At 39.6% G+C, this 72,089-nt stretch overlaps 1 protein-coding gene across 1 annotated transcript; it reads right to left on the bottom strand.

The window, feature by feature from the left end:
• Positions 1-22,278: 22,278 nt before the first annotated feature.
• Positions 22,279-32,751, bottom strand: RGS21 (regulator of G protein signaling 21). The gene is made up of 4 exons (XM_008149830.2): positions 32,741-32,751; positions 31,714-31,790; positions 28,558-28,724; positions 22,279-22,482 (listed from the first exon to the last, which is right to left on the bottom strand). Exons 1-4 carry the CDS (start codon positions 32,749-32,751, stop codon positions 22,279-22,281), a joined length of 459 nt encoding a protein of 152 aa, XP_008148052.1.
• Between the last annotated feature and the right edge of the window lie 39,338 nt (positions 32,752-72,089).

Below are 72,089 nucleotides of genomic sequence, written 5' to 3'. Positions count from 1 at the left end.
GGAGATTCATGTAAAACACTTCTCTCAATGCCAAGTGGTAGAAAGCGTGCAATGCTTGATGACTGTGACCAGCAGATGTTACTGAAAGTCAAGGACTGTCACTGGGTGGCTTTAAGGAGTTAGGTTGGGCCTAGGTGGCAGGAGGTCTTAAAAGCCAGGATAAGCAGACTTTCTCTCTTTCCAAGTTTCGACGTGTGTGATGACAAGGCACAGGTCTGATGGGCGCGAGTGGGGCCCAGTGTGGGGCGATGAACAAGAGCCCAAGAATAAGGCTCCTGAATGCCAGCAGGAAGTTATGAGAACATTTTATAAAAGGGGTATTGTTCAGGAACATTAGAGTAGAGAATAGAAACGGATTTGATTTCTATGGCAGCAGGGGGCTCTGAAAGGAAGAAAAAAGGGGAAGTGACTTTGAGATGAGAATAGTGACAGTGGAGCCAATACCTACTTTGGAAGAAAAGATGCGTTTATTACAGACCTTTTAAGTCTCAGGAGAGGGCAGAATGGTAAAAATGAGGAGGGCAGAGAGTGGAAAATGTGATGGGATGTGAGGAGAGGGCTCGGACGCGATGACAGAATGTGAGAGTCGCTCGCGGCCCGGTCGATGGTGTGAGTAACCGCGCTCCCAGAGGAGGGCTGTGAAGTCAGAGGAGCAGAAAACCGTCCAGATTCCGCAGGTGACTCAAAATCTGCCTTTGCAACCCCCTTCCCCACTCTCCCTGGCCCTTTCCTGAGACTTATTCTCCTGTCTCCAGCCTTCCTTTCTCACAGATCCATTGTGTCAGGCACATGGGACCTAGCCCAGGACTAACAGTATTTCTGAGCCCAACATAATACGTAACACATTGTGGGCGGATCACAAGCATTCTCGTGTTTTCATATTACACAGTGTTTTACATAAATGTTGAAGGCACGCCTTAAAATTAAATACCCATTGCATTTTGAAGTTATTTATTACATGTTCTTACAAGCTAATATCTTTTTAAAGCATGATACTTTGTAAAACATTTTTTGTACTTATTCAATAGAAACTTATCTGGCCACTGGGTAAAGCTAGTAATAAAACTACTGGTGTGCAATTTAATAAATAGTTTTTTAGATGTTCCTATCTTTTAAAAATATATTTTTATTGATTTCAGAGAGGAAGGAAGAGGGAGAGAGAGAAACATCAATGATCGGGAGAGAATCATGGATCAGCTGCCTCCTGCATGCCCCCTACTGGGGATCCAGTCTGAAACCCGGGCATGTGCCCTGACTAGGGATCCAACAGTGACCTCCTGGTTCATGGGTCGACACTCAACCACTGAACCACACCAGCCGGGCTTAATAAATAGTTTTGAACACATGGATGAGTATAGTATTTTTAACATTTTCTGCAACAAAATAAATGACCAGTTTGCCGGTAGGCTGTCCTATGGAAATAAACCACAAGGTGGCACTAGAGTATTTAAAGTAACGGCATGTAGCTCTACCTATGACAAAACAATGGTGAGCTAATGTTCTTTTAAAAAATATTTTTAGATTTTTACATAAGTGACAATAAAGACATGATACAATGTTAAATTTTAAATGTTTTCTGGGTACTATTTGTGCTCTCAAAAGTGAGAGTAGACTGAGTACGCATTTTAAAAAAACAAAACTATCAGAAATGAAGGGTCAGAGAAGCAACGGGTATTAGAATGTTCCATAGGGTGGTGAAAATGGCTACCTCTCTCTAAAGCATGTAAAATACATACCTGTATCTCTCTCTCTATATATGTGCATGCATATTTATTACATATACTTATGTATTACGTATACATATCTATTTTACATATTTTTATGTAATGTCTATATTTTATCCCATCCATCCATCCATCCATCCATCTGTCCATCCATCTGTCCGTCCATCATCCATCCATCCATCCGTCCATCCATCATTCGTCCATCCATCCATCCATCCATCCATCATCCATTCATCATCCATCTGTCTTTCTATCCGTCCATCCATCATCTATCCATCATCCATCTATTCATCCATCCATCCATCCATCCATCATCCATCCATCCATCCATCTATCCATCTGTCCATCCATCCATCCGTCCATCCATCGTCCATCTGTCTGTCCATCCATCCATCTGTCCAGCAGAACATTTTCTCTCGGGAAGCAGGCTGAGCCATGCTGTCCTCCATGCTCTTTCTGAAATGCTCCCTGTCTCCCCTTTTTCCCAGACGCCACTCAGAAACCTCTTCCTTGGTGAAGCCATTCCTGATACCTCTCTGGGGGAAGACCCATCACTCCCCTTGTGCTTTGACCCATTGTGTACGTACACAGGCGTGCTTTGTTTCACTGTACTTCCGGGTGTTGCGTTTTTTACCACCCACCACCAGCAAAGAGATGACGACTCGCTCTGACACACTCGCTCTATCTCTGTGGTCTGGAATAGAACCCGCCATACCTCCGAGGTATGCCCAACAATTTCATATCAGTGTCTATGCCTTTAAGGCCCACTGCTTTGCTTTCCTATGCGCCGCATTTGATGTCCTTGCACAAGGCCAGAGTGGTGAGGGATTACGGATTTATTTGATCATCCGCACACCAGGTGGCTGAGCCTGGATGGCTCCAGCACCCAGTGACGGAGTCAGCGGCTTTTAAAGGACCTTTGGCGGGCTTTATTCTGGGCGGAGACTTCTTTATGCATACCCGGAGGGGAGCTAATGGAATGTGGTCACCGCAAGTGAAATGTGGTTTTCACAAAGGGAATGTGCAGAGTGAAATGACCTGAAAAGCCAGTTCCCGAGGGAGGGGTATCAATTCCAATTGCTCAATCAAACATAACAGTGAGCCCGTTGAGATGGGAACTGGATCTGATTTGGTCTGGACAAGGCGTTCCAAACAAATGCACAGAACAGACAAGATCCTGTGAATTGTGGTCCAAAATGTCAACATGTTCTGGCTAACATTGCTGTCAATCACACTTAATCAGCAACAGGGATCAAATGAATGTATGCATCCTCCTTTTACTAGTGTTATGCACGAGAAAAGCATCAGGAATGCTGACCAGTCTTTCTATTTCTTGGGGTGTGGGGTGGAAGAAACGAATCTTAGGAGAGATGAAGATTGGGGAGGGAACTATTAGCTTAGCCATTGTGCACATTAATTTGTGCTGTAAATCTGTCCCCCCCCACCCCCCTTTCTCGGCAGCTGTAAACCAGACCAATTAAAACTGGCCTCGGTGCTGATCCTCCCATATGCTGGTTGGCACTCTCTTCAGCGAGGAGTTTAGAGTCTAATTATTTTTAAACCCCCTGTTTACAAACCTTCTGCTTCTTTTCAAATCATGCAGCCGAACTCAAATCCCGAGCCAGTAAGACTTACCTTTTAAGAAGCAGCAGCTCAGCTAAATAAAGATACAGTGTCCCGGAGATGCACAGAGTAATGGATACTAACCTCTGGGGGTAGGAGAGTTCTCTGGAGAAAAGTGTTTAAAACAGTTAGGTTTGCATTTCAAAAAATCGGAACACTAACATTCAGTGGTAATAGCATAACAAAGTGTTTTAATTTCCATGTTAAAGGTGGAAAAGGGAGTTGACCGGATCTCATTTCTGCTTCTAACTACCCTGACCACACACACACCCACACACACACACACTCACACACACACACACCCTCTATCTCTACTACTTAGATCTTCAGTGACTTGAGATTAATGATGAGATTAAAGATAGACGATGATAATGTTTTCTGAGCCGACACAAAAGTCGCCCCTGATGTTTACAGGGAAGCCGAGAGGCAGCATGGATTTTGAGTTCTAGGGCTCTAAGCCTGTTTTTTAAAAAAGATTTTTTCTCTCACATTTTCTCATATTTTAAAAAAGTTAACTATGAAGTCAGACCTTCTGTACCTGCAGTTAATTCATCCTATCAAAGCTCCAAAACAGGGTCGATGAATAAATAAGGCGAAGTATTTCTCAGCGTGTTGTTTTTTTTATAGATTCTGTGGTTCATTAGGTACATGGGTTGAACATAATTAGTCTCCATTTGAATTACATTTTTTTGCATCACTTGGATGACTGGAATCTTAATATCAGTCGTGCATGTAGAGACTTTATTAAAATTTTAATATAATTCTATCTTGAAGTCCCAGGAACCTGATGTTTGACTCTTCCTGATGAAATTTGCCGAGAGCTTCCATCTCTCCACTTGAGAAAGAATTGAAAGTTGCTGGTGGCACCCGGCAGGAAGACTCTCACACAATCACAGTGTGTTCCGCTCTTTGTCAAGGTTAAAAGCTCAGTACTCTCTTACACGGTAGAAGCAAGCTATTGGAATTGTCTTTAAGTGGAAAGAAATAGAAAAGGGAATTTATGAAATTCTTCAAATCCCACTTCTCACACATATTCTCGGTCAGATTCTGAATGGTCCCCGTTGCATATAAAGCATCTGAGTCTTCCTCCCCACCCACCGCCTTCTTCGTCCTGTGCACGGCGAGAAAAGACGTATTCTTTGCAGGCATGCATTGCACAGCTTGAGAGATTTGAATGTTATCGATTTAAGTTCTGTGTAAGCGTTATTGCTTATTAGCGTGCCATGTTAGTGGACTAGTGGTCTTGGTGCTGTTTGCAAGGTGCCTATCCTAAAGAGCTACATTTGAAAGTCTGTGCAGGCATCAGTGTGAATTTTTTGACAGGTTTATCACAATCATTGCCTCAGTCATACTAGCATTAGAACCCAATCAGAGAGGAAAATTGGTAGTGAGTGACTGAACCCATCCTCTTGTTTGTCCATTGCTTTGGTGAGGACAACGTCCATATTGTTCCTCTCCACAATGTCTTACTGTCTAATTGGGGAAGTAACTTATTTGCGCTTCTATTTCCATCCATAGTGACTGTTAACTCTCTGGTTTATATCTCTCCCGATGTGAGAGTGTGTGTAAGGTATGTTCACCCTATTCCACTATTCTGTCAATTATTATAGCTTTCCTCATAGAGATCTCATGCATATTTTGTTTGATTTGTATTGAAGTATTTAAACATTTTTGATGCTAATGTGTATTATATTGTTTTGATTTTTCAAATTCGACTTTTTCATTGCTTTTATACTATAGGAAAGCAACTGAACTTTGGTATATTAACCTTGCATCCTACAACCTTGCTATAATTGTTTCAACATACATATTTTAAAAGTCACATCAATATATATAATTAAATTATTGGTATTGTTGAAACATTTAGTATATCTTCTATATAAGTTGGTGTTTATTTAACTATTTTGCATGTGTTAAATCATACCAAATTTGATTTCATTTATCTTGATTAATCAAGATTTGAAGGTTTTTCCTTTTCCCCCTATCTTCCTACATATATATATGCACACACACATATATTTATGTACATAAATAATTACTTCTTCAAATTTAATACAATTTTAAATAAACTTCTCTCATGATATCTTCCCCTTTTAGGTAAAGAATAGAGAGAAAGAACCACATGTTCTGCTATGCCTTAAGAGAAGTAAAAATGCCTCATAATTTAAATAAACATTTCAAATTAATGGAGAAGAATGTTTTTAGTTTGTTCACTTCATTTAAGTCTTTGTAAATTTACCTTTTCTCCTATGTAGTTTTGTTAGTCTAGGGCTTAATTTGAAAAAAAAAAAGAAAAAAAAAAGAGGCCCTTAAGGTCTGTGTTGAAAAATGTCTGCTTTTTCTAAAGAGGAACAAAATTATCTTCCAAGTGTAAGACTCACGCCTCCTCTCAGAGGAGGGAATAGGGTTCTCTACTGACGGCAACATTCCAGATTGACTCCTGCCCGGGTTAAAGCCTAAGTGATCATCGTGATTTCCCTGGGAACATTTAACGACTCTTGCTGCTCAAGTCAGACAGTCCACTTAGAATGTGCCATTCTTCTCCAACTGTAGTTTGGCTTGCATTGTTGGGATGCACGAAGGCCCTGCCATTCCTCACAGCACGGCGCACCAGCCATCCCATGTGCCTCAACATGCACATTCAGGGACAGTTTGTGGTTCATGTCCCTGTTTTGGTTTTGGTTTTGATTTCACCTTCCCTTTTCGAAAGCATTCAGCTTGGTATCCTATATAATAAAGATGTAATATGCAAATGGTCATTACGCCGTGAAGTGTAATGACCGGATCATGGATCAGCAGGATAAGGGGGCAGGGCAGCAAGCTATGAGGGGGGGTGGAGTGGGGGGAAGGGAGGCAGAAGGAGCTACAGGAGGGCAGGGCAGCGGGCGGAGAGCTACTGGAGGGCTGCATCGAGCTACTGGCGCACAGATTTGTGCGCAGGGCTACTAGTATATCTATATCTATATATCTATATCTATATCTATATCTATATCTATATCTATATCTATATCTATATCTATATCTATATATCTATCATTTGTCTATATACATATATAAGTATATTTCTTGATTTCGGAGAGAGGAAGGGAGAAAGAGAGATGGAAACATCAATGATGAGAGAGAGCCATTGATTGGCTGCCGGATTCCAAATGCATAGGCTTTCTTCGAAGTGTAATAGGCACCTTTCCTATCTCCCTCCAATCATTCAGAACAGGTTGCAAGTCTTGGCTTCCTGTGGGTTTTGGAGGCGTGAGAGGAAGTACCTCAAAAGACAAAGTGAGGATCGGCAGAGCCATAACTTCCTTCCTCTCTTCACTGCCCATCTATTGGCCTATTATTCAGTGTTCGGAACTTCTGTGTAAAACACCTAAAGCTAACAATTCGGTTTGATGGGACTTCATAAATGTGTTTTATAATTTAGATTTAGGTCTTCATGGTTTTTATCGATTTAGTCACATATGAGCCGGGCTATTTGATCATGTTCTGTCTCCCGGATCCCACGTTTCAAGCCTCTCCCGGGGCCGAAATGAAAGATTATGCGTGCACCCCTTTTCTACAGCTCTTTCATTTATACCCCAACCCTGGCCTGCTTTCATGTCTGCCATAAAAATCTCCATCCGGTTCTGCTTTATGTGCAACCTCATTTTTTTTTCAGCTTGACCTACCGTGGGACTGGATTTTGTAATGAAACCTTAGCAGGATTTTATTCAACGGGGCACCTTCATATGAGGAGGAAGCGACAGAATATGTTACCAAAGGTTGTGCTAATGGGATAAAAAGTGGGTTTTTAACTTGTTTCATACGTTTTGATCATAGGAGCCGCTTTAAAACTTTGCAAGTCTTGAAAGCGTCAGCTCTCGGTATTTTAAATGTGCTGAGGTCAGGAAGCTCAGTGAGAAATAGAAAGCGTCGTGTGAAGGGAACTCTGAGGTTCTGTTATCCCGAGGAAAGCAGGTGGAAGTTCAGGGACATCTGGGGAAGAAACCAAGGAAATGAGGTTGTCTGGTTTTCCCGTTCCCACCGACTGGCTGTGAGGCAAGATGAATGAGCCATGCCTTCCCTGTGTCCCAAGACGCCCACAGACGCCCCATCACAGTCAGTGTTACCACCTGGAAGTCACACAATTTGGACCAAAGTCAAAGGGACAGTGTTTTATTTAGTTCATCCAAAATACCTAAGTGTGCGATGTCTCTAAGACTGTGACTCTTTTGTTGCTGTTGTTGTTAATCCTTACCCCAGGGTATTTTTTGCATTGATTCTTAGAGAAAGTGGAAGGGAGGGGGAGAGACACAGAGAGAGAGAAACATTGATGTGAGAGAGACACATGGATTGGTTGCCTCCCGCACGTGCTGTGACCAGGGCCGGGGGCTGGGCCTGCAACCAACGGATGTGCCCTTGGCCAGAACCAAACCCGGCCTCTTCACTTGTGGGCCGACGCTCTAGCCACTGAGCCAAAAACCGGCTAGGGCTCCATGACTATTTTAGTTTTTGGAAGACGGTCACACAGAGCGCAGTCTACCATTCCGAATGACTTTGGTGTATTATTATCCATCATAATATGGTATTTATAAGACTGTGGCTCATTTATGTATGTATGTATGTATGTATGTATGTATGTATGTATGTATTTATTTATTTATTTATTTATTTTTGACTGTGGCTCTTGTATATATCATCTTATTTACCCAGAGCCTTTTATATTCTATGCATGACTATAACTCAGGAAAGTTTCTACTCGTCAACACACTTGGGTACATAATACAAATGTAGCACCCTTAAGATGCAGCCCAGAAAACATACTTTACAGCTACTGACAAAAAGAAAAGAAAAGAAAAAGAAAAAACACTGTTGAAAATTAAAAATAAAAGTGATTCCTGGATCAAATTCACATGAGTCCCCAAAGAACATAGTTTCAGTCTGTAAATACCTTCGGGTGGCAGAGTTTTTCATGTGTAAGGTTCGTACCCTGACTAATTTTTGTCAACTCGATGTAGAAATTCAAAACAGAATGGGGCAATCTGTTTTGAATTAACCATTTAGATCATATATGCACAATGCCTACTAGTTTCTAAGTTTTCTAATAGACAATATTATTTTATAAATGCGTTTTTGACTCATTTTAATTATATTTCTAAATTAAAATTCAGTTTAGCGAGTTTATGAGGTTAGAGCAGTGATCCAGGGTCCATGTCCAAGTGGACTCCAAAATAGCAAGAATGATGCTGATGGTGATATTGATGAAATAATGAAAAACAGCATTTATTGTGTGCCTACTGGATTCCATAAACTGTTCCATATACTTCACATGTATTAAATATTATACCCTTAGGACAAGGCTATCAGATACATATTCTTATTCAATTGAAAAGTTTGGGCAGGACAGCAACTTTTGATGACAAAAAGATGCTAGAATTTAAAACAATTTAGAGCTTAGGTAGGCATAGCTACTGTTTTGCTCACAGAAAGCACCAAGAAATGTCTTAATGAAAACCGAAGTGAATTTTTAATATAAAATCAATTATATAAACGACAGGGCAGCACAATTGGAGCCAGGGAAATCTAATGAATAACCTTCCGCTGATATTTGCTGTGTGTGTTTATTAACAAACCAAATACCCCCCAGTGTAAATGAATAAATATATAGACAAACAGACACACAGATTGATACGTAAGTAAATACGTTAAATGCATAAATGAGATGTTGCTATGCTTCCCAGTCTACCCCCACATGTGAACACAACAGTGATGGTCTTAGAACGAAACCGTCCTCTTTTTGATTTATTAAATGTTCTGAGGCTAGGCTGGTTACTTTTAGTCCTCCGTAAGCATTTCGTCCACGCTGACTTAGTAACTGTTATTCCAAAGGCATTTGATACTCTGCAGCTGAGCAATACAGGGCTGCAAACCCCATGACCGATCACCTCGCTGTGACAGCCTGGGAGGTGGCCGGGCAGGAGCCCCTGGCTGCTGCCCACGCCTCGGTTGGGTTGGCTTTCTGCTGCCCGCCCTTCCTTAGCTAAGGCAGCTGGAGGGCCCTGTGCTTTCCCGAGGAGCCTGTTGCTCAGCAACCAGGCCTTCCCTCTTAGGAAATAGGTCAGGAAAGAGGAAGAGAGATGCGGGAGTGATCAAATGTTTGCCTGCCAGCTCTGATAAAGCAAGAATCCCGGGAAAATAAATAGTTCTGGATAGGTATCTTCAACCCACAGGGAAACGAATTAATCTCATTAGGCAAGGGGCTGTTACCTGGAAATGCTGTTTCCCCCCTCACCTGGGGGAAGAGGGTTCGTGGCTTTATTTCATTTTATGTTTTTATTGATATTAGAGAGAGCGGAAGGGAGAGGGTGAGAGAGAGAGAAACATCAATGAGAGAGAAACATCATTGGTTGGCTGTCTCATGCACGCCCCCTACTGGGGATTGAGCCTGGGACCAGGGCATGTGCCCTGACAGGGAATTGAACCTGTGACCTCTTGGTTCCTGGGTTTATGCTGAACCACTGAGCCACGCCTGCCAGGTGAGGGTTCATGGTGTTAAATAGCATGGAAGGCCAACTGCTTTGCATTTGATAAAGTTAGAAATTTTGGTGTGCTGTGGGCATTATCTCAAGGTCAAAGAAGAACATTCCTCTGGAAGCCAAGAATGAATTTTATTTCATGTAGTTGACTTACTACTTAGTTATTCACAGACACTTAAGTGTGATAATAAATGTTAGCTTTTTTTTTATTGACAAAAATTCATTGAATTGTCTTTCTTCTTCTATGACTTAGGAATACTGATTGATAGTGTTTGTCAGGAAAAATCCCCAATGAAAAACTGCACTGCAGAATCTTGAATAGCTGTAATTGAAAAATTGGAAACAGAAAATGTTCTTAAAAAATTTTTTTTTGTGTGTATTAAATGATGTGAACTGGTGATAACTATATACCATCTGGTGCATCTGCAATCTAAAAGAATGGAAAATTAGATCTGTAAACATATGGTAAACACAGACGTTTTGGTTAGGAATAGTAAGTGGAAAAAAGAGTCTGTCATTCAAAGTCCACTCTGACCACTTCTCTTAAATCAAGTTCCCTTTTTTTAAAGAAGATCTTATCTCAGCTGGCATACATGCTAAACTATCACCCATTTGCTTTCTCTGTTGTGTGACTGATATGCCATTTAAAGGGACAGTATGCCACTTCAGTTACTGTTCAGTTAAGACCTTTTCGGTGCTGTCAGAAGAAGAGCTGCTCAGTTTTAAAATGCGGGTCAGTTAAGAGAAGGTAGCGGACCGGGCCAGTGTGGCTCAGTGGTTGAGCATCGACCTATGAACCTCCTGGGCTAAATAGGCCATATTTTATGGGACACATAGCATGCCTCAAAACTCACAACATTTAAGAAGAACTCCCCATAGGGTATTGATATTTTAGTGTGGCCTTGTTGGGTTTAGCTGGGGCAAACGTGGCTAATCTATGCTTACTAGTATATTACTTAGGCACAATGTGCTTTTAAAAAATAACTACACAGGTGCACATAACTTGTGCAGCTGTCCCTAACCTGTGGAACCCCTTGCTTCAGGAGGTCTCCTCCCAGCTGTAAGAGACTAGCCGTGTATCGAACAATTTGCATTTAAACCTGATAATCAGGAAGAAGAGGTTCTTGACAATAGGAAGCTCCGATAGAGAATACATTGTGTATGCAAGTGTGCTGATTTGGATGCTGAAGATGAAATCTAACAGTGGGGCCACCGTAGAAATTAAGGCCTGTGCCTCCCCGAGTGTCCGGCGATGCCGAATGACAACTGATCCCCCGTGGAAAGAAATGGGACATCCGCACGGTTCCCAAAGGGACATAGATGCTCTGTGATGTCTCGCTGAATTCCAAACGAGTGCTGACTGATGGCACACCACGAGGCGCGGAAGTACTGCAGACACACGCCGTCGGACGCCTGTGGTTAAATAAAGCGCCGCGGAACGTTCCTTAGGAAACGAGTTGTTCCCATTCGGAGGGAAAGGGGAGTTCATTTCTTTCTTGCGACGTCTCCTCGCAAGCGGGAGTGCCGTTTAATGCAGTCGCTTTGGTTTCCAAAGAAACTCTTGGCAGTTTTCGGAAGTTACTTTGCAGTGTTTTCAGACTTGGCTGTGCTGAGCTTGCCATCTGGCCCAGAAGGTGTCCTGGGCCTTCAGGGGGCCACCTTTTCCGGGTTGGCTATGGGAAGCAGTAGTGATGCATTCTGAATAAGTGGACGGATGGGCAGAATAGTTCATGCTGCCAACAGGCTTTCCGGTAAACCAGGGAGTCGAGATGTTCTCATTAGTTAAATGCATGTGTGCGTGTGACTTGCCATTGAGTCGGCTCCTGATGGCCTGTATGAATGAACATGTGACGTCCACGGTGTCCTGCCCTCACAGCCCTGCTCAGCCCCGTAGTAACTGGCAGACAAGGGCGTGGATGGTCTTGGCCTTGGTCTCTAATGACATGTCTATGCGCTTGGTGATCTCTCCTTCTTTTGCTGCCCTTCCAAGTCTCAGCCTTCTCTCGATTTCTTGGCTGAGTCTCCATTTGAATTGATGATTGGACCAGGTGAGCAAAATCATTCACAAGATCAGTCTTCACTGTTTGTATTAAATTTGGGTGGGAAGGGGAGCAGAGGTTGCCACCATAAAATATAACTTTGGGGCCCGGCCAGTGTGGCTCAGTGGTTGAGCATCAACCTATTGAACCAGGAGATCAGGATTGGATTCCCAGTCAGGGCACATGCCTGGGTTGCGGGCTCAGTCCCCAGTAGGGAATGTGCAGTAGGTGGCCGATCAATGATTCTCATCATTGATGTTTCTATCTCTCTCTCTCCCTCTCCCTCTCTCTGAAATCATTACAAATATTTTTAAAAAATAGTATTTGGGGATATTATTTTAAGATGGTTATTTTTAAGAAACTCAAGAAGAAACTGTGACCTTCCCCCTAACTGCATAAAAGAATTTAGAGAGTGGACTTGGTCTCATCATGGATAACGATAATTCAATGTGAACTAGGTGTCATTGACTGGGAGGAACTTAACAAGGCCCATTTTATCAGAGTCCTCCCTGTGTCTCAGGGTTAAAGATGGCCCAACATACGTTTGTTTACCAAACACGGGCTTCCCCATCTCCATATGGATTGTATGACAATTTTAGAGAATCAGAAACCTTAGGACTGACTGACCATCATAGAGAAAACTGTCTAAGGTCTCTTCTTTCTGTATTTCTCTCCTATACATATACTCTTCCTATCCCTATTCATAAACATTTTTTTCTTGAAAGATGGTAACTATTGAATTATACTTTAGCAAATTTTGTGCCTGTCCTTGGCATTTGTAGAGTGAAAGAAAAATGGAAGGAAGTAAAAAAAAAAAAAAAAATCAGTAACACTACCAGAGGGGGAAAATTTAGCCTCCAGCTCCAGCCATTCCCTGTACATGGTCTCTGCTTGTTTTTATGACAAATGAAAGTAGTATGAAAATTACTCACAGTCGGGCAGCAACCTGGATGCAAACCCATGTGCAGAAGGCCTTGAATAGAATCTAACTCCTCATCCGTTCATTTTAAATGCAAATTGTGGAATCCGAGTAGGACCAGCATGTCAGAGTGGAAGGGTGTGTTCCAGGCATTGAAGAAAGCCGCAGTGCTGGCTGGGAGGCTCAGCCACTTATTTATAGAAAAAGTCTGAGAAGGGAAGGACCCAGGCACAGGCTTGCAATTCTACTCCTGTCGCTGTTAGATGGATGGAGACTATATCCTGAAAAATCTTAGTTATCAGGGTTCTGACCAAAAGCATTCGAGAAAGGATAACAACAGGAAACACACCTTAACAAAGGTAAAGCTATAAATTATATCCCTCTTCAGGTTATTGGAGATTCCTGTAACTTAGGGATTGGGGGATATTTTCCAAATTAGAGGCAAGGAGTCATTTTCTTGTGTGTGAAATTAAACATATAAAAATATATGTGTTCTGATTTGTACTAAATTGCGCCTTGAGTTTCCCAAGGATAATTTTGTACTCAGTCTTCCTCACAGGACATCTCTTGATTATCAGAAACTAAATAAGTAGCAAAGACCAGGGAAGATGATGAAATTCAGAGAAAAATATGAATGAACAATCAACCCTAACTAACACGGCAACACATGAAAGGTCCACATGCCCCTTCTCTGGGCATGGACGTGTTAGGATCAAGTGTCACTGAGATGAGTTTGAGAAGGGGTGTGTGTGTGTGTGTGTGTGTGTGTGTGTGTGGTGTATGTATGTGTGTATGTAGGTGTGTGTGTGTGTATGTGGTGTGCGTGATGGTTTGTGTGTGGAGGTGTGTGTGGTGTGTGTGTGTGTGTAGGTGTGTGTGGTGTGTGTATGTGGTGTGTGTGGTGTGTGTGTGTGTGTGAGTGTGTGTGTGTGTGTGTGGTGGTGTGTGTGTGTGTGTGTGTGTATGTGGTGGTGTGTCTGTGTGTGTGATGTGTGTGTGTGTGTGTGTGTGTGTGTGGTGGTATGTCTGTGTATGTGTGGAGGTGTGTGTGTGTGTATGTGTGTGTGTGTGTTGGTGTGTGTGTGGTGGTATGTCTCTGTGTGTGTGTGTTGGTGTGTGTGTGTGGTGGTATGTCTCTGTGTGTGTGGAGGTGTGTGTGTGGGTGTGTGTGGAGGTGTGGTGTGTGTGTGTGTGTGTGTGTGTGTGTGTGTGTGTGTGTGTGTGTGGTGGTGTGTGGTGTGTGTGGTGGTGTGTGTGTATGTGGTGGTATGTCTGTGTGGTGTGTGTGTATGTGGTGGTATGTCTGTGTGGTGTGTGTGTGGAGGTGTGGTTTGAGTGTGTGAGTGTGTGTGTGTGTGTGTGTGTGTGTGTGTATGTATGAACCCTGCGCTGGGTGGAGAGAAGTCCCTGCCGCTGCAGCTGTGAGTTCTGTTGGGGCCAGACCCCAAGGCCCTGGCGCTCAGCAATTAAGATTAATTGGCAAGCCACCCTTCCGTGGGGATTGTGGGAGAGCCCAATTAGCAGCTAGCGTTTAGTTTTCCACCAGGGTTCCCTTTTCCCTTTCCTCTCTGTTTAGACTTTGAACTGGATGAAAGTGTAGAGAACTTTTTCCTTTTTAATGGTATGAGTTCCGATGCGAATGATCAGGTAGAAAGCGCTCTCATTCTGGAATACGTATGTCTGCTCTCCCGTTAGCTTTGCAAACCGCCTTTTGGAATCTGCGTTACTTCAGGCCCAGCCCCAAGGCCGTTTTGCCCGGCACGAATATTCCAAAGGTTTGGGGAGAAGGACAATATTCCAAAAGTTTGGGGAGCAGGACAATATTCCAAAGGTTTGGGGAGCAGGACAATATTCCAAAGGTTTGGGGAGCAGGACAATATTCCAAAGGTTTGGGGAGCAGGACAATATTCCAAAGGTTTGGGGAGCAGGACAATATTCCAAAGGGTTGGGGAGCAGGACAATATTCCAAAGGTTTGGGGAGCAGGACAATATTCCAAAGGTTTGGGGAGCAGGACAATATTCCAAAGGTTTGGGGAGCAGGACAATATTCCAGAGGTTTGGGGAGCAGGACGAGCAGAGCAGCGCCTCTGGGATGGCAGTGCCGGCTCCATTTTGAAGTGACTCATTCATTTCTTTTTCACGGTGTGCAGGTTAATACCGCTCCCATGTGGCACCTACGCAGGACACCGGCCGTGTTGGCTTTTTGGGTGCTGGTTGGGAGAGGAGTCCTAGAATTCCCAGGGGTCCACATGTCCCCACTTTCAGATTCAGCACAGAAATGAGGAGACGAGTGAACACCATCAGAGACAGAACGAGGACAGGACTGGAAGCATCCACTCCCCATGGAGGCGGAGGGACCTGGGCTTTCCTGAACTCATGCTACTCTCTCAGTTCCCAGTAACTTTCATATCCTTCACCTCGTTGGGGAGGATTTGAGGATTGGTTTAAGGCTCACTTATTCCTCAGATTTCTTTTGAGGCACGGTCTGTTCCAAACAGACAGACAGACACACTCGCACACACATCCCCTCTTTCTCTCTTAAACTCTCTGCTCCATCTCATCTGATTCCCATACAGGGCCTTCTATTATTGCCTCCTTGTAATAATTCCCTCCTAGTGGGATCAGTGAAGAGAACACACAGATGAACCCATTGAGAGAAGTCCCTATGTATCCACTTTTCTATCAACCCCAGTTATGAAGCAATTCAATAGCTAATTATTTGCTGGAGTAATTAATGGTTGAAAGGATTGCATTGATGACTAGATACATAAATGAATGGATGGATAGATGGATATGTTAGAGCAGTGGTCGGCAAACTGCGGCTCGCAAGCCGCTGCGGTTTGCCGCTCTGTTGACTAATGAGTTTGCCGACCACTGTGTTAGAGCAATAACTGCTTTTTTTCATTATATTGTCAACTTGGATTATTCTTACGTTCCAACTATAGATTGTACAATTCAGACTAAAAACTCTGCAGGAAGGAATTAATAGCAAAATAATAGGCAAAATAAAGTGCATGCAGTCATTACTTATTGCAAGCAGTCTGGTGCGCAGCCTTAGACATTTATAACACACAATAAGTCAAGTTACTTAAGACGCTTCCCTGTTTGGTGGAGATTTCTGTTAGGGTTGGAGTACAGATAGTATAAATTTCAAAAATGAGACAAGAAAACATAGAACTCAGTGATTTTTAGCCCATTGTTTAGATAATGGTTTTCCTCAGAACTTCATCCCATAGCTTACTGAGTGCGTTATAAATTGTGTCTGTGCAGTTGATGAATTAATGAATTGATAAAGAGCTGTCCTGTGCCACTCAGAGAACATGTTTAATTTTTTAAAAATTGTGTATAACCTCAGAATTTAGTGTTCCGGTCAGTACTCACAAACGGATTTAAACAGGAATGGAGTGAATGCTTTGATGCCTCCTACTTAGGGCTTCCAGGATGGTAGCAACACAGAACATGAAGCTGACTTTCTTCTGTTTTTGTAAAATATATTTTTATTGATTTCAGAGAGGAAGGGAGAGGGAGAGAGAGAGAGAAACATCAATGATGAGAGAGAATCATTGACCTCTGCCTCCTGCACACCCCACACTGGGGATCTAGCCCTGCAACCTGTCATGCATCCTGACCAGGAATCCAATCATGACCTCCTGGTTCATAGGTTGACTCTCAACCACTGAGCCACGCCGGCCGGGCTGAAGCTCACTTTCAAGTGGGCAACATTGTTTGGCTGCCATATTGTGTAACTCCAAGGCGCGGCCACAAGCCGTGTACACAGCCAAAGCTGTCTCTGGTACATGGGGGATTTGAAATGATGGCTCCTTTTCAGGAGACAGCCCACAGCAGATCTGAGAGCAGGGAGGTTTCCGTTGAGTCATCTCATTCCTGACACTTCTTTTAAACGCCATCTGTTTAACTCCAAGTATTGCCATCTTTAGAAAAATATAGGGCATCTCTCTCTCTCTCTTTTTTTCCCCCCAATATGTTTTTATTGATTTCAGAGAGAGGAAGGGAGAGGGAGAGAGAGACAGAAACATCAATGATGAGAGAGAATCATTGATCTGCCGCCTCCTGCACACCCCCTACTGGGGATGGAACCTGCAACCCAGGCATGTGTCCTGTCCAGGAATCAAACCATGACCTCCTTGGTTCATAGGTTGATGCTCAACCACTGTGCACACCAGCCAGGCTAAGGCATTTCTCTTATCTAGTCATAGGCGGTTTGTTGAAGAGCTTCCAAAGAGGAAAAATCCCATCTAAGATAAAGTAATGCAGGTTGACATATTTTTATGGGGAGAATCTTTTCTGATGAAAAGTGACTGTTGCCTTTCCCTGTTGAGGATGACCTCCTCACCTCTGGGAATGGCTTCCCTCGGATTCAAGTGCAGCTCTGTATTCACAGCTCACGGAGCCAAGATGTCCAAGCATCTCCCCCAGCTCCCTGTAATAAGACCAGCTATTTTCTAGGCCTTGGGTGGCTGTGGGGAGCTAATTCTCCATGGGCCTCTTGCATTTCTGCCCATTTTGCAAACAGAGATACTGAGACTTTTGTTCTGGCCTAATTTTTCAAGATTGTTTGTAGAGCGAACAGCCTTGGAAAATAGAAGCAAGGATAGGTGTGTTGATTGCCCATTATCAGAGAATTAGGTTTCCTAAGTGCAGGCGTTCTCTCTCATAACACAAGCCAATGAGTATTCAGGAGGCACTTGGCCCTTTTGTACGTTACTCTTTGGGAGGTAGGACTCGAGGATTCTGCTCCTCTGGCTACTCCTGTTGCCATGAGTAATGACGTCTTTTGTTTCAGATACAGAATCTATGGATTACAGCCAACCTGTTCACTTCAAAATAGGATAACATCACATGTCATCCCCACTGTGTGAGCATAGTAAGGTAAGATGCATTATTTCAAGCATTGTGATATAGAATCAGCCTGGCCGGCGTGGCTTAGTGGTTGAGTGTTGACCTATGAACCAGGAGGTCACGGTTCGATTCCTGGTCAGGGCACATGCCTAAGCTGTGGCTCAATCCCCAGTGGGGAGATGTGCAGGAGGCAACCAATCAATGATTCTCTCTCATCATTGATGTTTCTGTCTCTCCCTCTCCCTTCTGCTCTGAAATACATTAAAATATATTTAAAAAAGAATTAATGAAAGCATTGGTTTTAACATATACTTGTAACATATATTAACTAACCCTTTCCTGGTGGCTCAGTCGTTGTACGGTAAGTTTAGAATAGTACTAAGGAGAAATGTTTCATTAGGATATAGCATGCACATTTATTCAGCGTTAATGGCAAGGATAAAATTACATTTGCATAATGTATTGCATGCTCTTGACAGCCAGTGCACTGTATACTTTGTCCAAAAGTTGCCACTTTTCTAAGCCTAACATTTTAATCTTGAGAGGAAAGTAATTTTAAGTTAAAAGAATTATATCGTTAACATTTTAAGGTATTTTCTACCATAAAGATCCTCAATTATTTTCTCATATTTCATGTCCCCAAGAAATACTTTTTCCCAAGGCATGTTTCTGAGATACTCATACTTAGCAAAAATATATGTTTGTTCACATTCAAATACGATTATAGTTAAAAAACTGGTGTGGTTTAATTACTATATTTTAAATTCACGGAACATCATAATTGTTAATACGTTTGGTAAGATTCTCTTAAAATCTTTATGAAGCCTAATTTAAAAAACAATTTTAATGAACTATAATACAGTTTCATAACTTAGGCATTTCATAAAATAAGCATTTTCATTAAGTACTCACACAGGGATTTAAATACCTTTTAATTTCCTACTGTAGATTTAATACAAGTAATTCACATAACAGTGTTCTTATTGTATTTAGGTTTTAGAATTAGGTGAAAAGTGAAAATTCAGTGACATAATAGTGTTCTTTTTCATTACACAAATTTAGTAGATTTTAAAAATAGTGCCTGATAATTATAAGGTTAATAGTGATAATAAATATGTTTGAAATCAGGGACATGCATATTTCATAGTGTGTTTATTTTTAACATGATCTTTCATGGATTAGGTTGGGTGGTTTATTAGGGACTAGCAATATCCGTGCAGAAATAAATGCTTGCTTTCAAGAACTAACATGCTTGCCTGGCGGGGGCGGTTCAGTGGGTTGGGTGTCATCTCATGGACCAAGAGGTTCGGGTTCAATTCCAAGTCAGGGCACATGCTTAGGTTGCGGGCTCGATCCCCAGTGTGTGGCGTGCAGGAGGCAGCTGATCAGTGATTCCCTCTCATATTGATGTTTCTATCTCTCTCTCTTCCTCTCTATTTAAAAATCAATAAAAACATTAAAAAAAAAAGAATTAGCACACTTTATTGTATACACTGTTCTTTCTTCTCTCTTAATTCTTCTTTGGTTTCTGTGTTTTCCCTACTTCTATTTCTGTAGTTATCTTATTTTCTCCTCCTCCTCTCCCCCCTCTACCTCTCCCTCCTCCTTTTTTCTCTTCCTTTCCTCCTTCCCTTACCCCTTCCCCTTCTCTTCCCCCCTCCCCTCCCCTCCCATTCCCCTCCTCTCCCCCCTCCCCTCCTCTTCTCCCTCCTCTTCCCATTCTTTCTCCCCTTCCCCTTCTCATCCCACCTCCATTCCCCCTTCCATTATCCCTCTCCTTTCCCCTCCCTTTCCCCCTCCTCCTCCCCTTCCCCTTCCCCTTCTCCTTCTCCTTTTCATGCTTAGAGAGGTGGGCTATGGGAGCATTAGACAGGGATTGGCAGGTGGAGGGAGAGCTGGGAGAATCTGCAGTGTTTGCCCCTCTCTCTGTCTTGGGTGGTCTCTAACAGGGACTGTCTTCTCCATGCCTTCAAACACAGCCCTCCTGTGGGTTCCGGCTTCAGCCAGTCAGCCTTCATCATGGTGTTCGGGTCCCACCAGATACTTGGGGCTTTTGATGTTGTTAACACTCCCTCTTCTCGGTGTGCCTCTAGCCCTAAAAGCAACAGCGGCTTCCTGCTGATGTTCGTCTGTTTCATCTCCATTCTTTGCTTTGCTTTTCCGCTCACCCATCACTTTTATAACATGCACGAAATTCGTGCAAGGGGCTTGGCCCTCACAGCCTTGGCAGCTTGCCTCGGCCCTCGCAGCCCTGGCTTCGTCCAGAAGGTTGTCCGGAAGGAAGTCTGGAAGGTTGTTCAGCTGTCTGGTCTAATGAGCATATTACACTTTTATTATTATAGATTCTCTGTGCTAAATTTTCTCTTTTTGACATACCCAGAATGGTTTTTCTTTTCCCTATTTGACCCTAAAATGTCTCTTGAAGTGATAATATTTTTTTCCTTGTGCACACTAGTCAGACTTTCTTCATTTTCTTTTACTTCTTTCTTTTAGGGTTTTCTCTCTTCTCTTTTATTTACTCCATAGCTGGCATTGACTTTTCACAGATACAATAGACTATGATTCCATCCACACAACACAGCAATATGTAAAACACAGTCAACTGAATTTCTTATTAAGCATCTTGTGTATCACAGTATAAAAGAAGTGAGTAACATCTTTTAAAAAACAGTTAATTAAAGCTGTAACTTTGTGTACATATGTGTTTGTATACTTACTATCTGGCTATCTGTCTAGTTCCATTATTAATAATTTTGGCAATAAGTATTTTATATTTGTATTTGAATCATATTTTTAACTTTTAAAACTTGAAGCTTGGATGATAAGTTGATGCCTCTCTTTTTTCTTATTTGATCATCTGCTCTTTAATGGTTTCTATACAACATGGTGTTGGATAATTAAGAGTGGATTTTCCTCTATTGCTAATCTTAAACGTCAGTCTAGACATTCTCCTAACAGAACTCCACTTACAGGCTGCTCTGAGTTATTATACTTCATCTTTTTAAAAAATATATTTTTATTGATTTCAGAGAGGAAGGGAGAGGGGGAGAGAGATAGAAACATCAGTGATGAGAGAGAATCATTGATAGGCTGCCTCCTACATGCCCCCTACTGGGGATTGAGGCCACAACCCAGGCATGTGCCCTCGACTGGGAATCCAACCATGACCTCCTGGTTCATAGGTCAATGCTCAACCACTGAGTCACACTGGCTGGGCCAAAGTCTTTTTCATATCTTGGAATAATTTTTAAATTTTCTATTTAAGTAGAGACTAAATTAAGGTTAGAACCTTCAGAATAAATGTTGGAAAGTATATAGTGCTTCCCTGAAACTTCACAATGAGTTTGTATTTTTCTTCCTTTTAAAAAAATTTGCAAGTGTACAGGGAATATTCATTTGCATGTATTTAAATGTTTATTTTTGATGACGAAGGGGAGACAGAATTTTGTCTATCAAATGAATTGCTGTAGAAACATAAAAATGTCATGTTGTTTTTTCCTTCATTTTTTAATGTTCAAATAATCTGCAAAATAGAGACATCAACGAAGATAAATAAATCTGTGCAAAAAACATGGAAAGACAGAAGATCTGTTGAATCCCTATAGCTTCTCATATTGACAGGAAATTATTCACACTTATCACAGGACATTTATATACAGAAAGAAACCGTTTGGGAACTTCTCCAAGTAAATGCAATTTATGATTTCTTTGATTTTTATCAACAAGTTCCAGCACTGAATGAGTGAATGGACACTTAACTCCATACTTACTTGAGTGTGCAATGTTGCAATAATTTGTGTTTTATGGAACAATCGCTGCTATGAAGACCATCACATAAGGACTTATCCATGCTTCTTATTTCTTCTCTTTTCCTTATATTCTTACTAATCTAAGAAAATCAATATTCCCCACACTCGAGGCCCTTCCGTACATGCGTATGTGATTTCATTGAATTAAGTCAAATGGTACATTTTGACAAAGTTTGATCAATGGTATTGGTGGTGATGGTGTGTGTGTGTGTGTGTGTGTGTGTGTGTGTGTGTGTGTGTTACTGAATTTTTTTTAAATTGCTCTGAGAGTCATAGCAGTTTAGATAACCACCACATTATTACTTAGCAGATCCTGATAAAAAAGAAATAGTTGAATACACTCAAGGTGTTTGGTTCAGATTTGTGTTTTATGGAAATGAGTTTTTTTAATAATGCAAAGAGTATTTAAAATCATATTTATGATGCTAAACAGCCTCCCACTCAGCAACATGAAGATATATAGTGTCTTGAATTTATAATGTTGTAAGACTATCCACTCATGGTTTAAGAGTGTTTTATATCTCTACAAACTCCCTTTGAACTCTCCCAGTAGAAAAATTTTAAGTATCCGATAAAAGGAATAAATTCTAAACAAATGACTGAGAATTTCAGGCTTCATAGTTAAAGCATTATTCTCCATCGGAATAAACGTATTTCCTAAACCCTAAAAAACTTACATGGTTGTACATGGAAACCATTTTTGCCTTGAAGTGTAGTGATTGCGTTGATCTATTCAATCAGTTGTTTCCCCCCTTAATTGTAACCTGGTTATTAGTGTGTCCTTTATCTTCCCTACAAGAAAGGGAGCCATTTTTTATTATTTCCAACCTGTTTGCTATTGACCAGTTTCTTATAAATCTCTGACTTTAGAAATCTTGGAAAAGAATCCTTGGCCATGAGACTGTAGATTAACTTTTGAGCCTCATCAAAACACTTGAGAGTTGGTTCTGTAATATTCTTTGAGATGAGGTCCCTGGTACTGAAGTCGATGTTAATCTGTGGAAATAAGGTTGCATAGCATGAGATTAGCTTAATCAAAGAATACACGATTTATACAGATGGCAGATACACATGCTATTTGAGGGTTTTTTTTCCTAAACACAAAGAGAATCTGATGCAAAACAGCAGAAAGGTCATGAGCTCATTTTCAGATGCAAACACACGTTGGGTGTATTGTTTCTAGGTTGGGAGGCTTGGCGTTGACAGAGAGCACAGCTAAAGCCTTACTTTGAGATTATTAAAAAAAAATAGCAAAGTGAAAAGGCAACCAAAATATTTTATGATTTTAAATTGCTTTTCCCCACCCATCCTTTATTTCCCCCAACCCAGTGTTTTGATCTTAATACCTAAAATGTACCTTCCAGAGGTGGACAATAACTAGGATTTACTAGGGTGGCTTCCACTAACCCATTCCTATCACTTTTCATTCTATATTCCCCCCCCCCCTGCAATGAACCAAATCACACCCCCCCTTCTACACCGACCCCATGCCATCCACAGGTTCCCCCCCTTTTATGGCCTCTCCAAGGACTTTGTGTTACTTAGATGATATTTGCATTTTCCACATCCCTCACTATGCCTTGCACAGGGTAAGGACTCGATAAATACATGTTGCATAAATAAAGTGAGAAAATGTTACTATGTTTGCCGAAAATCATGTTTACATTTTGAAGAGAACCAGTTCATTTTAGTGTAGTACTGATAATAAATATTATATACGGAAACAATTAATCTTGCACTTCTGACTTATCCGTTTCATTTTCTGATCTGCTTGTTTTTCTACCAAGGATCTGCCCACATCAGCTGTGGAGAGCGGAGTGATGCTCAGAGATGCTCCTCCCAGGAGACTATCACTGGTCTTAGGAAGATGGGTCTTAGCAGCTCAGCTTAATGTCAGGGGCAAAACATCACACCCACATGTTTGTTTAAATGTCATTATTTATCTCCAAGTTGTTCAAGCTTGAAATGTGGAAATTATATTTTTGACACCTCTTTTATTTCTCTGCTCTCCTATCATATAAATATACAACATTTATACATTACATGTATATACAGGGTGTCCCCCAAAACATGTATACACACTTTTAACAGCTGATAGCACAATTGATGTTTCTTTCTTTTCAGATATAACCCATTGGAATTAATAATGTCAGCCAGTAGGCATACATTTTTTGGGGACACTCTGTATATATTTCCTCATTCATCTTTTACTTTGTAATTTCCCAGTGGTCATTTTTCATTCTCACTCCTATCTCTCTAGTTTAGTTGTTGTTTTTAAAATCTTGAATATATTCCCAAACCAAGGAATTTGCCTCTTCCTTGGTACTTCTTCTCATAATGTCTTTCCCTTCTGAATACTCTAAGATAGCATTACTACATCAGTTTCACCAGAATGTCATTTCCATCGGATAAGTAGTCAGCTGAAAACCTATTGTTCTTTATGACATAAAATTTAAACTTCGCACCCTGGCTCTTGGGCTTCCTCACACCTGGACTCCAATGTGCTATCTCCGAATTGTCTCCTACTTGCCCTGGTGGGAGCTCTGAAGCTGGTCTAATTTCCCAGAGCAAATCTGACACCTAAAGCTCTCATTTATGCTGTTTCATCATCTTGCTTAAACAGATTTGGGTACAAAGGCATTTGTGAATGTTAAGTATTCAATCCGATTATCAGAGGAAAAGGATTTGTTAATTCTCCACCATCTCCAAGTTCTGCTCCAAGTCTTCTGGACTTTTTTTTTTTCTTTTTTCTGTTGGCTCTGTCTTCTCCTATGGCTGCCATGTGGTATAATAGCTTGGTGTGGATAAAAGGAAGAAAAATTAGGAAATCATGCCAGAAGTTCATGTGGGCAGTGATGGTGATCTAGGCTGTGCTATGTCACAGGAAATGAAGGGAAATGCATAGATTTCAAAGGTATCTAAAAAGTAAATGGATGGAACTTGTGATTACATAGTTATGATCTGGGACAAGGAACAAAAAATCTTTAAGAGTGGCCTGATTTTAGAAATATTCTGAAGAATGAGATGACCGACGTTCTGATGGATTGGATATGGGGTATGAACAGAAGAGAAGAATCAGGGATGACTACCAAGTATTTTGCGAGAGCTATGAGAAAAATGGTGTTGCCTTTGACGGAGATGGAGAGACTCAGGTGGAAGAAAGTTTGAGCAGGAAACCAGGACTCAGATGTGAATGTGTTAACGTTGAAATGCCCTTGACAGCCATGGCCTGGAAGAGATCCTGAGAGAGCCACTGCCAGCAGAGAATGAAACACCTCCCTCATCATACTGGGTGTTGGTTAGGAATGGAAACAGCATAAGGAATTGTTAAACAGCTTAGGGCGGAGAGGAGGAAATGAAATACCAGAAGCCAGTTGGAGACAGTACTCAACTACGAGAGGGATCAATTTTGCAAAATGCTCCTGAGAAGTCCGTTTAAGTGAAATTTGAGGATAGGCTACCAAAAGTGCTCTATTCTCCTTCACTTCTCTGAAATCTCAGTGTCAGGAAAAAAGTTTAGTACTGATAATATTTTTAGTACTGATAAAATACACCCTGTATATTTTAAATATTAGTCCTAATATATATATTTTCACTCATAAATTCCTTTAATAGAATCACTCCTGGGAAGCATGTCTGTGGACTTCACCCCTAACTTTTCACTCATCTCAAATATGGTTTTTGGTTGGATTCTACCAGAAGATATGTGGATACATTTCTATCTCAGACAGTCAGACACCAGTGGTGCTGAGCTTGGAATAAAGCTACCGTGGGAGGGACTTACCCAGGGGTGACCTCCAGAGAGGCATACTTTCCACCTGTACCATCTTGAGGAACTTCTGAGTCATTGAAAGTTACATAGAAGCTTAGATTTTGCTAAGCATCTCAAACTAGTATGAATTTCGTGCACCGGGCCTTTGGACCTTTTATCGATTGATGAAATAAACAGAGTTTCTTCAACATTATTTACTGATACGAGTAAGTCGCTTGCATTTTGTTTGCATGGGTACTCTTCAGTTTCAAGGACTCTGAGGGGTATGATATTTTCATTCCTTATTTTTCAAAAGGTCACAGATTATCTTAGAAATCTGAAACCACTGCACTGCCAACTTCAGAAAACAAGACGAGGGGTTGTGATTCTTACAGGATGGCAGCCTTGATGCCATCACAACCATTTAGAGGCTTCTAAATCCTGTCAGTTTTGAAAAGGCCTCAATACAGCTGACATCAGAATGCTGCCCCTGGTAGCTGTTGAAAAACTATAATAACCCTATCTAATAAAGAGGGAATATGCTAATTGACCCTCATATCATCGCAGATGGCAGTGCCTATAGCCAATAAAGAGGGAATATGCTAATTGAATGCCCCGCCCTCAAAGATGGAGGCATCCACAGCCAATAAGGAGGGAATATGCTAATTGACTACCATGCCCTCAAAGATGGTGGTGCCCACAGCCACAAGATGGCAGCGCCCAGTCCTCTCAGCCCTGTGGCAGCAGCAGAGGTGTGATGGGGCGTCACCTTCCCCTGATCACCGGGTCGCTTCCCACCCCTGAGGGCTCCAGGACTGTGAGAGAGGGCAGGCCAGGCTGAGGAAACCCTCTCCAGTGCATGAATTTTCATGCACCAGGCCTCTAGTAAAAGTATAATATGCTAGTTAGACCGGATAGCCAAACGACTTTCCAGATAGCTGGGGCTGCGAGGTCCGTGGCTGTGAGGGCCAAGTCCTTTGCATGAATTTCGTGCACCGGGCCTTTAGTTTTATTATAAAGATTTGGGATATTTTCAATGCTCATGGGATGCATGCCCAAGTCCCGCTTTCTACGCCAGCAGTTTTAAATTCTCTGGGCTGTCAGCACATTATTTTTGCAGGAAGAGTACATTTTACAGTGTCTCTTTTGGCTTTCCTGTGACCCTGAACTGAGCTTGATATATTTTCACATGATTTGAATAAAAGGTTGTCAATGGTGCTCTCGCATTCAAATGAGATAGCCTTCCTCATTTAGATTGTGAGTGTACCAGGAGATTCATTATGCAAAGGTGTATGCCTGTGTATGTAAAGGCCCCCCTAACATGGGGCAGGCAGCCCGTTAGCGAGCCCTCCCTCACAGCAGCGCTTAAAAATCCCTCTTCAAATTAAAGCCGCCTATAATCTTGCTTTGGGTGACATAATTCTATGTAATCGCCACTAACACCTCTAGTCTTACTTCATTTTGGCATCATTAAAGGCAAACGCACTTCCTAAATGATAGTCTCGGGGGTGGCTGTTAAAGTTGAGAGTGGAAGGCTTTGTAACATCTGGAAGAATTCCATCCATGCACAGGACCGCATTCCTCTCTCGTGATTGGTTTTAGAGACAGAAATAAATGATGCATAGTACTAACATCTTCACTCGGGCAAGAGAAACGAAAGAAACCATCATATATGCAATCATAACGCAGAACACCACAATGTATATGGACACTAAAAATCCTAAAACAATCACTGTTAGCTAGATGGATTCATAAAGAAGAAGAAAAAATCTGGCTTTCCACCCAATATCACTATAAATAGAATATCTTTAGAGTTGATTTCCAAGTCTTTTAGGGGATGATGCATTAATCAACTTGATGAATCTCATATATTATATTTTACATTTTTAAAGAATTGTTTATTGATTCTTTACATGGTGACTGGAAAATGAATGTTTAAATAGACCCGCAAGAGGTGAATTTCATTTTTTTTCCTCCTACAAATTCCAGGCACTGCTTCAGTGGTTCATATTTCTGAAATGTCCTACTGGGCCAATATGTGCTGCTGTAATTAAGGTCCATGTAAAACTTGAACTATAGCAAGTTTATGCCCTAGATTTTGTGAAAGTGTTTGCATTTATTCTATTTTGTCCTTTTTCCCCATAAGTAAACAACCCTTTTTAAACCACGAGTCTTAATTTTAGATCAGAACATATGGTAACTGTCGCTTAGAAGGGTGTGGGTATTGCCCCTCTGGGAAGATGACTTGTACTAGGCAGATAATGTAACTTCCTGTTTGCTACGTATCCATAAAAATATATTCAGTGAGGAATCAAAGCAGTTTTAAAATAGAAGTTGCTTAAACTTGAAAGTTAAACACTAGGGGGGTATGTGGAGATGATCATGGTTTTAGTGCTAGAAATTAAATCAAATAAAAATGTGATGTTAACATACAACACTTTTGGGGGGCTATTATCAAAGTCATTCCAGATTTCTCTCTAAGGCTCCCCCCCTATTTTTCTGACCCTGAAGTGGTACAGGTGGGTCCTGATCACTTGAGACAGTGCCTCCCACTTTGGCTCATTTTCACCATCAAAGAAATACAGGTCAGCAAACCCTTCTTTTTCGGAAAGGAAGACATGATTATCTGCCATATTGGGGACCTCCAAAACATGAAACAGGAAGAATTTATACTGTTGGTTAGGAGTTGTTTCTTTCCCCACACATTGTTTTCTTTTTTTTTAAAAAAAATATTTTTATTGATTTCAGAGAGGAAGGGAGAGAGAGAGAGAAATATCAATGATGAGAAAGAATCATTGATCGGCTGCCTCCTGCATCCCCCTGTGGGGATCAAGCCTGCAACCTGGGCATGTGCCCTGACCAGGAATCAAACCCGTGATCTCCTGATTCATAGGTCGACACTCAACAATGGAGCCACACCGGCCAGGCCCAGATGCTATTTTTAATTACAAATTTTTCAAAATTCTATTCCACATTGACTTCCCTGATTTCGAAAAGGAAAGACAAAGGCGAACTCGAAATCCAAGAGCACATGTCAGTGGGATTTCTGTAGTGTTAACTCCAGAGCTGTTTAATCTGAGAGAGCAGGTACTATTTCCCCAGAGCATGAATGCCTGAAACAGACACGGGGCTGAAAAATACTTGCTGAGCCCATGAAGGAGGGAGGGTCATCCTCAGGAACATCTACTGGAGTTTACGGACACTTTCTATTTGGATACATAGCGGCAGTTTGATTTCCCTTTAGATGGAGTCAGTGTCTTTTAATTGCAAGCAGGATTGCTGGGAGATGCATATTCACGAAGCTGGAATCTTGCACTCACCTCTTTGGGGGCATCAGCCTCAATGAATTCAGAATAAATCATCTTGGCTTTGGAAGCAATTTTTTCGGCACTTTCTGTTTTCTTGAAGTCTTCACAGGCAAGCCAGAACTCAACATTTTCTTCACTAAATTCTGATTTGAGAAATGTTCGAAAAGCCTCTAGACCAGCTATAAGATATGTAAGAAAAATTGTGTATGCCATATAACTCTGTAACAGGCCCCAAATAAGTATATTTTATAGGGTGAGTATTCATGGAGTCTTCAGTGGCAAGTACTTATCATTCCTCTAACTATAACATTTATATGTTTGAGCTTTTAACTTAAAAAACCTTACTTGGATCAGTCATCATAAATATAAAATATTGTATCTGTCATTCTATAATTAGCTCCATTAACCAAGAAAACCTGTACTTTTTCTCTTTAGATCCAAGGAGTCCAGGAATTATGTTTAGGGGAAAGTCTTAAGGTCAGTTACTTCATAGAAAAACACAGAAACTGTGCTTTTTAGACCCATTGCACTGAGCTCAGACCAAGTTAATGATGTTTCTAATTTAAAGCCAGAATTTATTTTTTAAAAAATTTATCTTTATTTATTACAAAGAGGAAGGGAGAGGAGAGAGAGAGAGAGAAGCATCGATGATGAGAAAGAATCATCGATCAGCTGCCTCTTGCACACCCTCTACTGGGGATCTAGTCTGCAACCTGGGCATGTGCCCTGATCGACCAGAAATCAAACCGTGAACTCCTGGTTTATAGGTCCATGCTCAACCACCGAGCCATGCCGGCCAGGCATAGAGTAAGAATTTCTTGGTTGTTCTGAGTTGTTGAGAAAACACAGTTTGATGCTGGGAGATTACATAATGTTGGTTTGGCTTATTATAGCAAAGGAGAAGGGGCTGGCATTTATTAGTTTGGGGTGAATATATTGGCCAACTCTAATCCCTAACCAAAAAAAGTAACTGGCAAGATATTTGGTGTGAATTCTTCTCCCTTTAATGGGGTGGTAGGTGGATTAAAATAGACTTAACGATGTTTTTTTTTTTAATTTTTGCAATAGAGTTGAAATAAAAAGTCACTGCAAAAGGTTATCGGGTGCCAATTAAAATTCTCCATAGAAATATTGGAGACTATGGATGTCGTTAATATGTGAGCACTATAAAAAGTTCAATGACCTGCATGCTTCCTGAATTTAAAAATACACCCACGAAGCTCCGATCACACAAATTCAGGTTCTAAAAATCCTCTTAGGAGCCCTTAAAGAAAATTTACTAGGAGTTTGGTCCAAACAATGTGAATTTAAGGGTTCTACACAGAATTTATGATAAAATGTATTATATACTGGTAATAAAATATGCTTTTAAGAATACTGAAAGATTCAGTATAGGTTCAGAATACTGTTCAGAATATTCAGAATAGTGTAGGTTCATGAAGGCACATGAAGCTTTTCCCCAATGAAGATGAAGACGATCTAAATACAACCTAGAGAGACAGGTGGTTAGAGATCAAGAAGCAATCGTTGTGTTCTCCCATCCTGAGATTTCAGTGAAGGAGCATTCTGGACTAACAACTGTTGTCATTCAGGGACACAATGGAACAGGATACACAACCCAAACTGGAGCTAGTGATCGCTGTCATGGACACACTATTTATTGAACTATTTTTTCTATTCTATACATACAATTTCGATGTTCAAAAGATGTCAAGTGAATTTGGAATAATATGCTGCATACAATTAAAATCCGATTATCTGAGGGCACACGCTGCAAGGTGGAATGTCTGTTGGTTAGATCCAGCAGGGGCTGATGAAAGAAAGAACTCAGTCATCATTGGAGAAACCTACTCTAACGCCTATGCCCAGTGCATGGGAGGCATCTCCTCATGTCAACAAAACAGTTTGGTAATCTGGTGAGCCATCTTATTGTCAAGAGCATTGAAGGCATGTAAGCTCTTTCTCTGGTGGTATAAAATATAAGAACCAAACAGCTGTTCGGATGAATCTGTGGGCATGAATTATACACCCCAGGAGATGTGCCTACTCAAGCATCTGCTCTGGTCTCTGAGCCTCACGGCTGTGCTCTGTGGGACAGCCCCCCGCTCCCAGCTGCAAAGTCACCCGGGCTGAGAAACTTCCTGCTCTGAGCTAATCCAACCTGTCCCACTGGGCATCCATTTAAGGAAAAAGGAAAACAAACCGTGCCATTCAAAACTTACAAAAATGCAATTCTGTATTCTTGAGGTGTTTCCTGTCTGACCTTAGTTGAATTATAGGATGAATGTGAATTATTTTTATGTCTGTGCTTTAGGAATGAGTTATTTAAGAGTGATAAGATCAGAATACAGTTTCATCTAATTCAATATTACTCTATATATGAATGAACAGCTATGGAGAATTTATTCAGCTTCATCATGTGTTAAACTTTTCTAATATTCTGATATTTACTTTATGGATTTAAAATGGGAATGCCATTTGATTAGTTCAAATAATACAATATTTTAAAATTTCTCTATATATGTCTCTGTAGTGTCATTTTCCCCTCATTTGAGACAGAATTGCTACAAAGCAGAATGATTTATCACAAGAAGTTCCAACAACTTTCATCAATGACTATATTGTGTCTTCTGGGATATTTTATTTATAATTGGCCAAGATTACCTTATTGAGCCATCCTATCTAATATAAATACACATTAACACATGTGTACATTAGCATACACACATTCATTTAAATATGGTTTTGTATTTCCTAAAAACAAGAGAAGCTCAGTTGAAATAAATACTTTGTAAACTTTACTTTGGCCTACAGGACGAAAAACAAGTGATTTATCTAAGTTCTCAACTTTTCAATAGTTTGTATGTTTCTTCCAACTTGTAAGAAAAATAGTCATTATATACATCACATGATAATGAGTCTAAGGACATGACAATATTCTGCACTTGCTTTCTGTTTTAATGTTTGGAGTTTCTATAACCCTGTTTTATTTTTGGCCCAACCCAATTCCAGTTAGACTCCAGACCTGTATAATTTATGTGACTGTGGAGAATCTTATACTTTGAATATAGATCAAAGTCATACTATATAATATGTCTATCGCTTTCAGGATTTAACAATTTACTTTTAAGTGTTGTACGTTCAGACCTAGTCTGAGTTGGTTCTCACCTTGGTTGGTTAAAAGAGTGTCCATGTTTTCAGACCACGCCGCTGCCTCTGTCGGTGGTGACCTGTGGAAACAACATCTACCCTTGACAATAGCATTGTGATCTTTTTCCTCTGTAATCTATGGTCATATCTGAGTTACGTGTGTTTGTTGAATCACATCATTTAAATGAACTTTGCACCATGGATCCAACTGGGAAAGATCAACCAGAATTATTCAGGGTGGGGCAAGAGTAGGTTTACATTTATGAGCGCACGAAGCAGGGTTTATTCTTGTATAATTGCAATGCATAATCAGAATAACTGTGTATTTGTGTGTGTACGTGTGAGATTTGCCGAGAAAATTCACCGTGGAGCTGGAGCCAAAATTGCACTTAGTATTTCATGGGGTTTTGGCTGATTTCCTTTCTGTTTCCTTCATTAAGCGAGCGCCATCAAGGCCAGCAGTCCCCACATTTTGTGTCCAGAGAAGAGCCAGGCCAGATGGGAACTGCGTGAAAGCTACCAGTTACCCCGCTAATCGCGCCAGCCAGAACCAGTTGTATTGCATTAAAAACCGTGGCATCCAACGACTTAGCTGTTCACAGTCAATTAGCGGTGCGCTGGAGAACGGGAAATTCAAGCCAGGAGCCCATGTGCTCGGGGAAGTGACAGCTGCCTCCTTAGCCAACATTGCAGAGCCATCTTCAAATTAGTAAGTAAACGTTGCAACAATGATTAATCTTCGCAAGGAGCATTTATATCTTTTGTCTCTAACTCAAACATTTAATTCGTTTGCAAACTTCACCTAAAGGAAGCTCAGTGGTTTTTCTCCCTTCTATAACCTTTCTTTTATATCTGAGCAAGGATAAAAATGAACCGAGTTGTTGACATGTTTTAGAAATGGGCAAGAAATCAGTAGAGAAGAGAGAAAAATAAATCAGAAAGGCAACAATTAGCATATTTGTCATAAATGAAAGAAACAAGACACGACTCAAGCGTTTCATTTGCACATCTTCATAGATAGAAATAGCTTTAAAGGGCAACTCACTTCATTGGCATCTTCCGTCGCTCTGTCCGACTGTCACGGGTGATGCCACGTTTCACTTTCTGATGGATCTGGAGGCTGAAGGTGGTAGGACAGCGGGGACATCACAGTTACTATGCAGATACCTGTCCCCTGGGTCACCATTAGCATTCTTTAAATCACGCTAGCCTCAGGTTTTTCATTTTGTTGTTAACTTTCCTCTGGTCAAAACACTTAAACTTCTAAGTAACAAATAACTCTCTGAATCAAGGCGACATCGCTTCCAGTCTGTGGCTTTGCTAAAATAAATTCCATGTGAAAGTTTGGTTCCTAAAGCTCATAGACATCCATTTGCAACACAACTATTGTTCGCATGAGGTTAAATCAACTCAGAAAAAAAACGTATAAAGTTTAATATTTACCTTCAGGTCTTTCAGCTGTCAAAAGATTATTTTGTTTTTCTTGGTTCTTTGATTTTCAAAAGTCTGAGGAAGACTCTACTTTTAATGGTTATCTTACACAACTATATATGTCTATTTTTACAATTTTATTCATGGACTAAAATGTTACAGCATAAGGCATTATGCTCTTTTTTAAATGTGTGTGCTTTTCACAGCTTAATTATGTATATTTTCTGTTTTTTAAACCATGAATCTCATGGCATTTTATGCCAATATTTCTTTATGAAATGCTAATGTTTAAGGTTAAATTGCTTGAGTATACTTATCAACACTAAGGCCACATATTGCCATTTTTATTCGTGCTCGAAGTTGTGTACGTATAACCCCATGCTGCATCAAGCTTTTTTAAATACTAGTTTAGCAGAGTTCTTTTGGAGTAAAATTCTACTGGTGTATATTTATGACCCTCAGTGTAATCAAACACTCCTGGAGACTGATGAATTTCAGGGCGGAAGGGAAAAAGGAGTCAGGAGACAGCAGAAATCTGCGTCTCCCCTTACTGAGTGCGGAGGATCTATAGAAATGCCACAGGCACCTCCGCTGCAAGGGCCCTGGGCTGATGCGCCTGATGGGAGTAGAAGGGATGACCTAAAAAGCCAGTGTATCATTAAGGAAGGATCTCATCAATTAGCTCAGCCCATTTTGTTCATTCAAGCCCCATTAAGTAATGTTCTTATGATATGCAAGAGCCGAATCATTAAGTAGATTTAGACTTTGTTTTGCTGAGGGGGGATAATGAAGTACTAGCTTTACAACATATGCATGAACGTTGAGGAAAAATAAACTGTTAAAATGTAAAGACAGCCCCCCCCCCCATTAAAAATATGCTAAGTCTGTAAGAAATAGGAGCCAGAGTAGGCTTATTTTACATACACACTTTAAACTAAAAAATGAAATTTCTGTTTTGCATTCAGGGCAGGATTCCTCATGACCCTTGACTGTTCATTTACTGGGCACTTCCCATTCCTTACATGCTTTTAATTTTTCAGGGAAAGCTAAGAAGTGGATCCAATGAATGAAAATGAAGGTTCCTGATACATGAGCGGTGAGTAAATACCCTGTCTTCTTAGGCTGAATGACTCTTTATTGTGTCCAGTCATCTTGGCTAAAGAGGACCATATGTAAGTATTGTTGAGACATCTAGACATCGCCAGGGGTTGCAATACCATTGGAACACAGCTCCTGCGAGTGTGATAGGCTGAGTCATGTCCAGAGCATCCTACACAGTGCTATTTATTTATGTTTCCTTTATTCCTCTTCTCCTTGCTTGACATTCACGGAACCATAGTTAAGATGTAGCGTGGGATGCTATGGGCCGTACCGCTAGCATCATGCAATCCACGGGGGTTTCTCTGTAAGGATATGAGATTTATTCTACAATGTTTTGAGTGTTTGCGTTATGTAAGAAATTGCTATAGGCGGTATAGGAATACAAAAATTCAGTCAGATAGCATGAAATTGGCCATTTTGGAATATTAACCTGTGAGGTTGTGTGTAGAATGAATTGGAAGAGAGAGAATAAAGGCAGGGGTGGGGAGAGGTAGAAGTATAGGTGGTGGTTGGAACAGGAGATGATGGGTTCGGACAAAGGCCATGGCAGGGGATGCAGAAGTGCATGTCAGTCATGGGTTGCCCATGTAGAAGGGACAAGACAGAGCGGGTCGCAGGACAGAGCTCAAACCTGGCAACCTGCAGATAGTCTTCCTATCAGCACTCACAATGATAACAAAAGAAGAGCTGGTTTGGAGAAATGAGCCGGAAAAATCAAGTTTAGAGATACAGAAAGATGTTTACAGAGTGTGATCAACTTCCTGTCACATGCGGGTGACAGCACTTCACCGCTAAAGGTAGGAGAAGAATAATTATGTAAGCATCGCACCTGGAGAGTATTATGCTAAGGGAAATATGCCAGTTAGAGAATGACAAATGCCATATGATTTCACTTATAGGTGGAATTTAATGAGCAAAATAATTTAACAAACAAAGTGGAAATAGACTCATAGATACAGCGAACAGACTGACAGCTGTCAGAGGGGAGGAGGTAGGGGGCTGGGTGAAAAAGGTAAAGGGATTAAGCAAGAAAAAACACACAACCAACCAAACAAAAAAAACCCCAAACTCAAAATATGGTGATTACCAGAGGGAAATGGGGTGGGGGAGGTGGAAGAAGGTAAAGAGGGGGACACATGGTGATGGAAGGAGATGTGACTTGGGGTGATGAATGCACAATACAATACACAGATGATGAATTATAGAATTGTACCCCTGAAACCTATATAATTTTATTAACCAATGTCACCCCAATAGATTAAAAAAAGAGTTTAATTCTGGTGCTTGCATAATTTCATCTAAGTGAGAGTATAACACTTGGTGAAGTGCTAAACAATGTTTTATTTTTAAAAGCATGGTGAATTGATTGCTTGACACCCAAGTGAAAATGTCATAAAGAATTTTTTTGGGAAAGAATAATAAGTTAAAATAATTGGACACTTAAAATGTGTCAGAAACTTACTCCTTGGCCACGATTCTATGAGACACTATTTTTATTCCCATTTTACATACAAGGAAACTAAGACTCAGAGAAGTTAAATGACTTGCTTAAGGCTGCATTGCTCGAAGAGGGTAGAGATGGAGCAAGGTTGAAAAGCAGGACTTGGTATTTGAGTAGTTCAACCTGTGAGATTTAATTTCACCAAGGACATAGTGCAGAAAAAAATAGCGCAGAGAGCCGAGGGCATAACTACTTACTCAATAAATATTTAAATACTTTAGGAGCTTTGATAGGTAGAGCAACACTTAACATGAACTGGGGAAGAAGACAGCACAATAGGTCAGAGGCAGACTAAGCTAGAGAGTGTTGTGGATCTCCTTTAGGAACGCCGTTCATGGCATTTTGGCGAATAGAAAAGATGACCAGGAGTGTCACGTGACTAAGAGAGGCTCAAGAGAAGGAGGAGAGGTCAGATATTGTGTGACTGGCCAACGTGGTCACTGGAAGAACGAACAGGACCAGCAGGAACGAGCTTAGATGAGAGGGATAGCTCACAACCACGTTGCATGAGTATTCGTCCATATTATGTTCTTATTCAAATGAAAAGAAAAAGGAAGGATAATAATTATTATTGCTATTGTTATTAGTTTTACAATTGTCTTTCTGGGTTTATATAATAGGCTAATAAAAGCAGTTATTTGGGGGCTGAATAATTTAAAATTTGTCTCTTTTTATAAACAGAAGGGAAGAGAAAATAATATTTTTCAATTCTGCTTTGCCTCCAGTTCTGAGACGTAATTTATAAAGCAGTGAGGCTGAGTGTTGTATGGTTTATAAATTAGTTCGGAGAGCACTCTGAGAAAGAAGTTTGAAACGTTTTGAGCAACAGCAACACCACTGAAATGTGTCTAATCTCCCAAAGTGGCTGCTTAGAAAGAGAACGCTCGTTTCGCTGCTTAGATCTCAGAATGCTTGTTGACAAATCCGTCACATTGCTTGCTAGTCACATCTCAGGATTGTGTGTCCTAAGTGCTCTCTCTTTGTGTTATGTTAGAATCCCAAGTCACTAATAGTCAAAGAAACATCTGCCTCCGTAAAGTGAAATACTGAGAAGTTTAACAAGCCTTCTAATGCAGGCAAAAATGCATTTTCTTATGCTTTAAAAGTTAAATATAGTTTTGCATATCAATGCATTCATATACCTAAATTAATTATAATTAATTTTGAATAGTAAGATAGAGATAAGTAAAGCTAAATGTATTATCCAGATCAAACCATCAGCTTCTCTCTCTCTCTCTCTCTCTCTCTCTCTCTCTCTCTCTCTTTTTTTTGGTAAAGAATTTTTAAGTTCATGCTGTGATCTCATAGTCTTCATAGGTATTAATGGACTTCTTATAGTCTTTCTTTACTGTAACTGAGTAGCTTAACTCTTATAGAGACCAATAACCATTTCATTGACTTTTCTCCCCCATGTTTCAAATTTCTGTGTTGGCATCTGCACACTCAGCCTTTATTTGATTTTTCTCCGAAGCGAACATTCCCTTTCTCTTTACTAGGTGATAAAGAGTCCAGTAGTCCATGCAAAAAACACGGAAGGTAGGATAGCAGTCATGGAGATAGTAATAAAGCTCAATAAAGTAATTTATAAAGGAATATTTCAATTGGAAAGTAAGCTATCTTTTGCTAAAATATTTTGTTCCCTTTTTGTGGCCCAACAGAATATTCAAGACCTTTTGTTTGGGAATAAATATTACTATCTGGGTAGTAAAATTTTGACATATTAAAAAAATGACTCTCTGCACATTGTAGCTTTTAAAATATGCACTAGAAAGAAGATGTTAAAATCCTGGTGTTTGAGAGCACTAATCTACATATATATAAAAGCCTAAGTGACCAAACGACCGAATGACCAGTTGACCAGTTGCTATAATGTGCACTACCACCAGGGAACAGATGCTTAATACACAGGATCAGGCTCCCTCCTATCTGGATTGGGCCTGCGGGGACTGGGCCAAAACTGGCTACCCAACATCCCCCGAGGGGCCCCAGATTGCGAGAGGGTGCAGGCCAGGCCGAGGGACCCTACCAGTGCACGAATCCATGCACCGGGTCTCTAGTCCCTAATAAGAAGGGAAAAACACAAATTCTGATATATATCTCTAAATGGAATTTCTCTGTTCAAGCATAGCCTACCACCATGGTTGGCAAACTGCGGCTCGCGAGCCACATGCAGCTCTTTGGCCCCTTGAGTGTGGCTCTTCCACAAAATACCATGGCCTGGGCGAGTCTATTTTGAAGAAGTGGCATTAGAAGAAGTTTAAGTTTAAAAAATTTGGCTCTCAAGAGAAATTTCAATCGTTGTGCTGTTGATATTTGGCTCTGTTGACTAATGAGTTTGCCAACCACTGGCCTACAATATTCTTTACTATTGTATAAGGCAGAGTCTTCCTTTATTGTATTGTCATTACTAGAATCAATTATCTAAGTCATGATGTAAATTCAAGTGTATTTAATTCTGCTCTGGCAATCAGATCCAAATTTCAACTTGGGATAACTTGTCCCTCCCTACTTATTGGTTATCCAGAATGGAAAAGGAATAGAGAAAATTCTCACCAATCCAGCACCTTTCTTCCTCAGAACACAAGATGAGATTATTTTTTTTCTTTATAGCAAGATATTTACTCCTGCATAATAATTTCAGTTTCACATAAACTGTATATGAAAAAATATATATATATATATATACTAAATATGTATATATTTAACTTTTAAACTTGGAAAATTTATTTTTACAGAATGGAGAAAGAAAAAAGGCAGTGGGATCCTAGTCATTCTTTTTAGCAAGTATCAGTACAATATCTGGCTAGATACTTAGGGATATTCAATCATCTAATATTTTGACAGGCTCAATGAGCTCCTCTTAATTTGTGGATTATTGCTGGAAGAAGTCTCTTTGCAACCTTATAAAGAAGTCAGGAAGTCATCAAATTTGTCTGCTGCTGGGAATCAGACTGTAGCAGTATCAGTATCTTCCACTGAATGTGTCGTTACTTTGACTATTTGAGCCTTTTTAATCATCTGACCAGGGTGCTTCGGCATGACATATGGACTGGCTGCAGGAGACTCAGGAATGTCCTCCATACATTAATTTTCAATCAATCGATTTTCAGACAGTGTGTTTTACAGAGAGGACATGATACCAAGTTGTTCACCTGGGTATGAGTACAATGAGAACACTTTTCTCAGCAACAACAAAAATCTTTGGTTTCCCATTGTTGATCTAGACTCTAGAGCAGTGATGGGCAACCTTTTGAGCTTGGTGTGTCAAACTTCGCCAAAAAACTGAGCATAACTCAGGTAGTGTGTCACTTTGAGGAAAAAACATTATTTCGCAAATGTTTCATCCTCAGGAGCAGCAAATGTTTCATCCTCGGCATGCGGCCGCCTCAGAATTGAACCTGGGACCTTTCAGTGCTGACACGTGTGTCATAGGTTCGCTATCACTGCTCTAGAGCATCCGGAACCCTTAGCATGATAGTATGTAAACGCCTTCTATAAAACACAGATGTTTTTTCTTTCTCTAAGATAAACTGCCTCTCTTCTCTAACCACTCTAATGCATGGAATGTTCACTTGGAATTTTCTACTCATTTTTTGTCTTCTAAATATCTCCGAAGTGTAGCTTTATAGTCACTTTTTCTTAGAAGCCTTTGGACTTAGTTGTCCAAGGATCCCTCTTATCCACAACCTGCAGGTAGGATGGCAAGATTACTCATTGCCCTTTCCTACTGCAACCCTGTACCCGGTCTTACTTGCTTATTTTTTTAAAATATATTTTTTATTGATTTCAGAGAGGAAGGGAGAGGGAGAGAGAGGTAGAATCATCAGTGATGAGAGAAAATCATTGATCCATTGCCTCCTGCATGCCTCCTACTGGTTATCGAGCCCACAACTGGGAATTGAATTGTGACCTCCTGGTTCATAGGTCGATGCTCAACCACTGAGCCACATGGGTCGGGCCAGTCTTATTTCCTTGTCTGAGGCAGAGAGCCTTGGACATCTCACAGCACATGGAATAGTACGTTGCACTCTAAGAGTGCCTAGTGAATATGTTTATAAAAAAGATAAAATGAGATGGAAATGGTCAGAAACCAATGTGTAAAAACAAGAGAATACTGGAGGTGTTAAAAAAAACAACAACAAATAACAATGAGACGGAAGTTAATAAATAAAATATCTAATGATAGTGATTGTCACTAATAAGCCTCTATTGCATGCCAGGCACCACATATAGGTTTACATAGAAAGTTTGATTGCATTCTTGGGGAGATGCTGAGAGTCTCATTATGTACGTGAGGAAACAAGCTGAACATGTCCATCCCGTCTGCCCCAGAGCCACACTGTGTAAGTGAGGAAGCAAAGCTTCAAACATGCCTTTAACTGATTCCAAATCTCTTCTTTCCTTGTATCGAATTTCAAATTTCAAATTATGTGCATCCTTTATGTGAAAGTGTGTGCCATACATTTGAAAGAACAAAAATAGTAAGCATTATGTATTTTTAAAATAAAAGTCTAATGTGGGTGAGAGTAATATAACGTATCTCAATACTGCTATTTGTAGGTCTAGACATGGCAATCTGTATTTAATAGGAAGAGTGCATGAAATACAACTTAAAAATAGGAGTTGTGCAAACTCACTAAGCAAGATTTCAAGCTTCATAATGACATAAATGGAATATAGATTATGATTTATTTTAAGAGAGGTGCCACCCTCGTCTCAACCCAGTCTTACTGGGAGAAGGGACAGGAACTGATGGGGGTGGGGGTGGATATAGAGCTCAGATTCTTTTGCAAATTTAATACTGTTATTTCACATACTTTATGCTCTCAATTTATAGGAGACTCTTAGTAAGTTACTTCTTAAGGCATAACCTAGATTAGGCGAGAACAAGTCGACCCAAAGACAACGCTGTGTATACAGGAAGTCCATCTTTTTATAACCATTATGTTTGGGGAGCCATCTGTTGAACTAGTTCACTTTCTCCACATTTTATTAATGATGTGATTTTGAGTTATATTGAAAGCCAACCAATATGTTTTATTTTACTCTTTCTGGTGCCTTTTATGTTGACACTAGAGACCTGGTGCATGGATTTGTGCACCGGTGGGTTCCCTCAGCCTGGCCAGTGGGGATCAGTGGACCTCCACACCCCTGCAGCCCGGCCTTACCTGCCAGCTCATCGGGCTCCAGCCTGCTGTCTGCGTCGATCCCTCACAGCACAAAGTAGTGCACTAAGCAGCAGGCGGCCAGGAAGGTGCCCGAGCCCTGGCTGGGCACCGCTCCCGCTCACCCTGGCCCCGCTGTGCCTGCCACCGCCACCGCTCCTGCATGCAGGGGAAGTGTCCACGGAAAGGCTTGCTTTGCCCCAGATGCGCTCGCCAGCCTTGAGCTAGGCATCTGGCGCCTGTCTGTCAGCTGAGTGGCGCTCCCGCTGTGGGAGTGTATTGGTCACCAGGGGGCAGCTCCTGCATTGAGCATCTGCTGCCTGGTGGTCAGTGTGCATCATAGCTACCGGCCAGTTGTCGGTCGTCCGGTTGCTTAGGCTTTTATATAAATAGACTAGAGGCCCGGTGCACGATATTCATGCACAAGTAGGGTCCCTAGGCCTGGTCGTAGGGGATGATCTGTGGGGCTCCTGCTTGCATCTGCCTTGGCCTGGCACCGCCTGTTTGCCTGCTCCACCATCCCTCTGCGGTCCCACTCTCGTAGGGGCTCACGGGGCCGGCAATGCCTCCACTGCCACCCGCTGCCAGTGCCGCATCGTCGATTCCCACCATGTTCTGTGCCGCCCCCTAGTGGTCAGTGCATGTCTAACTCCTGGTTGGTCAAACTCCTGCCCATGGGGACAATTTATATATTAGCCTTTTATTATATAGGCTAATTCTAGATTCACAGGAAATTATAAACGCAAGATAGAGAGGTTCCCATGTACCCTTCACCCAGTGTCCCCCAGGGGTCACATCTTATGTAATTATAGCACCTTATCCAATTGGCATCGGTACCTGTGTGTTTAGTGTTGTCATTTTATCACAGGTGTGGATGCATATAGTCCATCACCCCAGTGATCTCCTTCATGCCTTCCCTCTATGGTCACCTCCTCTGCCTTTTATCTAAACCCTGGAAACCATTCATCCGCTTTCATTTCTCTATTTTTTGACATCTTGACAGTGGTCTGAAGACTCATTGATTTTTTTGATATTAAAGAAAATTCTCTATGCTGATGTTTTTATATTATTAGCACTGTTTGTGCTAATAAATGTATGTATGTATGTATGTATGTATGTATGTATCTATATCCCTCTGTGAATACTTTTGTTTTTTTATGTGCAGATTTCCAAGTGCAATGTAATTATTATTTCTACTTTCCCAATGTGCAGTTCACATTGAGGTGAAATACTATTCTAAAGGGAACAGCAAATCATATTTCTGACTTTTAGTTCAGTTTCTCAGCCAGTGCAACATGAAATCTCTGTTAAGTGCAACTACTAATGTCTTATCCCTCTGAGAAATAGATCTTTTTCACAGAGAAACCTAAATAAGGGGGGGGTCTTATACCAAATGTAGATCAATAATCGAAGTGAAGGGAAAACTCTCCTTGTGGGAAAATCATTTCAGTAGAATAACTGTAGAATTATTCTAGTAGAATTTGTCATCATCCCAGGGCTTTGCCAACTTCATTTTAACCAAAATGTAACTATATATATATATATATATGTAGTTGGCCAGAAGACTCATTGATTTCCTGACATTGAAGAAAACTCTATGCTGGTTTTTGACATTATGACTGTAGATAAACATACATGTGTCTATGGAAACAGTTAATGTCTATTACATGTGTATCACATCTGTCTGTATTTAGTTATGTGTTTGCTTTTATTTGTCAAATGTGGCATTTCTTAGGGTTAAATAATGAAACATGATATAAACATTTATATGAGACAAAATTAGTTTTTACCAGTTTTTTTCCCTCCAAACTACATTTTTTTTTGGCATGAATTCCTTAGCATAAGTCTATGCATTTATCTAATAAATTACTAGGTTAATAATCTCTAGGCTGTGCCTTTTTATGGCTTGGCAAATGACTTTTTCCCATTCCAAATATGCATTTGTTTGCATTATCTCGATGACTATTTGGATAATCTTCAATAAATCTATGTACACCACCTTAAGGCCGGCAATATTCAAATCTTCAGCTGCAGCTCCGGTCCTTCTCCTGCTCACTTATTTTTTCATCTACTTAAAATGTCCACAAACTTATAAGCTTATGCACATGTTTATCATCTTTGCCTTCTACCTCAGTGTCGGCTTCTTTCATAATGTCTTTTCCAGTCAATTTTTCTGTCATTTACTCAGTGACCTGAGCAAAATAATTCAGGGAATCATTTCTGACTCTTCCCTCTCACTGACCACATTCCATATGGTTTCTTCATATCACCTCATTCATTCATTCATTTCACCTTCTTTTTAACTGTTTACCTGATGTCCTTTCTTGTCTTCATACAGGCCACTCACAGTGCAACAAGATTTATCTTTCAAGGAAACTTGAGGTTAGGGTTTGCCTGCCCGATGTCTTGCAAACGAATGCAATTTCCTTCCTCGCCAACCTTTATGCAAAGGCAGACAGCCTGAGCTGCCTCTGGGAGGGAGAGTGAGGGTGACTGATGGCTTTTCATCTCAGACTTCTCCCTCTGCAGCACCCTCATTGTATCTGAAATTTCCATCTCCCTCACCCTTTGTTTTAAAATGCAACACTTGTTTTTTAGTTTTAAATATATTTATATTGACTTCAGAGAGGAAGGGAGAGGGAGAGAGAGATAGAAACATCAACGATGAGAGAGAATCATTGATAGGCTGCCTCCTGCACGCCCCCCACTTGGGATCAAGCCCGCAACCTGGGCATGTGCTCTGACTAGGAATTGAGCTGTGACCTCCTGGTTCAACGCCCAACCACGGAGCCATGCTGGCTGGGCAATGTGTGGTTTTTTTTAAATAAACTGTTCTGGACTATAGTTTTACAGAGAAGTTGCAAAGATAACGCAGATATCACATACACCCCTCATTCTTTCTGCCCTCCCTGCCTTAACATGTTACATTATCCTGGTGTAGTCATCAAAACGAAGCAATCAACATGGGTGTATTACTGTTAACTGAACTCCAAACTTTATTCAGATTTCATCCAGTTTCCTACTGATTGCCTCTTTCTGTGCCAGGACCCAACCCCGAATGTCACAGTGCATTTAGACAAAACTTATTTTGATAGAGAAAATTAAATACATTTGTTGAAAACTTAGTTTAAGACAATTTTCAGATTAACCAGATTAACCAGCCAGTCACTCTTCATCCCATGAAAAAAAAAATTAGAGAGAATAGCTGTAGAAGAGCAAACAAGTAGAAAAAGCATAGTGAAAGTTGGGGTGAGTGTCTCGGGTATTTGAATGGGGAGCTGTAGTGTAGGATTCCGTGCTGTGTGTGTGTGTGTGTGTGTGTGGTGGGGGTATGGCCAGGAAACCCTAGGAGACCAGAGCACACCCTGGGAACACTCAACGTAGGAGATACATCATGAGGGAGGAATGAATACAGGAGCAAAATGAACCATTGCAAACAAACATTTCAATTACTAGTATAAGTTTGTTTGAGAATAATATTGCTGGATTACATGGATAATGATTGAATAGTTATGATTCCAAACCCCAAATGGGAAAATCTTTGGGGGAAGATTAAAAGTGTAGGTACCATTGGCCAGAACTGCAGATACTCACATTTCTTCATAATAGGTCTCTTGGGGGGCAGTTGAGGGGGAGACTGGTTTGGGGATGGAGAAGGTATTCTGAGGTTTGGGCTAACTAGTTTGATTACTGTCTTGCCATCATAGGATTTTATTTTCTTCAGCTGATACGGAATGTGTGATTGACCTTAGGGGTTTGAATGCCGTGTTCTTATATTCAAATGAATCATCTCAGGTTCCAAAGGGGGAAAAATCTAACTTTCTGGCTCAGCCATCTCCACAGGAGCCTGAGGGGGAGTCTGTGTGGTTCTTAAGTTCCCCAGAGGCCTCAGCGGGTCCCCTGGCCCACTGTTACTTTCCGCGAACGTATTGTGTGTCTACAAGGACGTTATATGACAAATCTGCATTAAATTTTTTTTTAAAAATATATTTTATTGATTTTTTTTTTTTACAGAGAGGAAGGGAGAGGGATAGAGAGTTAGAAACATCGATGAGAGAGAAACATCGATTAGCTGCCTCCTGCACACTCCCTACTGGGGATGTGCCCGCAACCAAGGTACATGCCCTTGACCGGAATCGAACCTGGGACCCTTGAGTCCGCAGGCAGATGCTCTATCCACTGAGCAAAACCGGTTAGGGCTAAATTTTTTTAAAATGAGACATTTCAAGAGATTTACTTGCTGTAATCTGTTATTTGTGGGGGAGGGTATGTGGCTGTGGGTTTTTGTTTTTTTGTTTTTTTAGAATCAGATTTTCCATTCTAAGAGAATATAATGTGCTACTCAGAAGGAAGGATTTAAGTTTTGAAAATGCAAAACATATTTTTAAAAAGCATCTTATCATCCTCCTATCAGGCTCTTCATGTTACGATGTTAGTGTATAGGTAAGGTTCATGAAAATAGTTTGTTTTATGCTAATTGTCCAGCCACATAGCAGGTCTTTTAATTTATCATCACGTTTATATTATATCTGGCTACACAAATAATTCATAAAAAAGCAATAATGAGGCATAAAAGTAAAATTAATAAGAATTTGTTCCTTGCTATAAAGTGCCAATAACTTGCTTATTTATTTATATGTTTAGTGTTAGTACCTACATTTATGATCAGAAAACAGCCAGGATCAGGAAGATTTTTTATGAGAGAGGGATTTCATCGATATGCTGGGGGATTACAGAAGCCTAGAGTCATAAAACTTTCCACTAATTCCAATAAAATCCAGTCCTAATGTCAAATCAGGGTAAGTTTATTAGGCACTTGTCATAACAGCACCTGTTGTAAATTAGATCATTTTATGTTCTTGCGAATAAGGAAAGTAATTAAGTTAGTTTTATTAGTTGATGGACAGTTTTAAAAACTCTATTTCTTTTGAAAAATCAAGGTGTATTGTTCTTTCTTTCACTAGATAAGTGGTTAGCAGAATAATTAGCTTGACAGAAAGTCCTAAGTCTAACAGAATAAAACAATTTTGTTATGAATAGTGACTTGTTTTTATTAATAAACTTTAATATATTTTAACGATTTGATGCATTAGCTTAGGTTTTAAAGAGTAGGATTTTTATTATGTAAAATTTTTATTTAAAAATAAATATGTAATTAGATGAATTAAAGACAGAGATTCATGAGAATGTTTGTTATATAGTTTATGCTTTGAAAATATATTAATTGCGGGCTTTAGAAATGACATGGAGATTAAAATCCTTGTAAGTCCTTAAGCATCATAATGAGCCTGTGTGATTTTATTTTGCTAGCCAAATTTAATAGCATGCAAATGATTTATTTAAAAGTAGCCAAGCTGAAAAATAGTTTTTCAATTTTTTAGCCAGCTGGCAAATTTTAAATTTGCTTTGTTTCTTCTCATGCAACTTCATAGTCTCATTTTTTTTTTCAGTAGGGAATTCAGTTCACAGTACAGCAAATCAAAAATATCATATTCTGATGACGTTTTCAGCCCACTGTTTGTAGCCCTGTTTTAGGTTATAAATATTTTTCATTCCAGATAATCCTGAAGGACTTATTACAATGCACAATTAGACACACACACACACACACACACACACACGGTTCCCTTTACATTATATTATGGTCTGAGAGTTAGCATTTACTGAGTTTCTACTCTGTGCTGTCCACTGACTCAGCCTCTCATGCAAACACTGTAATGTGAAACACTTCGTGTGCAAAATTCTTGCAAAGTTCATATGGCTGTTTTGTATGCATAAATTTTAATTTAAATACGTAAGTGATGTTGTGTAATATATTCATCCTGCATCTCGTCTTTCAGATGTATCCGTGTTGCTGTATCCTTTGCATCTAATTGCTGGAATACACTTCATTGTGTTTGTCCACCCCATCTGCCCTATAAACAAATTCTCCCCCAGACATCACGGGTATAGCTCAGTTGAGCATCCTGCTACAGCCTCCTTTATCACCATTTTGTAGATGAGGAAACTGAGGCAAGGAGCGTTGAGGACTCTCCCAGGATTGCACAGCTGGGGTCGGAATTCTGACAGTCCACCAGCACACTGCGCCCCGACTCTGTTCCCCTTATTTGTGCTAGAATATCAACCTTGGGAGAGGACAACATTGCTAATGGGACAGAACAGAGAATTTAGCTCAACACAGAAGTTTTCACAGATTTTAGCGAGAGTCCAGCCCCCCAAGGAGGGAAAGGTAAGGGAAGGCTGATGGGGTGAGATCCGGAGATACTGTCCCTCAAACCTAACCACACAGAAGATTGCTCCACAAAGTGCTCATTCCCCTCACAGGCAATTAGCAGAAGTGATTAATAGAATTGCTTCAAGAATCCAAATAGAAAATTGTAGTGTCCTCTTAACCCACCTAAAGGCATACTTGACATTTTTAAGTTTAAAGACTATGCTTTCTAGATAATGCAATATTTTGACAGTGTCTAGAAATAGCAAGGCATTGATCTCTTTAAAAGGCTGCTATATGGTGGAGATATTAATATTTATCTATAAAAGCCTAAGCGATCTGTACAACTGGATGACCGGCCGGTAGCTATGATGTGCACTGACCACCAGGTGGCATACGCTCAATGCAGGAGCTGTCCTTGGTGGCCAGTGTGCTCCCACAGTCAACCTCCCACGGTCCCTCCCCCCAGCCAACCAGCCCCAATTGGGACTGGGCGAGATGGCCCCAATCGGCCCCATTGCCGGCCAGGCTGAGGGACCCCACCCGTGCACGAATTTGTGCACTGAGCCTCTAGTTATAATACGATAAATCTTAGAAACAGAGGAAAGGTGCTGTTGGCGCTCGATGTGAATTTTAGAGCATAGTACAAACCACTAACACATCTTGTATGCACCTAGGGACTAGAATGATATATATTCTAGAAAGTGTACAAACACGGTAACACCACTTCATGGGTTTGGACTGGGCACACTGACTATTAGTATCTTACTAAACCGCAAATTTAAAATATGTATAAACTACTTTGAAAGAATGTAATATTTTAAGGACTTACACTTTTATGTAGGGCAGTATGAGGCTAGGGTTTTCAAAATGATCTTTAAAATAAATAGTTGAAGAACAGTAAAAAGAGTAACTGAAATAGATCTTTAAAATGTTAAACATGATAAAAGTAGCACTTTACAAGTTCTGCCTAAGTTATTTAAACTATATAAATACAGAAATAGAAAGAAAACTTTTATATTTAACATGCTTTTGTGTGCTCAAACATCTTACATTTTCTTTACATTTTCGAGTATGGTAATCAGCTCTCTACTAACTGTACGCCCTTGGGTAAGATCTCCTTATTACTTGTTCTAGATGCTTTTCTAAAAAGGTAGAGAGAAAGGATGAGATAGTTTTTTTTTTTTTTAATATTCCTTCCAGCTCTAAAATTCTGTAGGTTCTGTGATCCTATGTCATGTCTCTTTCCCTCCTCTCGGTGGAGGCGTATATTCTTTGTTCATTTTACTCTTTTTACAAATTTCAATCAAAGACTACTTGGCAGAGTTGGTCCACTGACAATATGTAACAATCTATCATTTTGTGCAAGTGACCCAATGAATAGCTTGCAAAGGTTTTCGTTTTTATGATTCTAAACCTGCTGAATTGGATGAATATAATAAAATATTTGGACTTTTTATCTTTATATGTTACCATTTTACCCTTTAGCAAGTTCATTTATACAACAAATTTTTAATCTCTTTATACTCACACAAATGACGTGCAGGAGAAATCTTTCCTGCTTGCTCTCTTGATTCCTTCTTTGTTGATGGGATGGATGAGAGAATCAATGCTTCTTTCAGATGATTATTTTTCCCAATTGGTAACTTTTCTAGGTTGACATATCCCCTATTACATATATATATTTCTCTATACAATCTTCATATAACTGCATTATTTTTGAGATCAAGTTTAATATCTAACCACCATTGAATCCATTCCATACTCAAGATATTTAGATGTTAGTTTGTTTTAATTTGAAGGATTTGGGTGGTGTTTCTACCCAGTGTACAATAGACCAAGTTCAACAATAACCTTAACTCTCCCAGTCTCTTTTCTTAATGACAGGATATCAATACCCATCAGGGTTCTGAAATCTTCACATAGTGAAGTCACTTACCTTGTGATATGTAAATTACCTTTCAGTCAAAAATATGTAAATCTTTACTTTGCAATTGTCCTCTGAGGAAAGGGTTTAATTTGAGGAAAACAACCCACAAGCCTTCCCACCTCCCCCTCTTATGAAAGCATCATTTGCATGCCTTTCATATGGTATAAATGTTTGCATAGGAAATTTATCACTTATTTTACATCCACATGGTTTATAGCCTTTAGGGTCAAGGATTCTAAGCATAGCAAGACATTTAAAATACTTAAAAGCTACTACTATTTTAATAATTTCACCTAATCGGGAACTGATTTTAAATGCATAAGCACCATCTTTATCGTCAAGAGGACTTGAAGGGAAACTGTCACACTATAGTATTTTTTTTTTAAAGTAGAAACTCAGTAAATGCTAATTCTCAGACCTAGATTTCAGAGAAGAAGAGAGAGGGAAAGAGAGTTAGAAACATCAATGATGAAAGAGAATCATTGATTGGCTGCCTTCTGCACACCCATTACTGGGGAATTGAGCCTGCAACCCAGGCATGTGCCCTGGACCAGAATCGAACCTGGCACCCTTCAGTCCGAAGGCCAATGCTCTATCCACTGAGCCAAACCAACTAGGGCTGTATATATATTCTTATTAATTTCAGAGAGGAAGGGAGAGGGAGAGAGAGATGGAAACATCAATGATGAGAGAGAATCATCAATCATGGGCTGGCTCCCAGCCCCCCACAAGCCTGCAACCCAGGCATGTGCCCTGACTGGGAATCAAACCAGTGACCTCTTGGTTCCTGAGTTGATGCTCAATCACTGAACCACACCAAACTGGGTAGGATCTGCATTTTCAAATGTGAATTCAGTATGACCATAAAAATCAAATTAAAAAATGTTTTTAATCATCTGTAGAAAAAGAAAATAAACCGAAAAGGGACATAACTGTAATTTAGAGCACAGATGAGTAGCATGGTTGAGGAAACACAGGCACCACATATCACCGAGTCATGTTATGTCCCTTTCATGAGAAGGGCTCCGGGAGCTGTAGCAAGACCTTAGTCACCTGAGCCCCCCAGGCAGACTGCGGTCAGGGCTTGAAATAGACATGACCAATCCTGAGAACTAGGCTAGAAAGAAGAAGTCATGTAAGTGACAGAATTATGCTTATTTTCTACAGATGCAGAATTCTGAAAATGTGATTTACAGAGTTTATAAGAAAGGCAGTCAAGGAGGGAAGAACTAAAGATACGGATCGAGGTTTCCACCGAGGCCTAGTTTAGCCGGGGCTATGGGTGTTGTGAGAGAAATTTTAAGGATGGATGTGGTAATATATATGAAGCACTCTGTTCCCTGGAAGAAAGGTTCTATAAAAACATAACATATTGCTGATCCTTCGAATGCATGGTGAAGGTTGAAAGATTTTCAGACACAAGGAAAGGGCACATTCACAACCCAGTGAGAAGCAAAGGATATTGAAAGAGAAGGTCAAGAAAAGTAGAAAAATTTAAAGCTCCTTAAAAGAACACACACACACACACACACACACACACACACACACACACACACACACAGAGTGTTAAACAAGACTATCTTCATTTTGAGTTATTCTGTAATACAGTAGATTATTTTTAAAAGGATTTTTTACTTCCAAGATAACTGCATTTAGAATTGAATAATTTAGAGTTAAAATGAAGGCAGTGGTCAAGTAGAGCAAAGAATGAACTTGCAATAAATGTCTAAGAGAACAATGCTATAAGAGAAAACGTACAACAGAAATAGTAAAGAAGTCGGTATCTACATCAAAATTATTTTGCCCAAAGCTTTGGGGAAATGTTCTGAAAGATGGAATTTTCAAAAGAACTTCCCCAAAGAAAGCTGGCGTGCAGTGGCTAGAGAGAGCGATAGCTTGCAGGAGGAGTTGTGGCCTCTTTAAATGCGCACCATGAGGGGGAGGAAGCACAGGAAATTAGACGGTGCCACCCCGAGGGTCCCATGCGGAGCTGCTGATTACTTGTCCGGATCTCGTTAATTGCTACAGATGTGGCCATCAGGTGACCTGGCCAACAGAATGCCTTGGACACCAACCAAGTGTTTAAATTCCAAACACTGTTAAATTGAAACAGTGTTGTGTTGCCATTGAATGTCTATCCTCCCTTCACCATCTAGCTCTGGATACAGTTTTAATGCCTTGGTTAATTAGGCAACCATATTATGCTTCTACTGAAAAGTCTTATCAATTGGAATCTTGTAATTCAACTAGAGGCCCGATGCACGAAATTCATGCAAGAGTAGGCCTTCTTTCCCCCAGCTGCCGGCAATGGCTGCTCTCTGGCACTCAGTACCTGGGCTCCTGGGCTTCCCTCGAAGCCCCGGCTTCATCTGGAAGGTCGTCCGGAAGGACGTCTGGTCTAATTAGCATATTACACTTTTATTATTATAGATGGGATTGAGGTTCTCATAGGGAATGTCTTTTTTTTTTGCCGTGGACATTATATCTCACAATTTTATTTTATTTTAAAAATCTTTATTGTTGAAAGTATTACATAGGTCCTCCTTCCCTCCCCCCTTAAACTCTTCCAGCCCTCTCCCGTTCTCTCCAGGCCCTCACCACCCCATTGTCTGTGTCCATAGGTTATGCATATAGGTATGCAAGTTCATCAGTTGATCTCTTTCCACCCACCCTCCCCTGCCTTCCCTCTAAGGTTCAACAGTCTGTTTATGCTTCTATGTCTCTGGGTCTATTTTTGATCATCAGTTTATTTGGTTCATTCGATTCCACATATGAGTGAGATTATGTGATACCTGCCTTTCTCTGACTGGCTTATTTCACTCAATGGTGAGTGTCTTGAAGTTACACACAGTGGGAAGAAGTGTCTGGTTAAGTGTAGGAAGTGGTACTTAGTGTGAGAGAGAGAGAGGTTAGAGATAAAAATGAATGAAAGACTGGAAAGCCCATTGACATGCACAAAAGAAGTGAAACTATGGTCTGATTTGCTTGAAAATATAAGAAGGCACCTTTTCTTTTTTTTCCAAGTTAAGAATATGTAACCTTTGGGCCCATTAAAAAAAAAATTCCCCAAGCTTAAAACTTGTTCTAAAACCAGATGTTTAAAGTTTTGTGTGTGTGTGTTTTTTTTTAATAACAAAATTGGTTTTCTATTTAATTTGTAATCATATGATGGAAAAAATTAAAACAATTATTTATGCCACATCTAACACTTAATTTCAGTGTTTGGGGTTATATATTTTACATATTCATATCCTTACATAACTTAACCAAAACTATAGGTAAACATTGGTTTCTAAATAAATGTCAATATCCAAACTAGAGCCATTAACATTTTTATCTGCATTTATAAGTTAGTTGAAGCTTGTCTATTCATTTTTGCCAATAGATGTCAGCAGTTGACCATATTAGTAAAATTATTGCCGATGTACTTGTGCACAGGCTAGCCTTTAAAAGAATGCATTATTCCTTAAATGGTCCTTTTTTATCATTTCACCTTGAGAAGTAATATATATTTATGACATGATAGAGTTGACAATGGGAAATGTTAATAGATTCCCTAATTGATTGCACTGTTGCAATATCTAAGAGCTGTAGGAAGTATTCAGAAATTAAAGTGACATTTTAAAAGGCTTGCTTTGTTTATATAGATTTATGTATATTCCTCCAACCAAGCAGTTTTCAATATACAAGAGAAACTGGCTCATATAAAAAGTGTTTTATTCCCATTCATGTCTGCTACAAAGCTTTTTTTTTTTTTCCATTGAAGTTTCCAGCAACTTCTTTAAAAACAAATGCAGAAACACTGTCCAAGGCAGTTGGCAAATAAAATGTCATTTTTTAAAATTATAAGTAGTTTTACGATAATTGAGTAGTCATCATTTTGTATCTGTTAGACAGGTGGTGAACTTGGCATACGACATGAACTATTCTTGTTCTAAAGTCTTAACATACAATGAGATGATAGTCTCTGTCCATTTCCTTTTCTACTATTTAGTATCTTCTCCCCTCAATGCCTCTTTTCTTCAATATCTTCTTGAGTTAGAAATGATGTTAGAAATAAAGCAGTATATGGTATATTTACTTGAATTAATAATTTTTAAAAACCCTGCTAGGTCTTCAGAATTTTCAAGAATGGTTCACCAGGCTTTTCTTCTGTGTGAAATGCACAAACCTCTGAAATATTTCAAAATTTTTCATAATTATGATTTTTCTGCTAGAAAAAAACATAGTTACTATGTTAAACACATTATTGAGGCAATATTTTGATAAGGATTTCATTGACCCAAACTAAAATGAAATATAAAATTCACTCAAGGGTAATTCAAAACATATTTATTGAGCTCCTCCTATGTGCCTGGAACTTAACACATTTTCTTTCTTACCTATGGTTATCTGTTGCCATGCGGAGAGGTTCTTTTCTCTCTTTCTTATGTCTAAAACAACTGTGAGAGAAAATATTTGCAACTTATAATCTGACAAAAGATGTATGTGCAGGACATAGGAGGAACTCATAAATCAAGGAAGATATTCACCTCAATTGAAAATAATGGCCAGAGGATTTGGTAAGCACACTTTCTAACAGAGGATTTCTACCTGGCTAATCACATGAAGCGATGACCTTTGGTAATAATCTTCTAAGAAGTAAAACGAAAGCCACGATGCACCCACCACAATGTCTAAACTTAAAAAAAGGCAATACCAAGTGTAGGCAAGGCCACTGAGCAACTGAACTCCTCACTCACCTCCGATGGGAGCATGCGTTGTGACATCCACTTCGGAAAATTGTTTGAAGTATCTCTTAGAGCCAAACATATAAAAACCTACAACCTGGTAATGCCAAGAGAGTTGTGTAGACATGTGTCCCCAAAGGTACACATCCAAATGGCATTAGAATTTTTTTTTTTGGTAAAAATAGAACCCACACCACGAACAATCCAGATGTCCACTTGCAATAGACGAGATAAATCATTTGTGGAATAGTCCACACTCCACAGCAACGATAAAGAACGAACCATGGCCGCATGCAACAACATGGGCTCATCTCGCAAATGGCAAGTGAAAGAAACTAGGCACAAAAGAATGCGTACCATTAAGTTCCATTTATGTGAAGTTCAAAAGCAGTTAAAGCTAACCTATGGAGGCAGAAGCCACACCGCTAGGAGGAGTGCTGGTTCAAAGGGGTCATGAGGAGATTTCTAGAAGGATAATAATCTTGCTTAATCTGGGTGGTTTCACACAGAAATGGGCACTTGGTAAAATAATTGAAATAATTGTGATTTCTGTGCTTTTCTCTGTATGCTGCACTTGGGTAAAACATTCCCTTGAAAAGTTGAACTCTACACTATTTTCATCATTCTTAGCAGATGACACATACATTTTCTACCATTTGATAAAAACGCTTTATTATTCCAGATAAAGGCTTTTTTTTTGAGACTCATCATAAGATATGCAGATGGCTTTCTGCATTCACTAATTTCCATTTTTATAATAATGTGTGGGTGACAGGACCAGACTTTGTAGTTGAAGAAGCGAAGGAATTCTAATTGAGATCCAGGGCCCAGCCAGGTCATTTAAAGCATAACACTTAGTTCTGAAATTCCTTGAAGGTACCACCAGGAGAGAAACAATGAACTGAGTTGATTTGTTTGGTTTTGCTTTGTTTCTGCCTGATATAATAGAGACATCAGAAGAACCAACCAAGTTTCGGCTCCCACTTAATACAGGGGAATTTTGTGATATGTGTATTTTCTTTTCTAAATACAGGCATACCTTGGAAATATTCTGGTTTTGGTTCTAGACCACTGCGAGAAAGTGAATATTGCAATAAATCAAGTCACATGATTTTTTGTTTTGTTTCCCAGTGCATATACAAGATATGTTTACACTGAGTGGCTATATTATTATGATCTCTGAATGCATAATAATCTGGCCACTCAGTCTCTCTCTCTCTCTCTCTCTCTCTCTCTCTCTCTCTCTCTCTATATATATATATATATATATATATATATATATATATATACATATATATATATATATAATTTATATATATATATAAATTAGAGGCCCGGTGCATGAATTCGTGCATGGTTGGGGTCCGGCCAGCCTGGCCAGGAGGAGGGGACATGGGCGGTTGGCCGGCCTGCCTGCTGGTCGAACTCCTGGTTGAGGGGACAATTTGCATATTAGCCTTTTATTATATAGGATATACACTGAGTGGCCAGATTATTATGCGCTCAGAGATCATAATAATTTGGCCACTCAGTGTATATTATACTGTAGTAAGTGTGCAATAGTGTATGTCCAAAAAAATGTACCACTAAAGATCACTGATCACAGATCACTGTAGCAAATGTAATGATAATGAAAAAGATTGAAATTACCAAAAGGTGACAGAGACATGAGCAAATGCTATTGGAAAAATTGAATCAATAAGATTTGCTTGATGCAGGGTTACCATCACCTTTAATTGGTAAAAAAGGCAGCATCTGTAAAGCACAATAAAACGAAGTGCATCAAAATGAGGTATGTGTTTAAATAGTTTACATATATAATATACAAACTTGTTGTATACTACACATCAGTACATACATATAATAGAAGTCAGAGAAATTATTAGGAAAAAAGACAGAAGTGCAGAGGATTATTAGGAAAACTCATACTTCATTTTAAAATTTCATTTTCTTGTTCTCTAGGTTTATGTGATATTTCTCTTGAGGTTTCGCACAATAAAGGAAAAATAACTGTTTATAAGCATAAATCTTTCTTTTCTACTTAGCCATAGTCCTTGGGCAACATCTTGAAACTTAATAAACTTGAATTTTGTCAGGAGAAAAGTGAAGGTAATTTACTGGTCAAGACCCCGCCATAGAAGTAATGCGTCTTGGAGCTCTGAAATGTGAGTGGCCGAGCTTCTCTCTGGCTAATGGCAGCCCAGAGACCAACCAGAGAGATGGTCTTAAAGCCAGTGAGGGCGGAAACGGTAAAGCAATACAGAGTTTAAAATTACTGCTTTTATGTAGGCCACTTAAAAAAAAATATATATATATATATATATTTTATTGATTTCAGAGAGGAAGAGAAAGGGAGAGAGAGAGAGAAACATCCAGAGAGAGATGAGAATTATTGATAGACTGCCTCCTGCACACACCCCACTGGGGATTGAGCCTGCAACCCAGGCATGTGCCCTGACGGGGAATTGAACCTGTGACCTCCTGGTTCATAGGTGGATGCTCAACCACTGAGCCATGCCAGATGGGCTAGGCCACTTTCTATAGAAAAACCCAAATGCAGTGCCAATTTCACTGGACTTAAGAGTTAGAAGACACGAGTCCAGATCCTCCCTGTGCCTTTCCCTCTGAGGGATGGGGAGAGCAGTCATTTCTGGTTCATGGTTTCCATGGTTCAGAAAAAAAAACTGGGAATTAGGATAAAAGATTTGGATGGTCCCTCATGGTTCCAAAGTAATACTAGACATTCCATATATTTAAATATTAGCAATTTAAAGTAATTTAACAAGGGTCTTCCATATTTTATTTTTTTAAATATATTTTACTGAATTTTTACAGAGAGGAAGGGAGAGGGATAGAGAGTTAGAAACATCGATGAGAGAGAAACATCGATCAGCTGCCTTCTGCACACCCCCTACTGGGGATGTGCCCACAACCAAGGTACATGCCCTTGACCAGAATCGAACCTGGGACCCTTCAGTCCACAGGCCGACGCTCTATCCACTGAGCCAAACCGGTTTCGGCTTATTTTATTTTTTAAATATATATATTGTTATTGAATTCAGAGAGGAAGAGAGAGGGAGAGAGAGGTAGAAACATCAATGATGAGAGAGAATCCTTGGTCGGCTGCCTCCTGCACGCCCCCCACTGGGGATCAAGCCCACACCTGGGCATGTGCCCTCAACTGGAATCAAACCCGGGACCCTTCAGTCCACAGGCTGATGCTCTATCCACTGAGCCAAACCAGCTAGGGCTTTATTGAGTGTTCTAGTTGCTGCTGCTAAAAAACCAAACAGGAATACAACAAAACTCTTTCATAAAAGCACTCTGATTTGCTCATGAAGAGCCTCAAAGTCTGGGGTCTGGACAGGCAGAGTGAAGAAATCTGGCAAGAAATACAGTTTAAGAAAGATCGGTTCTTAGAAATGGCCAACATTCATTAATTTGGTTGGGTTACTATCATTGCTTAACATTTATAGAGGTGGTATCTTTCTAAAGAACATTAAGAGTTGAATGAATTAGATCAGGAAAAAAGGAAAAGGATTTCCAATGACCTGCTTTAGCTTACCCCATTTTGTCTGCAAAACAGTGTTAATGATACAGGTGATTTTCAAACTGTAATCTTTGGCAATATTTAAAAAAAAAAACAAACCCCTCAGATTTTTGGTCCATTAAACCCAGTGTTTGTCTCTGACATGGGTTCTAAGGACGGTTTTGCAAGTGAGAATTAGTATTCTTTCTGAGGGAGTCAGCCATGACTGTCTCCAGGGGGCTGTTTTTGCAGCATCTCTACTCTCAGGTTTTGAAGATGTGACTCTTTCTGCTCTAGTTTGCTGCTCCGCTTGGATTAGAAAAGTGAACCTACTGAACTCACTAATTCTGTAAATTTGGCTTTACATTATAGTTCACATTGCATCACGTTTTGTTCCTGATAAAAACGTTGAATCACATTTTGCATTGAACATAATACAGTGTGTCTTACGACATGCGGGAGGCCTAATGCCAGCCACCTTTGAGTAAAATAGTGATAATAAACCCTCACAGCTTGCCTTCTAAAGTTGTTAGGTAATTTGGATAAAAAAATGATTGTAATTTGTGAAGCATACAGTGCTATAAAATGTATAGTATTGCCGTTCGTGAGTAAATACACTCAGAATATGGCTTTCCATCAATACTCATGCATGCTTTTCCTGTATGACTTTGAGTATGTTCTATTTCAGTCTTAATCTTTGTTTACTTGTGACTACTGAGGATAAAACTGACTGGTATCAATTCCCAAATCCCATTCTGCAGACTTGCTATCTGATGAGATAGCTGCATTATCATAAAACAAGAAGTATAGAAATAAAAAAAGACCAAAAAGTCCATGTGGTATACTTTACAGCTGCCATCTAACTAAAAACCTCAAATACAGATGCTAATGAGACTTTAAATGAATTATTAAAATAAAAGTAATGAATATTCAGATATGTTACAATCAGCAGGTAAACTGCTATTGAGAGAATTTCTAAATCCTAAATGGGTAATAATGGAAAAGCTTAAAAATATGTCAAAACATTTCAAGATTCTTTTTATATTAATGCTACCTCTAAAAAGAAGTTCAGTTTGTATCTTTCTTTGTATGTGGGAGAGAGAAGGAGATTTTTCTGGAGTGAGTCCCTAGTCAAGAAATGAATATTCTAAGTTACATGTAATTTATTGCACTAGCTCATGTGTTGCATACTCTTATCAGTTTCTCAACTCTCATAGTCGAAGAGATATTTATCTCCTCAGATAGTTTCTGTAGGCATTGTGATTAATATTCTAGAAATATTGTGTGTGTGGTGAGGGCTGAGCTTAGGGTGAGGCAAGTGAAATGCTCTCAGGTGGAAAATTTAAGGGTGCAGCAAAAATCATCTCAGGAATCAAGATAATGGTTCAATGCAATATTTTATTTTTAATTTATTTTAATTTTAATTTTTCCATCGCCATTTATCCCCTCTATGCCCTCTTCCATCTCCACCTACCCCAGTATCCACCCTGTTGTCCATTTCCATGAGTTCTCTCTCTATTTTCCTTTTTTGCTCAATCCCTCCATACCCTCCACCCCCAACCAGAGCTGTCTGCCTGCTCTCTATGAGTCTGTCTCTATGTTGCTTGGTAGTTCAGTTTGTTCATTAAATTCCACATATGAGTGAATATTATACTAAGTGAAATAAGCCAGTCAGGGAAAGACAAGTACCATATGATTTCACTTCCTTGATGCAGTATTTTAAAAATAAAAATGACTGCGGAAGTCAACGATGAACACAATGTCAAATGTTAATAACTACAGGGTCAGTATTACTGATTTTTAGTTTTCCTCAGTCTCTCACCTGGCTCAGTACAACACTGGTGTGTAGATAGTTCTGGTTTCTACAGCGATAAATTTCCAAATTAACTCTTCTAAATTGGGTCCAGAGGTCAATAAGGGGAACACACATTTATTATCAGAACTGACGAAATACTTTAATATATTTTCTGATTATTTTATTTTTAAAAATTCTATAAAGATTTATAATGTTATCTTGATGAGTTTTGAACATAGGTGGTTGAAGAATTTAATTTCATTCATATATAAGTTTTCTCGACCTGCATCCCACACACCTAGTATGGAGCAGTCAGGGGATCTTAAATCGTTGAACAAGCCTCTCTAGTCTTAGGCACACATGGATGCTGCTGAGATGCCCGCGGGCTGTGCCTCCAGCCCTCTTTGCTGGTGCTGGGAGCTTACCTGCCCAGAGTCCATCTCTAGCTGCAGGAATGAGCCAACTCCCTTTGAGGATCTTCTGCCTCAGATGTCATCAGAGTTTGGAACAGAGTTTCTTGTCCTCAGCACATCTTTGGTATTTCTAGAATTTCTCTCCGTTCTTGGGGAATCTTTCCATCCCTTTTGGCAGCCCTTGAATTCAGTCTTTTTTTCTCTCTCTCCTCTTGGAACTGTTAGGTTAATCTTTTAAGAAGTAAAAAGTCTCTAGAAAGGTAAGGAAATCTATTGTCTTCAAGCAGGTTCATCTGTCCTCTCTGCAAATATTCTTTTTTAAAAAATATATATATATTTTATTGATTTTCTACAGAGAGAAAGGGAGAGGGATAGAGAGTTAGAAATATCGTTGGGAGAGAAACATCGATCAGCTGCCTCCTGCACACCTCCCACTGGGTATGTGCCCGCAACCAAGGTACATGCCCTTGACTGGAATCGAACCTGGGACCTTTCAGTCCGCAGGCTGATGCTCTATCCACTGAGCCAAACCAGTTAGGGCTCTGCAAATATTCTTAAAGAATCATGAAGTGTTTTTCTTTGGGGAGACGGATGTAGGTAGAATGAACATGAGCCATCCTGTCCAGTAGCTGTGACATGTATATTAGGTTAGAGTGATCCTCGCACTGTCTTGATGCTCAGTAGAGCTCGGTTGCACTTTGCGCTCCTCTCCCCATATCCACGCGAATAAACGTGCTTCTTCAATAAATCAAAATCTTATTTTTTTCCTACACATGCACAGAACTTTTAAGATAGAAATTTCACTGAATAAAGATGCAATTTCCAAGTTTTAAAAGCGATTGTTATTTCCTTACCTGATGAGTGTGGAATACCAGGGGTGACACTTAACTTTTCTGTTAATGAATTTACTGGGCCCCCCACACGGTTGGGTCCAGGAAGAACTGACGTAGTGCAATGGTACTCTATGTACAGGCAATATCAGTACCGTGATGCACAACACTACAGGTATATTTTGAACTCTCTCTATAAAATTGTTTTCTACATTGTATAAAGGAATATAGTAAATATCATAAATATTTTAAAAAATCATATGAATTATGTAAAACATATGTCATTTTCTATTCTTAAGGTGTCATTAGATATCGAGCGATAACATTTAATTTCTCTTTACATTGCTTGGCTATATATTTTCCAACAAATAGTGAGAAACAAAAACATAGGACTTGAATATCACATGGTAAATAAAAAATGAGCTTTTATTATACTAACTGTATTAGGGTTCTCCAGAGAGAACTAACAAGATAGGTGGATGGGAAGGTAGGTGGATAGATAGATAGATAGATAGATAGATAGATAGATGGATGTAGATATAATTATAATGATGTAGGTGTAAAAATTTATTTTAAGGAATTGGCTCAAGTCATCTGCAGTGATGTGTTGTGCTCTTTAAGGCAGACAACCTCCAGACTGCCACCTTCAGGTGCCATGACATTTTTTTTGTCATCGGGGGTAAAGAGAAGCGTTCTTTGTTTCTCCTGAAGCTGCCAATTGAACATGCTAGGAATTAATTTAAGAAACCCTCTCTTTGGTGACATTCCTGATGTTGGTAATGAGAAGGTGTGTTTACTAATGACAGAAGATAAAAGGCTAGAGGACTATTGAGGGATTTCTCATCACCTATTTAGAACTCAATGGTGACTGCTTTAGAGATAAATACTTCTATACCACGTCTGCTATAATGTTTGGCACATAATAATTTCACAATAAACTCCTGAGCAAATGATACATGGACAGATAAATCAACATTTTTTCCTTAGCATCCTAAATAGATTGTAAAAGGAACCCTACTAGTTTAAACTTTTGCTGTGTTTGTGAAATTATACCAAGATTTTACTCAAAAGATTTATCAAGGTAATGTAGAAATTGCAATATCATTTCTTGTTCCGGGCATCTATGAAGATAGACTACACCTAGTTTTTTTCACTATGACTTGTCTGTGGAGGAAAATGACAATAGACATGACCTACTTCTCCTTTTTTGCTTCTTCCTAATCAGATCAAATAGCAAATTGGAATAAATGGCAAGAGAAACAAAAGCATTGCCTCACCTCTTATATTTTTCAAACAAAAGAAAGTCCTCGCATGTGTCCTCTGTCATGGTAGAACCCTAACCTTTAACATGCCCTTTTTCTTTGCTTCGACGTTCTATAACCCATCAAACAATAAATCTGAGATGATGACATCATGGCTATGGACAATGGACAATCACCACATTGCCATCAACCGATCTCTCTTCTTATAACCAGACAAATCACATAATTAGATGAGCTTCTTAAAGTGTAATTACGAAGAGATCATAACTGATCATTACTTCCCAAATGTCTTCCCTGTGTAAGTATAATGATCACAGTATTAGTTTACACATCTATCACCTCACATGGTTACCACTGTGTGTGTGAGTGTGTGTGTGTGTGTGTGTGTGTGTGTGGTTTTCAACACGGAATGTCTGCTTATGTGGAGTCCTAAAGTTGATCCACCAAAGTCCAAAAAAATATTATAAGGACTTCATCTTATAGTTATTGTTATTTAAAAATGAAGATATACCCAAGGTCTGTTATGTAAATAATACAGACTGATGCTGGTGGCCGCAGTTTATGTAAAGTAAAAGTAAAAAATTATATTATTTATTGTTTTTGCGATCTAATGTTCTGAAACTGACTTTCACAAAATGGATGAGTTGCTTAGAAAGATTCCTGCCAAGAATCCTCAGATTGAAAGTCAGATGAAGGTCAATCATCTCAGCTTCTTGTCAGGCATATCCTGGGTGGGTCAGGAAAAAGAAACCAAAGCATTCTAATCTAATCATACTCTCTCATGGTCCCTGACACTTATTTTTTAAAATGATCACATTTTATTAGGCGCCTCTTGGTAAATAGGACATTTTTTCCCACAGTCACTGAGGAAAAAACTCATGCCAATGAGAGAGCATTTTGAAGATAGATATTTGGAGATATTTTGTTGCAAATATTTCACCCATGAAAACTCTCATTGCTCTTCACATAAAAAAGATTTAGAAACCATTTTCTAACCAGTGGCTTAAGGAATACAGAAATACAACATAAAGCTAAATTTCAATAAAATCTTAGCCTAATTACATATGGATTGAAAACCCTGTGTCATGATTATTAATGCAGCCAGTGGTGCATTTCTTCTATTTGTATTTAAGTGTTTTCAAGATATTTTAACTAAAATGACAACGTCGGCTCTCAAACCCAAGTACCAAAATATACTCCACTTTGGATGCTGTAATAAAAATATTGAGGCATTCTCAGTAAGAAGTTTTTTTGTACCCTTTTAACCATTAAATGCTTTATTAAAGTGTTTGACTCATTTTTGACAAATGATTTCGTGTGTGTATATTTTTCAATGTATGCAACCTATTAGCTCAATAGTACGTGAACATTACGTTAAATAAATACATACTGTGAGGGCACATGCTCAATTTATCTTTTTCTTTTTCCCGATAGGAATGAATTCAGAAAAGTTTGGGGACCACCAGAAACCACCTCCATGGAGAGATTTTAATAATAGACAGCTCTGGGAATGCACACCTCTTCTTTATTTCTGCAACATATTCTGTAAGTCATCCAACTTTATTCTCTGGTTTTATTGGCTTGTATTCTCTTAAATATATATATATATATTTGATTTCAAAGAGGAAGGGAGAGGGAAGAAAGATAGAAACATCAATGATGAGAGAGAATCATTAATCGGCTGCTTCATGCACACCCCACACCAGGGATCGAGCCCACAACCCTGGGCATGTGCCCTGACCCAGAATCGAACCGTGACCCTCTGGTTCATAGGTTGATGCTCAACCACTGAGCCACACCAGCCAGGCCAGGTGCTGTCTTTTTAAAAGGGTGGCTAGGGCTCTGCCATACTTTATATTTAGGGTGTCCCCCCAAAATGTATACACACGCTTTGGATAATTATAAAGGCAGTATTTATCAAAATACATTTCATTTGCAACATTGAGTCATCAGCTGTTTTTGTTCTTGAAAGAAAGCATGAAAATAAAAACCAGGCAATCATTTAGCTGCTTTCCTCAGACAGTGTTAAAAACTGTCTTGTTATTTTAAAAAAATCCATGTTCTCCAGGGATGTTTTGGTGTGTGTATGATTGATTGCTATCATTCTCACACAGTCTTCCTTTAGCATATTCCCATAAACATTTATTGCAAAATTTATGTCCTTGTAGAATACCTCAAGGTCATCAAAATTCCAACAAAAGTGTGTGGCATTCACCTTGTAGGTCATCAGATAATGGCCACTGCCAGAGGTAAGATTTCTCTTTCCCCGCCCAGAGGTAGGATGGTGACACAGAAAGCAAAGGTCAGATCTCATAAAGCAATCTCCCTCTTCCCATCTTCTCCGTTCAGCCCCTGAACTTAAGAAATATGTGTAGGTTGTTGGCAGTTTATTATATCCAGAAGGAGACTTGACTTATTTTTTTTAGAGGTGAAAAAATCTGAAAGTGCAGGCAACTCAAAATAGCACTTACCTTTAAGATAAGTGAAATATATTCAAAATTAAAGCGTCTTTACCCTTTTGATTAGTAGCTTGCAGTCTATAAAACATGTGGTCCTGCTTGGGGAAAGGGAGCCACGTAAAACACAACTGTAGCGACGAGGAAGCGTGGTGTGAAAATTACAACTGAGCTTTAAATGTCCTTTAATGCCAGTTTAACCATCGGAAGAAAAGCACCGTGATATTTTCCGTGTAACGTTTTCCAAATCGACTAGGAAGTTTTTTCTTTTTTCCCCCTCCTTACTATCATTGCCCAGAATCTTAACTAAAATCACCTTAAATCAGCCCAATGGTCCTCATAAAGATAGGAGAATAAACTTTAAGCATTATTTTCTTTCCATAATCCCTTAGGTCTTCAAGTTACATAAATGCAGGCATAAAATTATTTTCTCATAAAGGGAATCAGGATGGCTATGGCGAAATGCCAGGGTTAGGTTGCACAAGTGGTTCTCATGGAAGAGATGCTATGGATGCAGAGAGAGGAAGGAGGGGCTGTGGGGAGCTGTGGTGAACCTGGGGGAATAATGTTCCAAGTCGGGGACCAGCTCAGCCCTAGTCCTCATGGGGGGGTAGGTGGACATAAGCCTGGGGTGTTTGAAGCACAAGGAAGCCAGAGGATTGGAGCTGAAGGGAGGAGGGAAGAAGGGTAGGGGTTAAAAGTCAGGTGTAATACAGGCCAGATCACACGCGACCATTATTGTAAGGAGAGCATAAAAGCTCAGGAAAAGAGCTGAAACACACGTGTTAAGGACCAGCACATTGCTTAGCATGTCTAGGAAGATTATAGCTTGAGTTCAGGCAAACCTTGCTTTTTGGTTTCAAATGGTGAGGACTTATTTCACTCCCCCCGCCCCTGTTTTTGGTTGTTTCTTATTCTTTAAGAATCACACTGGAGGAGTTTATCTAGCAACCACCATATTGAGAGGCATCTTTTCTTCTGTTTTATGAATATATCTATTAATCTTAAAAATTCTTATACTGCGTAAAGCATGCTCTTTGACCACAGGAGTCTACAGAGGCCAGTGAGACAGGCATTAACATGTAAACTTTCCCCCTCTTTCATGGTTAATAAATCCTAGTTCAAACTATTGTGACTACAGTAAGATTTATGTGAACTTCTTGAAGGCTCAGCTCAAAACCATAATCATCCCGGCCAGTGTGGCTCAGTGGTTGAGTGTCAACCTGTGAACCAGGAGGTCAGGGTTTGATTCCCCATCAGGGCACATGCCCAGGTTGTGGGCTCAGTACCCAATAGTGGGTGTGCAGGAGGCAGCGTATCAATGATTCTCCCTCATCATTGATGTTTTTATCTCTCCTTCTCCCTTCCTCTCTGAAATCAATGAAAATATTTTTAAAAAATCCATAATCACTGAATTTGGAATACAAAATTCAAACTGTCCAACAGAGTTGGGTGATTTTCTCTCAAAAGCCTCTTTGTACATGGCAGGCACTTTTTCTGGCTCCTCCAATGTCTCGTACAGTTTTCCTTCCCTTCCATCGCCCATCCACGCAGGGGCCATCTGAGATGGACCGGTTGGTGTGCTTCTCTGAAATCCATCCTGCCTGATCACACCAGGGTGTGTTTCAGCTCAGACCACCTTTCCTTGTGCAAACTGTTGCTCTTCAAGATCAAGTATGACTCATTTGGAAACGGTTTTTCAAAGATTTAAAAATATGTATCTCCTAACGCTGCGTCCATGCCACTGCTCAGGAATACAGTTGGGCTGTCCTTCTTGTTGTCTGGGTTACATACCTGATGTAGAAATATTGTCATGAAGGAGCTGTCATTACTAAAAAAAAAAAAAAAAAAGTACCTGTGCCCTAGCTGGGTCGCTCAGTGGTTAGAGCATCAACCCTTGGACTGAAGAGTCCCAGGTTCGATTCTGGTCAAGAGCATGTACCTCGGTTGCAGGCTCAATTCCCCAGCCCCGATTGGGGACTTGTTCGGGAGGCAACTAATCGATGTGTCTCTCTCACATCGAAGTTCCTCTCTCTGTGTCTCTCCCTCCCTTCCACTCTCTCTAAAACTCAATGGAAAAATATCTTTGGGTGAGGATTAATAAAAAACAAACAAACAATATATATATATATATATATATATATATATATATATATATTTAAAATGCACCTGAAAAAGAGTTGAGACATACTTTGATTAGGATCCATGGCACGATGATGCTATGTGGCGTAATTTTTCTGGGCTTGCCTTTGAGAATTCTGTTTGACAGAGAAATTAAGTCATCGTTTATCGCAGAATGATCCCAAGAAAAATGAACGTTGCATCGTTCTGAAAATGCAAGTTGATGTAGGGGAAGGTTGACGGAATCAATGAATCACTGCCCTAATATATTTTTGCTACTTCAACTGTGATCATTAACCTAATGGATTATGTTTTGTAGTAGATGCATTGTTTTGGATCTGTGTACTAAAATAACATGAGGGGCCTTCTCATTTTAATGGTCACTTAACTTTCTCTGTGTAAAAGGCTTGAGTAAATTTAAACCTTTGTATTAAAATCTATACCATTTATCTCAGATGCTAAGTAGCTAAAGGTTGCAGTGGGCCCTCGATCCAACTAGCAACTTAAAAAAATATTTTCATTGATTTCAGAGAGGAAGGGAGAAGGAGAGAGATAGAAACATTCATGATGAGAGAGAATCATTGATTGGATGCCTCTTACACATCCCACACTGGGGATCAAGCCCGCAGCCCAGGCATGTGCCCTGACTGGGAATTGAACCGTGACCTCCTGGTTCATAGGCCAACGCTCAACCACTGAGCCACGATGGCTGGGCCCAATTAGCAACTTTTAAAACACAAGACAATAGCCCAAAATGAAGTCACTTATGGGAAGCCCCATGTCACCTACAAAGACATCACTTAGTTACAGATTCAGCTCTCCCAGAAATGGAATCTTACACCAGTCAACAGAAGTCATCTGATCAGTACTAGTTAATCATCTGCCTTAGACTCCTAGCCACCCTCGAAGGAAGGTAACTTTGCAATAACTAATCCACTATTTTTTTTCTAGTAAAACTGTTTCCTCCCCTTCTTGCCTATAAAAGTCTTTCAATTTTAAAATATATTTTTTATTGATTTTACAGAGGAAAGGAGAAGGAGAGAGAGAGATAGAAACATCAATGATGAGAGAGAATCAGGGTAGTTACAAATATAAATATATATATATATATATACATATTTTAATGTATTTATACTTATAAATATATCTTACAGCATATAAATGTATGCTTTACATAATATTAATATATATACTTTACATAATAAAATATGAACATATATAAATATATGAAGTATATACCTTACATAAAATAAATATATAAATATATACAAAGGTTTTTAGACTTCCTCTAATTTTTAATAGTTTTCTATTAATTTTCCATGTGAGGAAAAATGGAAAGTTACTGATATATTAGAATACTCTGAATATACCCTTAATATATTCAGAGTATTCTAAGCCAAGTTTTTGTTTTTTTTTTAAATCCACTAGAAAACACTTCTGTGTTCAAGTCTCCAGTTTAGTCCTTCTGTTGTTTGCTGATGGGTGTTGCAAATCAGTCCTTCACATATATGTGTGTATGTGGAAGGTGGTGATTGACATGAAGATAAAAGGGCCATGAGAGCAAACATGGATAGAACAGGTATAGTGTAGTCTTGGTTCCAGATTTATGACATGAAGTGAATGTCTGCATGTTTAAATTTCATGTTCAAAAAGACACAAGCAAGGAAGTGTTTTCACGGGAAGAGATGAGTGAGTACGATGTTTTGTCAGAGTATGGCTTATAGGAAAGAAATACAAGACAAACGAGAGAAAAGTGGGCTACTAATGCGTCATTGAATGTTCCAATAAGCAATCCAGGCTGTGAGATGATAATTGCAGAGTTTGTATTTCAAGTCAAATTTCTGCATTATCCGTGGCATTTTAAGCCTGGAGTCTATTATGCCGCCAGAACAATTAAAAACGTTCTGTGACACCAGTAAGTGCTCTTCTGTTTCCCAAGTTAAAGACCTCCCTGGTGTCTTACTAACAGCTCCATTGTCTTATTTGTCATTGTGAATAGTGTGCTTTTAGTTGGATATAAAATGTATCCGTTTACACATTAGACTTTGGTTTCTCTTAAGTGTGTTCCCAACTTTTTCTTGTGATGCACGCAATATCCTGAGAAATACAAACGCTCCATGAATGTGTATCCTCTCTAGTTATTCTATTAGTGACTGTTGTTGATGCAGGTCAAATCCAAGTGGTAATTCTGAATCACTGCCATTGTTCTAGGCCTTATATACATATGTATATATAATAGTACTAGAGGCCCGATGCACGAAGATTTGTGCAAGAATGGGCCTTTCTTCCTCTGGCTGCTGGCACTGTCTTCGCTCTGGCTGGAGCCACCTTTTCACCTTCCCATGCTGCCCAGAGGCCCTGAATGGCTGGGGCAGTGCGGAATGCCCCTGGCTGCTCAGCGCCTGTATATGCAAATTAACCCACCATCTTTGTTGGGTTAATTTGCATACTCACTCCTGATTGGCTGGTGGGCGTCGCAAAGGTATGGTCACTTTGAATCTTACTCTTTTATTAGTGTAGATGATATATGTCACCTACAGAATATGTGATAGTATGATATATATCATGTATGTGTCTATAATTGTATGCTCTATATCATATAATGTGTATATATAATGGTATGATGGATATCACACATATACATGCGCACTCACATTCTATTTCCCATAATGTAGTTAGAAAGTAAATGTTTCTAAGATGTTTCCGGTGAGTTTAACTAGTTGACCCTAAAGCCAGGTGTTCCAGCAGTTTGGGAGATATTTTGCATTTAGGAAAATGCCTTATAAGCAAACTGCTAAATATAGCTTTTTTTCCAAAGGATACAAGATTCCAAGGAGCCATTGATTTGCACATTGCTTGGCAACATAAGCATAACATTCCTAAAATTTAGAAACTGAGCATGCAAATGATGTAACCCTATGGTTGTTTCCATGTCCTGTTGTGAGGTATGGGGGCAGATTTTCTGTTATATGCACTGAGCAAATGAAAAAAAATACAGTCCATTTGCATGTGGTTTTGTTCGAGAGCATGTTTAAAAATAGTTCTGAGAGTTGCCTGTACTCTGCATTTCTTATTAGTACCCATGGTGAGAGAAACAGCTAAAATCTTGGAAGAAAGAATTAGGACTTAAAGTGAGTATTTGAGAAATGGTTAGGGCATGCTCTGTGCTGCCTACATTCTCCAGTGGAGTGCTTGTTCTCACTGCTAAAAACAGAAGAAAGAAAATTCATTTAAATATGAGCAGAACAATTTGGATCAAGCATAAGAAAAGGTTTTTGTTTGTTTGTTTGTTTTTTGGTTCAAAGAGAAGTCAGACATGGAAGTGGATTATGGGTGAAAGCTGTATTTTCCCATTCACTGCAAATCATTAACTATGCATGAACTATGGTTTGGACCCAAAAGTTAAGGTACACATAATAGGGTCAAATCAATCGCCAAACTCTAAGGGATTGTTTCCTCTTTTGTCTGTTTTCCATATCGATGTTTTCTTTCCATTATATACATAAAATAATTAACCTTAGGCAAATACATGAATACATATTATGTGGACAGTGATTATTTTAAGAAAATCACGTTTGGGAAAAATAAATAATGCTTTATGGCTATTTATCAACTTTGGGTGGGTCTAGAACTTTGAAGCACTTCTATGAAAAAAATAGGAAAATATTTCCTGTTCCTTAAAAATAGTATTTTTCCTTCCATCACTGTTGCTCCCTATCTGTGTGGGGTCAGAAATGACTACTGTCTGGTACCAACTGGGGTGATCCCAGACAGTTCAGGCTGTTGCTGTTTGGGAGGCTGTTGTCTGCTACTCAGTTTTCTGTCACTTAGAGTTGTCATTAAATGTCTAAATGCTGACCTCTTCATTTTCATGCACAGGAGTGGGCCATCGCTGGGGTGCTCCACCTGTGACATAATTCTCATGAGTAGGAATTGTTTCATTTGTAGACGCTTCTCTTTTTATTAAGAAGTTGCAAGTCTTTATAAAGTTTAATATTCAGCAATAAATCTAAACTTCTCTTCTGAGGTCCTTTAATCCATCTCCAATATAAAACATAAAGTAATATGAATTGCATGATGTATTTATGGGGATAGATATAGCTAAAAATATAACCCTGGGCAAAACTTAAAATGAAATCCAGATAATTGATTTTTAAAAAATTCTTATTCTATAAATAAAACGAATGGTATCTTTTTTTCTATACAAATTATTCACTTAGTGCAAACTATTGAGTTTTAATAAAAATATAGATTGCACTTTAAATTAAAATGTTGTAATAATGATTGCTTGCAAGTTGACATTTTACTATAAATACTTAAGTCTGATTTTCTAAATTTTTATAAAATGTAAATTAAATTGAAGGCAGGTCAAAAAAGGTACTGTTCTCAAAATTCATTTTCCTCCCTTTGTCTTTTACTCTGGTGTTTGCACCCAAATAAAGTTATTCACCTAAACTCTTCCGCTCCCACCTCAGCCTCCTTACACCTGCCAGCAAATGGAAGTCCTTAGGGCCAAAGGACAACAATCATTTTCAAAGAAATTCAAATTAACTTAAAAGTGTAGCAGAGTAGATTATTTATCTAATATCATGGTTTTGGCAGAACAAATTGAAAGAAAGAAAAACTCTGGAAAGAGAAAATCAAAGTAAAATAAAACAGTTAAGTAAACTCCGAATTAAATTGAGCTAAAACTTGAAAAGATCACATATCTAGATAATTTTACTTGAGTTTTCTAACTTCTTCAATTCTATCAGTGTTTATTTTACCTCTATTTTACTGAAGTGCATTTCTCAGCATGTGAATGATTAAGAATTATTTGTAAATAATTTTAAATGTTGAGAGTTTGACAGGTGAAGGAGTTTTAGGCTTAGACCATGACCCTTGACCTATCTATGGATAGAAAGTGGAAATTGCAAATGATGGTGTTTTGTGTTTCCTCAAAGTGTGGAAACTCGGAGCCTTCCCTGCATTATTTCAGGTCCCATGCAGGATCTAGATTTTTTCCTGGTGGCTAATAAATCCTCCACATCTAAGCTTTAAAATTTATGAGCAAATGCTTTTCTTGCTTTCGCAGAAGGAACCTGTTTTCCACTGTTTAGTTCTATAGGTTCAATTCTTCTCTCTTAAAATCTCTTCCAAGAGCATGTTGGAGAATGTTATATTGGTCACACTGTGCCGGCAATTTGCCCTGTTATCTCATAACAACTCTTACGACACACGCGCTGCCTAGGATCAGGTTCTCAGCGTGGATAATGGCCACCGTCTTCGTTGTCTGCCATTTAGACCTTAAATTCTCTGCTTGATGTGCTGATCTCATTATAGAATGTCTGTATTCATGATGGGTTGGAAGGGCTTCTATAGGTTTCCTATTGCTAAGGTCGGAGGATGACTCACGTATTCCTGTCCATCACAGGACTACTAGGCAAGACCCCTCTCTGAGAAGAGGCAGTATACGCAGTGTCCATATAAAGTGGACACTGGTTTTGCTGTATTTATATGCATATGCTCTGCACTAAACTTTAAAAGCCCTGGAAAAAGTGAGGCCTCGCCTTTGTGCTCATGCATAGCTTCGTCCATGCCACCATGGATACTCGGTTCATTGGTTAATTGTGTGAGCAATGGGATGGCCAAGGACAGAGGCAGACTGACCCCTACTGGCCAAGTTATCTCACCCATCCAGTTGTTCGGTATCTTCCCTGCAGTACATGTTCTCCAGGGGACATTGACGCAATGCATACAGATCTTCCTACTTCCTGTCCGTTCACATAGACCCACCCACATTCCTCTACACCTTAACTCCTTTCTTATTTTGTTGCCTCAAAAGCAGACCTCAGAGAAAGACTTTAATTCAAGTCACACCCCAGTTCTGTGAAGCACTATGACTTTAATTATTTTTTTAACTGCTGTATCTGCTCATCT

This window comes from Eptesicus fuscus, chromosome 24 (genome assembly GCF_027574615.1).
Source record: "Eptesicus fuscus isolate TK198812 chromosome 24, DD_ASM_mEF_20220401, whole genome shotgun sequence".
NCBI lineage: Eukaryota > Metazoa > Chordata > Mammalia > Chiroptera > Vespertilionidae > Eptesicus > Eptesicus fuscus.
Note: the sequence above shows the minus strand (reverse complement) of the source record. Positions and strands in the feature narration are given on the sequence as shown.

Excerpts from the sequence above, each read along its gene's own strand:
- RGS21 (XM_008149830.2), bottom strand. Across the intron at positions 28,725-31,713 it reads CACTCTTTTAACCAACCAAG|CTGGTCTAGAGGCTTTTCGA; the intron begins GTGAGAACCAAC and ends CATATCTTATAG. Across the intron at positions 22,483-28,557 it reads AGGCTGATGCCCCCAAAGAG|ATTAACATCGACTTCAGTAC; the intron begins GTGAGTGCAAGA and ends TTATTTCCACAG.